Source organism: Lontra canadensis, unplaced genomic scaffold (genome assembly GCF_010015895.1).
Source record: "Lontra canadensis isolate GAN:19392208 unplaced genomic scaffold, GSC_riverotter_1.0 scaffold163, whole genome shotgun sequence".
In the NCBI taxonomy this organism is placed as follows: domain Eukaryota; kingdom Metazoa; phylum Chordata; class Mammalia; order Carnivora; family Mustelidae; genus Lontra; species Lontra canadensis.
Window position 1 is genome coordinate 2066396 of NW_022631157.1, and position 62247 is coordinate 2128642.

The 62247-nt window shown below is 40.6% G+C and overlaps 2 protein-coding genes across 3 annotated transcripts in view; one reads left to right on the forward strand and one right to left on the reverse strand.

Annotated features, from left to right (window-relative positions):
* SUZ12 (SUZ12 polycomb repressive complex 2 subunit) overlaps positions 1 to 9089 on the forward strand; it is a 43019-nt gene extending 33930 nt beyond the window's left edge. For both annotated transcript variants that reach the window (XM_032845438.1, XM_032845439.1), the window contains 6 exons: positions 1823 to 1914; positions 2120 to 2263; positions 2914 to 3071; positions 3462 to 3660; positions 4129 to 4208; positions 6721 to 9089. In XM_032845438.1, the coding sequence (XP_032701329.1) occupies positions 1823 to 1914; positions 2120 to 2263; positions 2914 to 3071; positions 3462 to 3660; positions 4129 to 4208; positions 6721 to 7066 (1019 nt within the window). In that variant the 3' untranslated portion in view covers positions 7067 to 9089. The remainder of the gene's footprint in view (positions 1 to 1822; positions 1915 to 2119; positions 2264 to 2913; positions 3072 to 3461; positions 3661 to 4128; positions 4209 to 6720) is intronic.
* Positions 9090 to 20714: 11625 nt separating this feature from the next.
* On the reverse strand, positions 20715 to 57900 carry CRLF3 (cytokine receptor like factor 3). The gene is made up of 8 exons (XM_032845316.1): positions 57718 to 57900; positions 45532 to 45739; positions 42720 to 42807; positions 42059 to 42236; positions 38311 to 38533; positions 37307 to 37439; positions 22521 to 22633; positions 20715 to 21435 (listed from the first exon to the last, which is right to left on the reverse strand). Exons 1-8 carry the CDS (start codon positions 57832 to 57834, stop codon positions 21179 to 21181), a joined length of 1317 nt encoding a protein of 438 aa, XP_032701207.1. The 5' UTR covers positions 57835 to 57900; the 3' UTR covers positions 20715 to 21178.
* Between the last annotated feature and the right edge of the window lie 4347 nt (positions 57901 to 62247).

Sequence of the window (62247 nt, forward strand, 5' to 3'; positions counted from 1 at the left end):
AAATTTCTCTCAAGCTCATGAGAAAAACAGTTGGTTTTCATACCTTTTTAGATTTTGGAACTACAGCTATATAAACGGTTTTGTAACTGAATGCTTTTTATAAATCATGTGAAGATTTGTATATGTTGTAGAACTGAATCAGTATTTCAGAGTGTTTTTACAGTTTTAGGGCTGGAAGACAATCATCATAACTTGAATTTTACCAGGTTACATTTTGTAGGAAATTTTTAGAGGAAAAACACTTAGAAATGGAGTTAACTCTGCTGAGTTAAGGTTCAGGTGCATTGTAGTGTTTTGTCATTTTGTATCTGCCTGATAGGAACACTGCCCTCAATTAAGAGCATCTACATGTTTTTATTTAACTCTATTTAAAGAAGACAGAAGGCTTAAGACAGCTGTCTTTGACATTGACCACTCATGTCCACTCATTGTGTGTCCGTTACCGTGAGAGTAAAAGGGATATAAGAAATGGCCTGTGTCGGGGCGCTTGGGTGGCTCAGTGGGTTAAAGCCTCTGCCTTCGGCTCAGGTCATGATCCCATGGTCCTGGGATCGAGCCCCGCGTCGGGCTCTCTGCTCAGCAGAGAGCCTGCTTCGCTTGCTCGCTCTCTCTCTCTCTCTCTCTCTCTGACTGCCTCTCTGCCTACTTGTGATCTCTGTCTGTCAAATAAATAAATAAAAAATCTTTAAAAAAAAAAAAATGGCCTGTGTCAGGGCAAAGATTTCTCAAGTACATTGTGCTCTGGGCATGTCTTAAAATATTCTGTGGCCAGTCTTAATAAGTAAGTGTTTCAAAGAAACTGAGAAAAAGTTTTATACAGAATTGTACATACGAAATGGTTAGTTGTATCAGAGAAAATAAAAACATTTTATTTTTAAGTCTGTAAAGAAATATACCAAAATTACTAATGTCCGTTATCTTTTAGATTTGGGGTGATACTAATACAATCATTTTTTAATTTAGTTTTTGTTAAACCAACACTAAATGGATATCTGCTCACTGTTGTGCACTGAGAATACAAAGACCAATCAAAACCACCTCTGACCTCAGAGTGCTTAAACTATAGTGACTACATATAATTATTTGGAGTTTCTTTCTTTCTTTTATATTTTTTTAAAGATTTTATTAATTTATTTGACAGAGAGAGATCACAAGTAGGCAGAGAGGCAGGTGGAGAGAGAGGAGGAAGCAGACTCCCTGCCGAGCAGAGAGCCCGATGCGGGACTCAATCCCAGGCTTAACTCACGGAGCCACCCAGGCGCCCCTGGAGTTATTTTCATAACGGTTTAGAATATAAGAGGGTTTTTTGGTTTTGTTCTGTTTTTTGTTTTTTGGTTTTGTTCTGTTTTTTGTTTTTTGGTTTTTTCTTTAAGAGGCCGGTGCGGGGTGGTGCTTCTAAGAGAGAGAGATGGAGTTCTAAAGAGAAAAAGTGGCTCCTGCCAATAACTTAAGGATGAGAACAAAAACTGTGGTTAAGTGGGGCACCTGGGTGGCTCAGTTGGTTAAGTGTCTGACTCTTGGTTTTGGCTCCAGTCATGATCTCAGGGTTGCGAAATCAAGCCCCACATAGGGCTCTGCACTCACCGTGGAGTCTGCTTCAGATTCTTTCTCCCTCTCCCTCTGCCCCTCCTGCTTGTGTGTGTGTGTGCACTGTCTCTCTCTCTTAGATAAATCTTTAAAAAAAAAAAAAAATTTAAAAAAATAGTGTTAAGTACCATAGGTAGAATTCTGTGAAAACTTTAATGTTCATAGTTTTACAAGATACATCATTTCACTTTTTATAGCATGTATTTGCATTAAATATGAAAGTGTATATTTTCAGCTGTTAAAGAATCATTGAATACAGACCTACAAACAAGAAAAGAAAAAGATACTTCAAGTGAAAACCGACAAAAATTAAGAATATTTTATCAGGTAAACATAGCTGGCCCTTTTTTAAGTAATCATGAGATGCCTTTGTTTTGCATGTTACATCTGACACCTTTTGGCATATTTAAAAGAATGTCTCTAATTTGGTTTTCTTTTTAAATTGTTTTAACTATTTCTAAAGGTGATGTTGAAACAATACCTTGAGATGTTTAAGTTGGAGATTTGTTTTTTTGTTTTTTGTTATTTAAAGTTCCTTTATAACAACAATACAAGACAACAAACGGAAGCAAGAGATGATCTACATTGCCCGTGGTGTACTCTGAACTGCCGCAAACTTTATAGTTTACTCAAGCATCTGAAACTCTGCCACAGCAGATTTATCTTCAATTATGTTGTAAGTAACTTTTTTTGTTCTTTTTACCAATAATATATAAGACCATCTGACTTTTCAAAGACTGCACTTCTTGGGGTGGCTCAGGTGGTTAAGCATCTGCCTTTGGCTTAGGTTGTGATCCCAGGGTTCTCCCTGGGATCAAGCCATGTCAGGCTTCCTGCTTCTCCCTCAGGCCCCCCCTCCCCCCACATTCTTTCTCTCAGTCTCTCTCAAATAAAACCTTTTAAAAATAAAAATAATAAATTGTGCTTCTACACAAAATGCCAAATCTTTGCATTTGGTAGATTGCTCTATGCATGAATTACAGTGATCAGCTTACATATATTTGCATAGTGCACCTATATTGACTTACATAATCCTCACATTGGCTCTTTGAATTAAGTGGTGATTTCTTTATTCTTACTCTAACAAGATATAATTTATACAAAGTTACCAAGCCAGTAATTGTCACAACCAGGATTTTAACACAAATCTTCTTGGGTCCAGGTCTTCTGACTTCCCTTTCACCATTCTCATGTGTGGCTCATTTTAGTTTTCAAAACATTAAGAGCTACAGGTACTTTTTAATTAACGAAATGAGAGTGATAGATACTTAGGGTAGGGATAATTAATATTTCCTTATTCTCAGCATCTTGGCATTCTTGTTACAGTATCATCCGAAAGGTGCTAGGATAGATGTTTCTATCAACGAGTGTTATGATGGCTCCTATGCTGGAAATCCTCAGGATATTCATCGCCAACCTGGATTTGCTTTTAGTCGCAATGGACCAGTAAAGAGAACACCTATCACACATATTCTTGTGTGTAGGTAGGTAAAAACATCGTACAACAAAACTTACTCTCTGACTTCTGCTGGTGATGGAGACAAAGGAGAGCCAGACAGGGCTGCTCTTTAGGGTGGGAACCATTATTTCAGATTACTGGCTAAGTGTCTGGGGTGGCATACTGTTTTATAACTCTCTCTAGCCCCTGTAGCGATTTTCTCACTTCCTCCTTAGAACTTTTTCCTGTGTCTTAAATGTCAATGTCACTACTGCTACAGTGCTTAGAGGGATTAAAGAATTCTCCCAGTGGAAGTTACTGTGTGCATGCCTAGGAAGGAACCTGTACCAGAGGAATGTACTCTATTTGAGAGGTGTGAAATAGAAAGAATCCTATCCCTGTCACTTAGTGTTACATCAACATTTCTTTTCATCAGACCAAAACGAACAAAAGCAAGCATGTCTGAATTTCTTGAATCTGAAGACGGAGAAGTGGAACAGCAGCGAACGTATAGTAGTGGACACAATCGTCTCTATTTCCATAGTGATACTTGTTTACCTCTCCGTCCACAAGAAATGGAAGTAGATAGTGAAGATGAAAAAGATCCTGAATGGCTAAGGGAAAAAACCATTACAGTGAGTATTACTATTATCACCACTGACCATGATTTTAGAATCTTATGATGAAGTAATTCATGTTTAAAAACTATTAGTTGTTTAATATGTATTAAACTCTTAACTTAGTGTGAAGGACTCCTTTCTAAATGAAGGAATTTAGGAATCCACAATTTTTGTAATTGTGTCATTTGAAGAGTTAGCAACTGAAGGACATACAGCTTTTCTTCTTGTGATTTTGTATCGTGTTTTGGTTTTTTTGAAGTAGGTAACTTATTTATAACTTAGGGTTTCCCTTTTAAAATTACTACTTGAATAAAAGTTTTAATTAAAAATGTTGCCACTTTGCTGTATAAATAAGATATTATTAGTTACAAAAATTGTTTTTGATAGTCTCATAATTTTTTTTAGAAATACCAATTTTGTTTTTTCTGTATTTAATAGGTATTTTTTCCTTCTTTTTCTTTTTTCTTTTTTTCTTTTTTTTAGCAAATTGAGGAATTTTCTGATGTTAATGAAGGAGAGAAAGAAGTGATGAAACTGTGGAATCTCCATGTCATGAAACATGGGTAGGGTATTTCTAAATTTAAATATTCCATTTCCTTTATGTTCCTCTTGCTGCTTCCATTCTGTAAATCTATGTTTGAGACTTATTTAAAATTCCACTGGCTTGGCACTGGGGTGGCTCAGTTGGTTATGCATCCACCTCTTGATTTCTGCTAAGGTCATCATCTCAGGGTTGGGCAGTCAGTCCTGTATTGGACTTTGCCCTTAGTGTGAAGCCTGCTTTAGAGTCTCTGTTTCCCCTCTCCTCACACAAAAAAATAGGAAGAAAATTCCATTAGCTTAGATACAGTGTGCCCTAAATCTTATCCTAATTCAAGGTATTATAACTGCAGAAAGAAAAATGGTTTTATGTTTAAGAAAGGTGTTAGCTCTAATGGCAGTTCTCATTTTTAATATGTCCCTTTTTTTTTTTAATGACCCAGTTTTCATTTATTTTATTGCCAAGGATTAAAAAAAATATTAGGTCCCTTGGTACATACCTGGAAATGCTGAAGATTGGTTATCACACTATTAGTACAGTTTTTTAAAACTGCTTAATTCTGGAGAATAAAATATAAATAGCTTTTCTGATTTCTTACTGCCATTGCATAGAGGTCAGGGTAGAACAGTACTTATTTCTTGTGCCATTGTGGCTAAAAGTATCTTCCAAAGTGTTATTTTTCCTGCAGATTTGCCTCCTTCCCAGTGTGTGAACTGTTTGCCTTTCAGTACATTTATGTTTCTTCTGTACCTTCATTATTATTATTAGATCCTCATTTAAGGTTTTCTTCTATAGCATGAACAGCCAAAATGTTTTTATTTATAATGAAGTAAATGGTAAGGGGCACTTCTGTTGCTTTACTCTTAAGGAGTAAAGAGGAACTGGTGCGTAAATTCCAGCCCAGATGTCTGGGGTGCATGGGCCCTAGCCTTTTTTTGTACACTGCCTTAAGCTAAGAATAGTCTTCGCATCTTTAGTGGGTTGGAGAAAAAAAAGAGGAAGACCAACAGATCACATATAGCTTGCAAAACCTAAAATGTTTACTTATCTAGCCTTTTAGAGAAAATGTTTGTCTGGTCCCTGGTGTAGTTATTAAAACTCAGTCATGAGTAATTTCTGTATTTTGAAACTTAGGTTAAGTCTGTTTTTTTCTTTTGTCCTGATAGGTCAGTTTCAAGATGGAATTTTAGTCCTACTATTACTTTATTGGGTTCCATTTTCATTTCTTGATCTAACTCTGGTAGCATAACAACTGTTGGGGTTCATGCTATACTAGCATTGTAAAGTGGCTAGTATAATTGGGTATTTTTACCTGTTGGGTAAACTTTGGATTTTTAAATATCTGCAGGCAGGCCTTACAGACTTTGTTAGACACTGAGTTTCAGTGCATAACTGAGCAGCCTTTCTCCTATTTGGTTTGATTTTATTTTTTTCAAATTTTATTCATTGTGGGTGCCCCTTCCTTGCTTTCTATCAACACAGCCACACTGTTAAGCACATTCATTGTGACATCTTCAATTTTTTTTTAATGTGGCTATTTTTCTCGTTTTATTGAAAAATAATTGGCATATGTCACTGTAAGTTTAAGACATACTGTGTGATGGTTTGATTTATATTTATTGTGAAGTGATTACAATAGATTGAGCTAACATCCCTCTTATATAGATACAATAAAAAAAAAGAAGGAAAAAATCATTTTCTCCTTTTGTTGAGAATTCTTAGTATTTACTCTTAGTATTTACTCTAACAACTTTCCTGTGTATTATACAACAGTGTTGTCATCATGTTGTACATTATATGCCTAGTACTTGAGCCTTTTAGTATTTGAACACCTCCCTTAATCTCTCCTCCTCCCACTTTCTGCCTCTGGTACCCACAAGTTTGATCTCTTTTTCTATGAGTTTTGTTACTGTTTTCAGACTTAATTAGTTTTTTTTAGTAATCTCTATACCCATCATGGGGCTCAAACTCATGACCCAGAGATCAAGAGTTGCACACTCTACCAACCGAACCAGCCAGGCACCTCTTTTTTTTTTAGATTGCACATATAAGTGAGATCATACGGTGTTTGTCCTTCTGTCTGGCTTAGCGTAACGCTTTCACAGTCCATCCATGTTGTTACAAATGTGGCATCTTCGTTTCTTTAAAGGTTTTCCATGAAGTGAAAAATGTAGAGAAACACTGCTTCTGAAATAGGAAAGTATGTCAAGGTCAAGAGAGAAACTAAAGGGGATAGTTAGTGTGTCCTTAGAGAGTTAAGGAATGTGGTGGCAAGAGAAAAATGCTCTGTACTTTTAATACTGTCGGATGCTGTTTCATTAGGACAAACAGAAATGACATCTTTTGAATTTCTGGTTAAATTAAATCTCTTTAAATTTTTTAAAATGGTAAGTCCATTCAGGTCATTGAATCTCAGATTCACTGTAGTTTTACTAATTGTTAAATCATCACTTACCGGTCTATCAGTTACCATGTTGCATTTGACCAAAATGCTTTATGTCACTATTGATGTTTGTGTTACTTTTATTGAATAGGTTTATTGCTGACAATCAAATGAATCATGCCTGTATGCTGTTTGTAGAAAACTATGGACAGAAAATAATTAAGAAGAATTTATGTCGAAACTTCATGCTTCATCTAGTCAGCATGCATGACTTTAATCTTATTAGCATAATGTCAATAGATAAAGCTGTTACCAAGCTCCGTGAAATGCAGCAAAAATTAGAAAAAGGAGAATCTGCTCCCCCTGCAAATGAAGAAATCACTGAAGAACAAAATGGGACAGCAAATGGATTTGGTGAAACTAACTCAAAAGAGAAAGCTTTGGAAGCAGATGGTGTCTCAGGGGTTTCAAAACAGAGCAAAAAACAAAAACTCTGAAAAGAAAAAACCTAACCCCGTGTTATGGACGAACACTGAAATTGCATTCTAGGGAATTCAGCCTCTAGGAAGAGTTTTGTTTTCGTTTGTAATCATAGGTTTCAAACAGGCACTGTTAGATGAAGTGAATGATTTCAACAAGGGTATTTGTGTCAGGGCTCGACTTCACTTTGTCATGCAGCATTACATGGATGTCCATCTCATTGATGTCATTACAACACTCTAGTTTGAGCATGAAAAGCAATAGTTGAAAGAAAGTATTTTTAACGTCAGCAATTGTCTTATGAAATACATTGAATTGATAATCTAGAAATTATTTCATATATTTAATGGTTTTAGCATTTGTGACTGGCCATTTTTCTACTTCGTAATTGTGAAACCTTTTTTGGGGAGGGAAAATTGGAGTGTGATTCCTTTTTAGAAATTGAAGATTTTTGGAAATTATGTTGCATTATTATTGCAATCAAACCTTGATCCTTGATTTTGAAATCATTTATCAATTTGGAATGAGAAATTACAACATAAGATCCTTCTTTATAGAAGTTATTTTACAATTTTAAAATAGCACTTCTTCATCTTATGCCTGTTTGAGAAAATGTCAATTTTTCACATTGTTGACCGTGAAATGTCATGTTGGCTTAAAAGGTTACTGACCATTTTGTTTTTATGTGGATACTTTTACTGCATTGCTCACCCAGTATGTTTTTTTAAACTTGAAGAAATATTGCTGTTTTGGGTTTGTTTTTTGTTTTTTTTTTTACTTTTCGATATGGTAATCACATTGAAAAATTCAGCTGTCCACATCTTTTCATTATAAACCAAGGGAAGAATGAGTTTGGGATTTTTAAGTTGCCACTTTCGAGGAAGGAAATGTTCTATAAAAAACCAGAAAATCTGTAACTTGTTTTTTTCTTTGCAAGGGATGTCTTTGTAATGTATTTCATGATTAGAATATCCAATACAGATAAGCTGACTTGAATTGTTGTGAGCAGTTTTGCCCTGTGATATATGTGTTTTTATGCACATATTTGCAGTTGGATTTTCTCCAACAGAAAGTGGTTTCACTACTGGCACATTAACAAGCACCAATAGATTTTTATTCCAACTCCAAGCACTGTGGTTGAGTAACATCACCTCAATTTTTTATTATCCTTAAAGATAATTGCATTTTCATATTCTTTATTTATAAAGGATCAATGCTGCTGTAAATACAGGTATTTTTAATTTTTTAATTTCATTCCACCACCATCAGATGCAGTTCCCTATTTTGTTTAATGAAGGGATATATAAGCTTTCTAATGGTGTCTTCAGAAATTTATAAAATGTAAATATACTGATTTGATTGGTCTTTTAAGATGTGTTTAACTGTGAGGCTATTTAACTAATAGTGTGGGTGTGATTTGTCATCCAGTATTAAGTTCTTAGTCATTGATTTTTGTGTTAAGAAAAATAGGAAAGAGGGAAACTGCAGCTTTCATTACAGACTCCTTGATTGGTAAGCTCTCTCAATGATGAGTTACAGTAAACTCTGATCATGCCTCTGGATAGTGAATCTCGAGCATTTCTCTCGGGCTTTAATTTGCTAAAGCTGTGCACATATGTAAAAAAAAAAATAGATTATTTTAGGGGAGATGTAGGTGTAGAATTATTGCTTATGTCATTTCTTAAGCAGTTATGCTCTTAATGCTTAAAAGAAGGCTAGCATTGTTTGCACAAAAAGTTGGTGATTCCCTCCCCCAAATAGTAATGAAATTACTTCTGTTGAGTAAACTTTTTATGTCATCTTATAATAAAAGCTGAAAAAATCCCTTTGTTTCTATTTATAAAAAAAAAAAATGCTTTTCTATATGTACCCTTGGTAAGAGATTTTGAAGAAATCATGTAAGATGATAAAGCATTTGAATGGTACAGTAGATGTAAAAAAAATTCAGTTTAAAAGAACGTTTGTTTTTACATTAAATGTTTATTTGAAATCAAATGATTTTGTACATAAAGTTCAATAATATAAAAGCTGTATTCTGTTTTGGTTTTGGTTTTGATTATTATGCATTGTTAATGTGTGTACTAAAATTTTGATTTGGCTAGGATAATAAGGATCCAGAAAAAGTACACCCAACAGTCAGAGTTAATAAGAAATTAAGGGGGAAAAAAACGAACCCAGTGCAAAAATCCTACTTTCAGTTCTAGTAACATCTGTTGAAAATGGCATGTTATTTATTGAAAAACATTTTTATAAGTTCAGAGTAATGTCAGTGTTAGTTAACCTGATAGTTAACAGCTATCCATCTTTGGTTGTGAATTTTTTCTTTTTAATGAAAAATAATTTATCTTGGCCCTCAGAAAGCTCATAAACTGGGATATCTACAACATTCAGTGAGGTTAGTAGTCATTGAAGTTAACTCTGGAAGAGTTAGGGGAAGCTTTACAGAGGAGCTGACAGGTGAGTTCTTGCTTTATTTACTAGTCACCTGTACACATGCTGCTGTGTTCTTTGAGCTGAGTGCCTCTCTGTGCTTCCAGTGCTCGTTCTAGAGGTTTCTTCTGAGCAGTTGCTTTCTCATTACATTGCAAGGTCCATCTTACTGACCTTTGTACTGTCAAATGGTTTTAGGTGCTCAGCTACTTGGTGACGTGAACAGAGGGTTTTACAAGCTGTGCTGAGTTTGGATTCCAGGCAATAGGAAGTATTTGGAGATTTACAGCACAGATACCACAAACCAACCTGTGTTTTTTGTGAGCCATGGCTCTAAGAACTGGGGAGAGTAGAGGCTCTGCAGAGGAAGAATCCACCACTCAGCGGCTACTGTAGTAGTAGGCCAGGTGAACCCTCCAACTACTGGAACACTACCCGTCCTGAAGTAAATGCCTGAAGTCTTCGGTCAGTGCAATTGCAGGACAGAGGAGTGACGAAGCCAGAAAGGTTTCAGAAAAGAAGCAGCAGTCCTCCTGCAGCACAGAAAATGAGTTACGATGGCAATTTCAGGGTAGTGATGGGATAAGGATACTGGTTTAAAGTATCTAATACATGGGAAATGAGGTGGAGAGGCTTCACACAGGAAGAGTGTGTGAAAATGGGGTCATACCAAGACGGGCAAAGTTAAGAATTTGGGGGAGAGTGGTTGGGAGTGTTCCATGTTTGCAGAATACAGAAACCAAAAAGTTACCAGAAAAGGGAAGGAATGAGCAAGAACACAGATGGATTCGACTTGCTGTCAATAGGAAGTGGTTTCACTACTGGCCTATTAACAAGCACTCAAGACCCTTCTGGTGGCAAAATGGTACAATGTGGAGAGAGCAATCTGGTAATTTCTATTAAAATCACAATGTAGGACGCCTGGGTGGCTCAGTCAGTTAAGTGTCTGCCTTTGGCTCAGGTCTTGGGTCCTGGGACTGAGCCCCACATCAGGCTCCCTGCTCAACAGGGAGACTGCTCCTCGCTCTTCCTCTGTGATTTCTCTTGCTCTCTCAAAAATCTTTAAAAAAACAAACAAACAAAAAACAGTGCCTTTAGCCTTTGCTCTTAACAATTCCATCTTTTAGGTAGTCCTACAAGTAAACTAGAACACATGTAAAATGATAAATTGTCACCACTGTTGAAAACAGACTAGACACAAGTTATCAGTAGGGAACTGGGTAGTCATATGATCCATGTAAATGGGATACTATGCAGCAATAAAAAAGGATAAAGAAGTGTTTTGTTTTTGTGTGTGTGAACCAATGTGAAACAAATGCCAAGATAAAAGGTACAGAACAGTTCCTAGTGTGCTTCAAATTTTTAACTGAAAAATATGTGCCCATATTTGCTTTGGTTATAGCATGTGTCTAAAGGATACATAGAAACACTGCTTTTAGGGAAGATAATCTGGAGAAAACAGATGAGAAGCAGGCTTTTCATTGCCATTTTTGAGACACTGCAGTTTACTACCTTTTTTAAAAATTTTATAGTTCCTAAATTTAAAAATTAAATGCAGAAAATTTTAGAAAAGAGAGTTCAAGAAAGATGATTGTTTGTACTGGGAAAAAGGCAGAAGGGTAAGTGTCTAGCACAGAGCTTGGAACATGGTAAATTTCTAGTAAGTAAAACAGGAAGTTCCTTGTGAATAAGTTTCTAAAAATTCAATTTGTATTTTGTTAAAGTAACATAAATAGTAGGTCACCCCTAGAAAAGTGGAAATATATGAGGTTCTGTTAATTAGGCCAAGTACCATATTAAAGCAGAGATCTTAGCATTAACGGTTCCTGGGTTGTTGTAAGAGTGTAAGTACATGCATGCGCTCTGGTGTTCTCAGTGTGTACTCTATGGGTTGGGCCTCTGCCTTCGGCTCGGGTCATGATCTCAGGGTCCTGGGATCGAGTCCTGCATCGGGCTCTCTGCTCCACAGGGAGCCTGCTTCCCCACCCCCTGCCTGCCTCTCTGCCTACTTGTGATCTCTGTCAAATAAATCTTAAAAAAAAATGTCACATGGGATCACTCTGTAAAGCTGGTTCTAGGGAGCAGGGTTGATACCTCCTAGACTATTTTATCTATTTTCCCATTTTTTATTACCATCCTATCCATATGGCAAAGCTTCGTTCAACCAAGGGCCACACACAGGTGCACCGTCACATTTGTGTCTAAGCTACTCTATACTTTTTCAGCACCCAAAGAACTTCTATCTGCCCTTCTAGCATGTGGCCACAAGCAGCCATTCTTTCACTCATCTATTAAATGTACGCCAACTCTTGTCACCAGCACTGGAAACGACAGGTTGAAGAAGACTCAGAACCTGTTTTAAGAATTCTCCCAGGGTCTCATGGGTCAAAACCAGAGTCATTTACTTCTTCCTTCTGTCCATGAATAAACATCTATTTCTTTAGTAGATTCATTGCTTATAAATGCAAAGAAAGGGTGAAGTTACAAAGGCATCAAAAGAAAAGCTCTTTATCTTCTGACTTAAACTATGAGTCACCGAGTAAACTACCCAACTATAGCAGGGATCCAATAAAGCTTAGGCCCTTTCTTCTTCACAATCCAACTAAGATTTTCTTTTGAGTGGACTCTGTCTGTAGTATCCCTATTTCGCTTATCTGGGGGGTTGGTTCTTCTGTGAGGCTTTGTAGTAGGACCAGGGTTACCATGTAAGTGGGCTTATGGAGACTTATTTATTCATTATTACTTACTGAGCACTTACTATGGCCTTTGCCTCCGCTAGGCATGATTATACAAAGGTGAGTAAGACAGACATTGTTCCTGTCCTCGTGAATCTTAAGTTCCAGAGAGGGGCACATTCAACTATCTTTTGATAAACCACTTTTGAAAGTATCTAATATCAAAGCAGTGTCCTGGGGGATAAAGGCCAGTGTGGACACTACCCTCGGTGCGGGAGAGCTGAGAGTGGATAGGCTTGGATTTGAACCCCAACTGTGCGGCTTTTGCAGCTTCAAAATGCAGAAAGTTACTTAAATGGAGTTGGTTTCCACAACCGTAAAATGAGATAAAAACGCCTCCAAAAAGATACCTGGCACAGTAACCTGCTCTTGGTTAACACCATCATGCCCTCTCCTACAACCATGTGGTTTTGCCAACTTCAATCCTCCAAAGACAATCACACACTCCGGTAAGTTTCTCCTTCCACAGCTATTTTCAGAAGATGCAAAGGTCAGCCAAGATTGTATGGACCTAGTCTAATTCTGTGTAACGTAATTAAAGTAAGATTAGTAAGTAGAAGCTGAATAGAAAGGTCAATTTTGCCTTAATCAATATTAAATTTCATGGGATTAAAACCATTTAGGAGAGATTAGTCTTATTTTACTCAATAGAGCTTTTCTCTTTTAAACAAAACGACTCGCCTTTGTTTGAAAGTATTTACTGGGTGGCTCTGTCATTGGAGTGTCTGACTTGATTTGGCTCAGGTTATGATCATTGGAGATCGAGCCCCATGTTGAGCTCCATGCTAAGCATAGAGTCTGCTTGTCCCTGTCCTCCTGTTAACCCCCCTCCCGCCAACGATCGCACACACCCGCTCTAAGATCTAAAACAAATTTTAACTTTTAAAAAAATTTTTTTTAAATTTGTCAGAGAGAGAGGGGGAACACAAGCAGGGGGAGTGGGAGATTCCTGCCAAGCAGAGAACCTGATGCGGGGCTTGATCCCAGGATCCTGGGATCATGACCTGAGCTGAAGGCAGACACTTAACACCTGAGCCACCCAGGCTCCCCCGCACATTTTTTTAAACTTTTTTTTTTTTTTAAGATTTTATTTATTTATTTGACAGAGATCACAAGTAGGCAGAGAGAGGAGTAAGCAGGCTTCCCGCTGAGCAGAGAGCCTGGTGCGGGGCTCCATCCCAGGACCCTGGGATCATGACCTGAGCCAAAGGCAGAGGCTTTCACCCACTGAGCCACCTGGCGCCCCCAATTTTTTTAACTTTTAAAAAAGTATTTTTCAGATGGCCTTGTATCAGGCAATGTGGACTGTTGAGCAGACCTTGGAGTTGTGCTCTTCATGGACAAGTAATATATCTTTTTCACATTTCTTTTTGTTTTGTCTGGTAAGATCTGCAAACAAAACTGTCTAACATCTACTGGCACTTTCATTTTATAAAGTACAAAAAGAGCAGGAAAGATTATTTCAGAATAAAGGATAGTTTCCAGCAGAGCACATTTAGGTTTGCAAAACAATCATGGTGGGGATTTTTAGTTACTTTGGAGCAGTGACTCCCAAATCTGCCTTCATAATAATATCATTTTTTTAAAAGATTTTATTTATTTCACAGGCAGAGATCACAAGTAGGCAGAGAGGCAGGCAGAGAGAGGAAGGGAAGCAGACTCCCTGCTGAGCAGAAAGCCTGATGCACCACTCAGTCCCAGGACCCTGGGACCATGACCTGAGCTGAAGGCAGAGGCTTTCACCCACTGAGCCACCCAGGCGCCCCCATTTTTTTTTTCATTTTTTTTTTTTTAAACACACACACACACACACACACACACACACACACAAAGCGGGCTCTGGAACTGTGAGAATCAATTTGTCCATTTAAGCCACCCAAACTTTGGAAATTTGTGATGGAAGCCCTAGGAAACTACAACTACAGCAGAGAGTGTCCTTACCCTGCCCCGTGCTGGCATAGGCCAAATGGGGAAACCAGACTTCCACACTCATGAGGCTATACCAAGACATCCCAACACCTCTGCGAATGGCGTCAGAGAAGACCCAGCAGGCAACGTCGTCACCCACCAGGCAGCGATGAGGCCACCCACTTCCCAGGGTGAGGGAGGAGCTGTCCTGGGCCTCTGCCCCCACCAGCAGTAACAGGATCACTCTCCCTCGCTCTGATATGAAGGCTCAGAAGAAACCAGTGGAGACTCCGGACTTTTACCACTACCTAGAGGAACGAGGCCACCCCCACTGCAGCATCCATGGAGACCACACAAGGAACCGGAATGCCCACGCCACCAGTAACAAGGGCTCTCCTCTTACTGTCCATGGAGGCCAAGGGGAAGCTACCCTTCCATCTCCTACGTGGCAGTAATGAGGCAGTGCCCATCCCCTCAATCTTTTCCCGTTGGACTAGTGTCAGAAAGCTAGCTGAAAGGTAAGGTTTAATTAGGATCCCATGTCTCAGAACATAACACAAAATGCCCACGTTTCAAAAGAAAATCACTTGTCATCTGAAGAATCAGAAAGATCTCAAACTGAATAAAGAAAGACAACAGATGCTAACACCAGGCTGACGATTTAAAAGCACCGTATTTGAGCACTCCAGAAAAACAGAACCTATCAACGATTATAGAAACTGAGAAGTGCCAAGATCTGCTGTCTGCATGCTAGGAGCCCAGGAGAGCAGGTGATGGGGTCCAAAGGCCCAAGAGCCAGAGGTGTAGATTCCAGTCCAGATATGAAGGCCCCAGAGCCAGGAGCCCTGAGGATGTCCTAGCTCAATGAGCAAAGAGCAAATTCAACCTTCCTCCGCCTTTTTGTTCTATTTAAGCCATCAACAGATTGGATGAGGCCCAACACACTGGGGAGAGCCACCTGCTCTCCTCAGTCCATCAATTCAGATGCTAATCTTTTCCAGAAACACCCTCACAGAACCACCAGGATGTTTTAATTAGCTATCTAAACATCCCTTGGCCCAGTGGAACGGACACGTAAGACTCCCCATTGCCAAAGCCATGATTAAAATGTTTCAACGAGCACTTACAAACACACTTGAAACAGATGAAAAATGAACAGGTTCAGCAAAGAGTATAAAGAGTCTGGCACAGAAAGAGAGGGTACGGAGACGGTCCAAATGGACGTTTTTGAACGGAAAAATACAATAACCAAAATAAATAATGAAAAGCTCAGTGGATGGGCCCAACAGTAGAAGGGATGTGACAGAGACCGGACTCGAGGGACTGGAAGTAGAACAACAGGAATTACCTAATTTGAATGACAGAGAAAAAAACCAACGTCAAACCAACAAAACCTCAGGAATCAGTGGGAATACACAAAAGATGTAAAATTTGTGTCACTGGAGTCCTAGAAGGAAAAAGAGGACAGGGCTGAAAAAAGTAGTTGAAATAATGGCTAAAAACTTTCCAAATGTGGCACATTACATAAACCTAACATTCCAAGAAGCTGAAGAACCTATACAGGATAACCCTAAACAAAGCCATACAAGGACACATCATAATTAAACTTCCAATAACTAAAGACAAAAAATATATATATATAGAAAGCAACTACAGAAAAATGACACTTTATCTACAAGGAAAAACAATGAAAATGACAGCAGATTTTTCATCAGAGGCCATGGGAGGTCACGTAATACTTTCTAAGTATTGAAAGAAAAGAATTGTTGGGGGTACATGGGGGGTTCTGTTAGTCAAGTGTCTGACTCTTTTTTGTTTTTTAAAGATTTTATTTATTTGATAGAGCAAGAGAGAGAGATCACAAATAGGCAGAGAGGCAGGCAGAGACAGAGGGAACCAGGCTCCTCACTGAGCAGAGAGCCCCGATGTGGGGCTCAATCCCAGGACCCTGAGATCATGACCTGAGCCAAAGGCAGAGGCTTAACCCACTGAGCCACCCAGGCGCCCAAGTGTCTGACTCTTGATATCAGCTCAGGTCTGGATCTCAGGGTCATGAGTTTAAGACCCCTCCCCCCACCAGCACACACATAAACACACAAACACACAAAAGAATTTTCAACCTTGAATCCTATGTTCAGTGAAACAACCTCCAGGAATAAAGGGAAAATCAAAACATTCTCATACAGAAGAAATCAAAGAGAATTCTTCACCAGCAGACTTATCATAAAAGAATGGCTAAAGGAAGTTCTTGAAATAGAAAGGAAATAGTAACAGAAGGAAACTTGGAAGAGCATGAAGGAAAAAGGAACACAGTAAGCAAAAATATAGATAAATACAATAGGCATTTCTTCTCTTGAGTTTTCTGAAAGTTTTTTTTAATGGTCAAGGCAACATTGTCTAGTAAGGTTCTAAATGTATATAGAGAAAATATTTAAGAAAAAAATTTGCTGTAAATGGAGAAAGATAAAGAGATGTAAGGATTATTTCACTTGAACTGATGAAATGATGACACCAATTAACTGGTTAAGTTTTATATTCCCTGCTCTCTGAAAGTGGAGTGTTCCTACAACACTTTTCATAAGCTCAAACGGGGTAAAGTGAACAATATCCCCTGCTTTCTGAAAGTTCACATTACGCCGCTTCACTTTACCGAAGACCTACATTAGTACCTGTTTTCGCTAACGCAAAGAAATCCAAACAGGACTTTTCCTGATTATTAAAAAAGCCATGACCATACTAATGTAGATGTAGATATAGCTCCACATAGATCTGTATAAACACACATACACAATACACATATGTAATATATATAATACACATATATTAATGTATATATATACACAAATATACATGTGTGTTTATGTATATATGTATGTTATATATACATATTTTTTAATACCTAGAACAGTTACTGAAGAAGCTACACAAAGAGACACTCAAAAACACTACAGATAAATCAAAATGGAATTCCAAAATATGTTGAAGCAACCCATGAGAAGGCAGTAAAAAGAAAGCCATGGGTGCCTGGGTGACTCAGGGGTTAAGCCTCTGCCTTCAGCTCAGGTCCGGATCTCAGGGTCTCCGGATAAAGCCTTGCATCTGCACTGGGCTTCCTGCTCAGCAGGGAGCCTACCCGGACCCCCGCCCCACTTGTGTTCCCTCTCTTGCTGTCAAAAAAGAAAAATGGCCAACTTAAGCCCTAACATATCAATAATAAAATTAAAAGTAAATGGTCTAAATAGACCAAACAAAACTTGGAGATTGACAGAATAAATTAAAAACGAAACAAAAAAAAACCCATGACTCAGCTGTATGCTATCTACAAGAAACGAACTCCACATATATTAACATAGAAAAGTTGAAAGCACAGGATGGAAAATACGTATCATGCAAACATTAATTAGAGGAAAGTAGAGGTTAGATTATTATCAGATAAAATGGACCTTGGAGGAAAGAAAAATACCAGAGACAGAGAAGGACATTCTGACAAAACAGTCAATTCTCCAAAAAGATACAGCAATCTTAAGTGTGTATTCATAAGACAAAGGCGCTACAAAAGATACAAGTCAAAAACTGAAAGAACTAAAAGGAGAAACAGACGAATGAATGCAGTTACAACTGGTGACTTTGACACTCCCCTCTCGAGAACCGATAGAGCAACTAGACAGAAAGCCAGCAAAGATATAGTAGAACTCTACAAGATCAAAACATTCTACCCATTAATAGTAGAATATGCAAGTCTTTTTTTTTTCCCCTTAAGATTTATTTATTTATTTATTTATTTGACAGAGAGATCACAAGTACACAGAGTAGCAGGCAGAGAGAGAGGGGAGAAGCAGGCTCCCCGCTGAGCAGAGAGCCCGATGCAGGGCTCGATCCCAGGACCCTGAGATCTTGACCTGAGCTGAAGGCAGAGGCTTTAACCCACTGAGCCACCCAGGTATCCCAGTTTGTCAGTTTCAAAACAAACACGCCATTCGACTTCTCCGCAGCCCTCAGCCCCTCACGGAGACCTCACATACCATGCCTCTCGCCACGACACACACAGCGCTCACCTCCACGAGAACGCTAAGTTCCTTCCCTTCTGCTTCAGATGCCAGTGCTGGGCTTCACAAATTTCTGCTCACCTTTTGAGATGGACTTTGCTCCCCGAGATCTTCAGGCAGAGACAGTCAGCCTTTCCTTTCTCAGTGCCATTCCAGCACCTGCTACCTTGGATCCCGTTGGTGATTCTTATCTATCCCTGAGCCTTTCCCCTTAGTGTCCACTCTTCCTGGGAGCACAACGGTTACGAGCGGGGGCCGCAGAGTGCATCAGGTCTGGGCTAGGATCCCGACTAGACTAGTTACCGGTCCTGACCTTAGATAAATTAGTTCACATCTCTTGAACCTAAGTTTTATTGTCTGTAGGGTGAAACAACGGTAATAACAGGATAGTAAGGAGCACATGTGGATTAAATGATATAATAAATGTATTTTGAAAATTTAGCATTTGTGCCTGGCACAGAGTAGGAGCTCAATAAATGTCAATTCTTATAGTTGTTAATTATCATCACCTAAACTCTCTCGTCCTTCCAAGCAACGCAACGGATTTGCAATACAGGGTTCCTTTATCTGTTTAAAGAAAATGAGTTGGCTTTGAACAGAATTGTAAGTTCACAGTTCAAGGGCAGGGGCACCTGGCTGCCTCAGTCAGTGGAGCACGACTCTTGATCTTGGGGATTGTGGGTTCAAGCCCCATGTTGTGTGTAGACATCGCTTAAAAATAAAAATCTTCAAAAAAGAAAGCAATATTTAAATTATTTTCAGAGGTCAAAATATTACAATCCACACCCATCTAGAATTAAGTTAGGTTTTAGTCATTTCTGCGAAAAGGCAGATCCTATACATATAAACTTAAGACATGACTCTCCTGTGGAGGATAAGAAAAAAATGACATTCAGTAAATATTTGACAAATGAAGGGAACGAGATGAAGATGTTCTGGAGAAAATAATCCATCCGCATTCATTCAACCCAACATTTACTGTACACACGTTAGGTGTCAGGCACTATGTTCGGTATCAGATACACAGAATATAAGAAAGTATAAGTAACTTGTCACAAGTTACAACGATACCCATATTAAAATGACCGGAGAAAGGAGCGCCTGGGTGGCTCAGCTGGTTATGCATCTGACTTAAGGTCATGATCTCAGGGTTCTGGGATCAAGGCCCCCGTCAGGTTCTGCACTCAGTGGGAAGTGTTCTTTTCCCTCTGCCCCTCCCCCAGTTTGTGTTTCCTCTCTGTCTGTCTCTCTCTCTCTCTCTCTGTCTTTATTGGACAGAGAGAAACCACATGAGCGAGCACAAAGAGGAGGAGGAGAGGAAGAGTTGGAGAAGCAGGCTTCCTGCCAATCAGGGAGCCCAACGTGGGGCTCGATCCTAGGACTCTGAGATCATGACCTGAGCCCAAAGGCAGATGCTTAACTGACTGAGCCACCCAGGCACCCCAATGAAAAAAAAATATTTAAAAAACAAACAAGCAAACAAACAAACAAAAACCAGGGGCACCTGGATGGCTCAGTGGGTTAACCATCTGCCTTCTGCTCAGGTCATGATCCCAGGGTCCCGGGATTGAGCCCCGCATCAGGCTCTCTGCTCAGCAGGGAGCATGCTTCTCCCTCTCCTTCTGCCTGCCTCTCTGCCTAGTTGTGATCTCTCGCTCTGTCAAATAAATAAATAAAATCTTTAAAAAAACCAACAACAAACAAAAACAGAGACACTAGAAATCCTTTTCTCCCTTTACCTAAAAGATTTAAATTGAATTCATCAAATCTCACAGAAGAAAAAACACACACATTTAACTTTTAGTTTTTTATTTTGTTTCAGACAGCTGGACGAGGCATCTACATTCTAGCACATCTTAACAATCACTAGACAAATGAAAGACGGCTGACTTATATATAAAAAGGCAAGGGGAAAAGGTCATGATTGTCTAACAGGGAATCTGAATCCCCAAATAAATTATCTTACAAAAATATCAAACTTGCTTTTCCACATTTGTACTGTTAAAAATGGAGGAAAAAAAATTCACATTAAAAAAAATCTGTAGGCTGGTATAGCGAGTTAAGATAATCATTTTTACATACTAACTAGGTCCTTCAAATAAATATCTTAAACAAATTTTAAGTCTTTCAAAAAAAATAGGTCAAGTATTTATCTTATATCTGTTTGGTCCACTAAAAGACCGTTTATAAAACTGACATTAAACTGGACTGTAGCTCATACCCTACGGGTAGTAACATACACATCGCTGAGGCTGGCTATGCACATGTGCGCGTTACATATATGTGAACGGCTACTGCTGTAATTACATACCACTTTCATGAGTAGTTCTACCCTGTAAAAATCCTCTAGTCTAGCATGAATCGAACTGTACTGAGAGAAAAGAGAAAATACTCTGCCTATTGTAGACATTTGCTCCGTAATTTTTAACACAAGAATTATCACACTTTTGGGACTTTAAAGATGACTGAGCGTGAGACAAAATTCAATACTGCTTACAAATACCTAAATATGGAGAACATATTCACCGCTCATGCGGACCGCGCACAAGTGATTGTAAGTTACAGAACTCCAGCTTCTGCTGCTCTAGTCCTACTCTTTGATCCTAAAGTGTTACATGGCCTGGGATCCTTAAAAAAGATAGAAATTTAATAAGATAATGTTACATTAAGTTTTTCTGTTTTAATAATCAACTTTTTAAGAAGTACACAGTGGAAGGGTGTTGGGCTTCCTGTATCTCCTCATACTTTAAAAGCCAATTTCATTTTTATCATGATGCTGATATTTCAATTAACACTACGCTACAAGACTGACTGCACTACAATTTTGTCCACAATAGTCAAATCTCTTACCGCTAAAATACTCCAAAATAAATCCAGTCAACAAGTTCCATTTCCAATGGCTTAAATGAGAGATGAATCTAACAATTTTTTTGGAACCAATTACAATTAAACTCAGCTGACGACAGCTACATTTAAAACCCTGCAAAACCAAAACCAATCACCCAAAAATCTAGAATACCAACACTTTCCATCCAGGATAGAAAAACGAACAACCAAAATAAAGAGAACCACAAGACTGCTCAAGTAACCAATCAAAAACCACCTCTCTGTTATTTGAGCTAATAGTTACTCGAAGCTTGAAGTTTCCTCCTTCGTTATTATTGGTGGATCCTAGAGTTACAGCTTCAATGTCAAATGTGACAGTGGACCCAGAAGTAACTGCTGGCAACTGATTAGTCATTTCTTTTCCATTTACAAAAACTGCACCTAAAATGTTAAAGTAAAGAGTCATTTACATGTGAGCGATAATGAAGAATGGAAATGGATTCTAGATTACCGATAACACAGGTAATTTCCCAACTCAGATCAAGAAAACATTTTAGAATGCCAACTGGTCAAAGAGAATGCATTTCAACATGGTAATTAACCCTCATCCCCGTGGCAGGAGAAAAAGTTAAAGCTTTAATCATATTTTAGAATTCTGATCCAGGGTTCTACTCTTCTAGAATGGAGACCGAGTTTCCCACATGGATGGCATCAAAAGAAACTTGACTCCATTATAAAATTATATCCTATCGAATAGCAATATTGTTGCACATGAAATAAACAAGAATCTTGTTCTACCTACTGCTTGACCCACACCACAACATATTAACACATCTGGAGAGGGGATTTCAAAAGTGTGATTACTGTAGGGGTGCCCGGGTGGCTTCATTGGTTAAGTGTCTGCTTTCAGCTCAGGTCATAACAGGGTTCTGGGATCGAGCCCCAAGTTGGGCTCCTGCTCAGCGGGGAGTCTGCTTCTCTCTCTCCCTCTTCCCTTTTCCTTCTCCTCCTTTCTTTCACAAATGAATAAATAAAATCTTTTTAAAAACAAAATTAAAAAAAAAAAAAAAAAACGTGTGATGACTATAGAGTAAGGGGCCAAAGAACCCTAGGGAGATATAACAAATTAAGTAAACTCTCTCTTCAGTTCACCAATTGTTGTTGAATTCAGATGACCTATGCACACGGAATCCAGACATAGATTGCCTAGTGCAAATCCCAACTCAGTCACCTCTGAGCTATGGGAGTTTAAGCGAGTCACTCAACCTCTCTGTGGCTTGGTTTTCATCACCTATAAAATGGGTAGAATACTACTTCCCACCTTGACAAATTGTTAAAAGGAGTAAATGATTTATTCTTTGTAAAGGGAAGAGAGTAATGCCTGGCACATAGTAGCCATACAGGTATGTCATAAAGACTTAAACTTTCTCATCTCCTGCTACAGACGTGTGGTGGCTGGGACAGATTCACATCTTACTCCAGCAATTCACATACTTTGAAGAGAATAGCAGTCGTGCGTCTCTTACCATTTGTACTGATGCACACGGCTTGGTCCCGCTGCAGAGAGTCGTATCCATTCTGTTTTTCTGCACACACTCCTATACTGTCTCTTCTGTCTGGCTGCCCCACGGTTTCAACTCTGGAAATGAGGTAGAGAGAGATCATTAATCGTCTTCTTCTTCTCCTTTTTTTTTTTTTTTTTTTTAATAAATATATCTAACCATCACTAAGGCTAAAAAGAGCAATCTCATCCAACTTGCTCTTAATAATACCCAACGATAATTTAGCAGTCCTTAAATTCCAGGCACTAATCTAAAAATTTTTTATCTATATCAAACATCTCATTGAATTCCCCTAATAACCCATGAGGTAGGTGCTCTTATTACCATACCCATTTTATCCATGAGAAAAAACAAGATTAAAAAGAGGCTAAGTAACCTGACCCTGTTCACCTGGCTGAGTGCTGGAGCCAAGACAGGAATTCAGGCATTCTGACTGTAGACGCTATGGTAGCTATTCACAGCTACGACAGCTCATTCCCATTTTTATGTTCTGGCTCTAGACACACAGAAAACTTGTAATACTTGCCATAGTAAGACATGTGACTGTTACTGTCTGCCATCACACCTAAACCTTCAAAGTGAGAGTCTATGCAGTGGTTTGATTACTGTTTATCAACCATTAAAAGCCTCTAAAAATAGACATAACTTTTAAAAAGTAAATAAAATAGTTACTAACACATTTTGCTTGCCTAACATCATATGTGGAAGGTTCAAGCATTTCTTTTTCTGTTTTAGTCTCAAAATACATCCTTATGCACTCCAGAAATAGGAAACTTACATATAAAGTCAACCTGTATCTCTACTACCAGCTGCATCTTTCCCTCCGTTCCAGAAAGCCAGATTTTGCAAGTATAGAAAAAGAAAAATTAGCAAGGAACAGAATGTAGCTGTACCAAGGGAAGATGTGATTATTTATACTTGTTATGTCCTGAAAATGTCTTTTGTTACAAAGTGGTAAACATGTAGGATCAAAATAAATATGTGGGCAGGTTTCTGAAGTCATTTCACTTAGTTCTAAACTAGCAATCTTAAGAAGTAAGGAGAAGAGGAGACTGATGTCAGCAAGATGGCAGACTCCTAAGTCCCAGTCCTCCTTCTACCACAGAAACACTGCTTTAACAATGATACACAGACCAAAAAACCTTTAGGAGATTTCCAGAATCTAGTTAAGAGGCTGCAGTCCCTCAACGGACCACAAGCTGAAAACAGCTGCAGTGAAATGGCTAAGAAGAAAAATTTCACTTTCCCAAGTCAGTCCTTCTCCGAAGCTACACAGCTCAGTGCCTGGCAAGAACACCCGGGATTCTAGACTTTTCCTTTGGGACAGAGAGAGAGAGGAGTGGAGCGTGCATCCAACATTCCAGCTCTTTGGAAAGTTGCCTGAAGGACGGATTTCTGTTGCGCCTCATTTAGAGCACGGACAGAACAAGCACAGTACGGTTGCCTGAATGCTGCTAAGACCAAAGAAATGAAGAGGAGTGGCATCTAATAGCCAGTACATTTTGGGTATGACTCAGAGCAGGTGCATAACTTGAGGCTTCTCTCCCTGGGAGGAAGAGAGAACTGAATGTGCTTCTGCACTAGCTTTTCACAGGGATGCTCAAAGGGATGCTATCTGTCTCATTGGATGTGGGCACTGATGGGGAGCTGGCAAACTCTGGATGCCTGGTGGCCACTGAGTACAAGAGAGAACAGGGCTGCTTGCTGCTGTACATCAGAGAACAACGAGTGCCAAAAACAGGCACCAGAGGGAGCAAGAGATACGAGTTCCTGAAAGACCCAGGAAGCTCTCTGGTTGAGAAATTGTACACGCTAGCACAGGGAAGTCACATCCTCCCAAAAGAGGTGTCAGAGGCTCCCAGCATCTCTAACTGAATTCATCTGCGAGGGTCTTTTCCAGCATAAAACCAGGTTAAAAACGGGGAGAGGTGGATGTTTTCTCCTATGTATAGATCCCAACACAAAACTGTAACACATTTGGAGAAACAGGAACACATGGGACAAATAAAAAACTAAAGGTGCCCCCAGAATGTTCATTTAAAGAAATAACAGTGGAGGGGCACCTGGTGGTTCAGTGGGTTAAGCCTCTGCCTTCGGCTCAGGTCATGGTCTCAGGGTCCTGGGATCGAGCCCCGCATCGGGCTCTCTGCTCAGCAGGGAGCCTGCTTCCCCACCTCTTTCTGCCTGCCTCTCTGCCTACTTGTGAGCTCTGTCAAATAAATAAATAAATAATAAAATCTTTAAAGAAATAACAACTGAAAATATGGAGCAGGAAATGGACATTATTTATTTATTTATTATTTTTTAAATATTTTATTTATTTGACAGAGAGCTAGAGAGAGAGCACAAGAAAGCAGAGCGGCAGGGAGAGGGGGAGAGAGAGAAGCAGGCTCTCCGCTGAGCAGGGAGCCTGATGCGGGGCTCGATCCCAGGACCCTGGAATCATGACCCGAGCCGAAGGCAGCCGCTTAACCAACTGAGCCACCCGGGAGCCCCAGAAATGGACATTTAGATTCAAGAAGCCTAACAGACACCAAATAGGATAAACCCAAGAAATCACAGTGAAACACATTATAATCAAATTGTCCAAACTCAAAGACAGAATTTTTAAAGTAGTAGGAGAAAAGTGACTCATCATGTACAAGGAAGCTCACATAAGACTAACAGTGGGGGGACCTGGTGGTTCAGTCAGTTAAGTGTAAGACTCTTGACTGATTTTGGCTCAGGTCATGATCTCAGGGTCATGAGATCAAGCTCCAGTCGGGCTCCACACTCAGTGGGGAGTCCGCTTGTCCCTCTCCCTTACCCTCTGCCCCTTCCCCTGCTCTCTCTCAAATAAATAAATAGCAGTAAAAAAAAAAAAAAAAGGCCTTTGATGCATTGAGAAAAAAAAAATCTTGGAAAGAAGAAAAAAACTAAGTGAATAAATTACAAAGTAATTCCTAAAAGCATATGTCACTGAAACGGTATGTGATAAAGAAGACAAGCACAACATAAAAAGTTTATAAAAGTTGCTCTGAACATGGAACAAACCAGGGAAGTAAATAGCTAATATATCTGAGACACAGAATTATTTTCTTAGTTCACTAAGAAGTAGAACAAAGGTTTAAAAATCACTGAATTTTTAAGTTGCAAGACAAGTAGTGAGGACATCATAGCCTCAGACACTGCTGTAGCTGTTCTCTCACAGAAAATTAGTTTTGTAAGAAACTATATGAAAAAGAAAAATGCTATACAAAATAATTTATGGTAGCGACCTCCTCTACTCCATGTACAACTGAAGTACAATTAATAAAAAATTAATTTACACGGGGCACCTGGGTGGCTCAGTGGTTAAGCCCCAGCCTTTGGCTCAGGTCGTGGTCTCGGGGTCCTGGGATTGGGCCCTGTATAGGCCTCTCTGCTCAGCAGGGAGCCTGCTTTCCCCTCTCTGCCTGCCTCTCTGCCTACTTGAGATATTTCTCTTTGTTGGATAACAGATAAAATCTTTTATTTATTTATTTATTTTTAAAGATTTTATTTATTTGACAGAGATCACAAGTAGGCAGAGAGGCAGGCAGAGAAAAAGAGGGGGAAGCAGGCTGAGCAGAGAGCCCGATGTGGGGCTTGACCCCAGGACCCCAGGATTATGACCTGAGCCGAAGGCAGAGGCTTTAACCTACTCAGCCACCCAGGCGCCCCACAAATAAAATCTTTTAAGAAAATATTTTTTTAAAAAATTAATTTATGAACAAGTTACTAGAAATACATCCTCTGATACAGTAAAGGAGTAGAACATCCTGGGTAATAATTTTTCTTAAAGGTAAAATATTCTGAGAAAACATGCCCAAAACAGGAGCGATTTCAATGGCAACTAGAGGGCTAATCCGCTATCCCTATTACTCTGCACTTTGGCTCACTTTGTTTGGATTTTTTTTTTAAAGATTTTATTTATTTGACAGACGTAGATCACAAGTAGGCAGAGAGGCAGGCAGAGAGAGAGGAGGAAGCAGGCTGAGCAGAGAGCCTGATGTGCGGCTCGATCCCAGGACGCTGGGATCATGATCTGAGCCGAAGGCAGAGGCTTCAACTCACTGAACCACCCAGGTGCCCCACTTTGTTTGGATTTAAGTGACACATTCTCGTTCTTACACAGTTGTAAAAGGTTTTCCTTCAATGCTTGGAGCAAAATCCAAAAATTCAGTTGCTTTGCTGATAAATATATGAAAAATATCCAACTTTATGATAAATGTAAGAAATAAAATGAAATTTTTATTTTAGCCTAGCAGCTACAGACTGATTAGAAACAACAATACTCAATACTGACAAGTATGACATCGATTACATTGTTGCAGTGACATCTGTCCCCTCGCACACTGCTGAGAAGATTGCAGAGTGCTTCCAGGGACACAGACAGTCTGTGTGTCACTAACAGGAAAACTAGCCCAAGGAACAGAGAATGAGCCTTCTATCAACAAGATCCCTGCCTGGCTTGTCGCACCAGGAATAAGAGAAAGAAGAGGTGCCTTATCAAGTCATTGGAAAGAAGGATTTCTGAAATATATCTGAAACAGAAATACACTGATCACTATACAAATCCTAAATACCTTTTGTCCTGTCTCAAAACAAACCTGGTAACATGAATGGTCCTCTATCTACTACAGAAATTAGAAATCTTCCAAAAAAGAAAATTCTAGGATGGCAAATTGGTGAGTTCTATCAAACATTTAAGGAAGAAATAATACTAATTTTACACCAACAGTTCTGGAAACAAAAGAGGAAGAAACACTTCCCACCCCAATTAACTTTTTTCTTTCTTTAAGATTTTATTTATTTATTTATTTGACAGAGATAGAGAGCACAAGTAGGCAGAGTGGCAGGCATAGGGAGAGGGAGAAGCTGGCTCTCCGCTGAGCAGGGAGCTGATGGGGGGCTCGATCCCAGGACTCTGGGACCATGACCCAAGCCCAAGGCAGCCGCTAAACTGAATGAATTACTCAGGCGCTCTCCACCTCACTTTCTAAGGCTGGTTAAAACCAAAACCAAAACATCATAAGAAAAAAAGAGAAATAGCTTTCTCATGAAGAGATATAAAAATCCCCCAAAAGTATTAAAAACAAAATCTGGCAGTATATATAAAGACAATATAAGACAAAGTGGAGGTTCTATGGGGAATGCGAAGCTGGTTTAATGTTCAAAAATTTATCAATTTAATTTACCATATTAACAACAGAAAAGCAGCATAATTACATTAACAAATGTATAAAAATTATTAGACAAAATTAAACATTCACTTATGGATAAAACTCCCAGCAAAGCATAATTAAAAGGGAACTTTTTATTTTGTTTATTTGAGAGAGAGAGAGTGCATAAGTGGGGGAGAAGCAGAAGGAGAGGGAGAAGCAGACGCCTCATTGAGCAGGGAGCCTGATGTGGGGCTCAATCCAGAGACTCCGGGATCATGACTTGAGCCAAGGGCAGACACCAACCAACTGAGCCATCCAGGCACCACAAGAAGGGAACTTTCTCAACCTCACAGAAGGGATCTACAAAAACCTACAGCTCGGACACCTGGTTGGCGGTCAGTAGAGAATGCGACGCTTGATCTCAGGGTTATAATTACGTTCAAGCTTAATACTGGGTGCAGAGATTACTTAAAAATAAAATCCTTAAGAAAACAAAACAAACAAACCCTACAGCTAGCATCATCCCTAATGTGAAAGACTGAATGCTTTCCTGCTAAGATGTGGAATAAGCATGTAAGCTTTCAACACTGCTATTCAGAACCACACTTCTTATAATAATAATGTAATGAGACAGGAAAAAGAGAATGACAAAACAATGATGAAAGACATTTTTTTAAAAACTAAATTAAGAAAATACCGTATCCACGGATTGAAACAATCAAAATATTAAAATGCCAATTATTCCCAAACTGATCTATAGATTCAAGTTAATCTTGATTATAATCCCAGTAAAAACATTTTCTTAAAAATAGACAACCTGAATCTAAAGTTAAATAGAAAGAAAGAGGAACTAGAATACTAAAACAAAAAGAGAAGGAAGTTGCAAGAATCCTACTACTTGATATCAAGACTTACTATAAAAGGTACAGTAATCAAGATTATAGTTCTGGGAAGGGGCGTCTGGGTGGCTCAGTGGGTTAAGCCTCTGCCTTTGGCTCAGGTCAGGATCCCGGAGTCCTGGGATAGAGTCCCGCATCAGGCTCTCTGCTCAGCAGGGAGCCTGCTTCCTCCTCTCTCTCAGCCTGGCTCTCTGCCTACTTGTGATCTCTGCCTGCCAAATAAATAAATAAAATCTTAACAACAACAACAACAACAAAAAAAAGATTACAGTTCTGGGAAAGGAGAAACACACAGCTCAATGAAACAGAGTCCAGAAACAGATCCCCACACATATGGCCAATTGATCTTTGACAAAGGTAAAAGGCAATTCAATGGAGAGAGGACAGTCTTTTCAACAAATAGTGCAGGAACTACTGGACTAGATTCTAAACAAAACTGAATTCAACCCATATTTCACATATTACACTAAAAGTAATTCAAAATGTCTCACAGATCTGAATATAAAACTTAAAAACATAAAGCGTCTACAAGAAAACAGGAAAAAAATTTTTTTTAAAAAAGATTTTATTTATTTATTTGACACAGAGAGAGCACAAGCAGGCAGAGAGGCAGGCAGAGGCAGAGGGAGAAGGCTCCCTGCTGAGCAAGGAGTCCAATATGGGACTGGATCCCAGGACCCTGGGATCATGACCCAAGCCAAAGGCAGATGCTTAACCCACTGAGCCACCCAGGGACCCCACATAGGAAAAACATCTTGTGACCTTGCATTACAGCAAAGACTTCTTAGGTACAATACCAAAAGCACTGGATGAGTGCATAAATTGTATTTCATCAAAATTAACAACTTACAATCCATAAAAGAGATTGCTAAGAAAACGAAAAGACAAGCCCCAGACTGGTTAAAAAAAACAAGAACAGAAGACTTATACTCATCAAATTTCAAAATTAAAAAAAAATTGTTCTAAATAGGCAATAGATTTTAAAAGACACTTCACCAACGAAGATATACAAATGGACAGTAAGTGAGCATTGGAAGAGATACTATCTTTGGCTATCGAAAAGAAAATTAAAACGACAATAAGATACAACAACATGTATATAGAATAGCTGAAAGCAAAAATAAGAGGGGGTAGTCTGGCTGACTCTGTTGGTGGAGCGTGTGACTCTTAATCTTGGGGTCGTGAGTTCAAGCCCCACACTGGGTTTAAAGATTACTTAAAAGAATAAAATAAAATATTTTTGAATAAAAGAACATAAACATGGGGTGCCTGGGTAGCTCAGTGGGTTAAAGCCTCTGCCTTCAGCTCAGGTCATGATCCCAGGGTCCTGGGATGGAGCCCAGCATCGGGCTCTCTGCTCAGCAGGGAGCCTACTTCCCCTCCTCTCTCTGCCTGCCTCTCTGTCTACTTGTAATCTCTGTTAAATAAATACATAAAATCTTAAAAAAAAAAAAAAAAAAGAACATAAACCACTGACAATACCAAATGCGGGTAGGGATGAAGAACAACAGAAAATCTCATAGGTGCTGGTGGGAATGGAAAATGGCATGGCCACTCTAGAATGCAGTTTGATAGTTCCTTAGATAAACCCAGTCTAACCCAGCAATCACAATCCAAGATGATCCATTTAATCTAAATTTTTTTTTAAAAGATTTATTTGACAGACAGAGATCACAAGCAGGCAGAGAGGCAGGCAGAGAGAGAGGCTCCCTGCTGAGCAGAAAGCCTGATGTGGGGCTCAATCCCAGGACCCTGGGATCATGACCTGAGCTGAAGGCAGAGGCTTTAATCCACTGAGCCACCCAGGCGCCCCTAATCTAAATTTTTTGATCTAAAAACTCTCCAATCTGGCTCTTTCCACTGAATTCCAGATTATCCAACTGTTTCCTCAGCATCTTCACTTGTAGGTCTAATAAGGAACTTAAATTTAATATGTGAAAGAACAAAATGATTATTCACCCAGAAATATGCTCTTCCTACAGTCTTACAAACCTCAGTAAATGATAATTTTTCCCAACAGTTACTTAGACCAAAAACTTGTCACACTTGACTCGGTCACATTTGACTCACCTACCACAACCAATCTACTAGTAAATCTGGCCAGTCCTCCCTTTAAAATATATCCAGATTCAGGGGCACCTGTGTGGCTCAGGTCATGATCTCGGGGTCCTGGGATTGAACCCCACATCGGGGGCTTCTCGCAGGGAGTCGGCTTCTCCCTCTGCCCCTCCCCTCTACTCGTTCTCTCTCCTTCTCTCTCTCAAATTGATAAAATAAAATCTTTAAAATATATATAGATTTGACCAGATTCTGACCACTCATCATTACCTCCACTGCCCCATCGTGGTTCAAGCCACCATTAGCTCTCACCAGCATTATCGCTATAGCTTCCTGACTAGTCTCCCGGACTGTATCCATACCACTTCCCAGACTATTTTTCACACAGCAGCCAACCGACTTGTAAATCATAGGTCAGATGAGGTTAGCTCTATGTCCTCCAATGGCCTTCCACCTCACGAAGTCACAGCAGAGTCCTACAGGGCCAGACTGTCAAGATTCGAATCTTGGCATTAGTATTAATAACCTGCACAACCTCAGGCAAGTTGCTTAATCTTTTTTTTTTTTTTTTTAAAGTAGACTCCATGCTCAGTGTGGAGCCCAACGCGAGGCTCAAACTCATGACCCTGATACCAAGACCTGAACTGAGATCAAGAGTTAGGCATTTGGGGAACCTGGTTGGTGGGGGCGGGGGTTAGTCAGGTAAGTGTTTGCCATCCCTCTCCTTCCCACTCGTGTTCTCTCTTGCTAACACTCTCTCAAATAAATAAATAAAATCTTAAAAAAAAAAAAAAAAAAAAAAGAGTAGGGTGCTTAACTGATTCACCCAAGCCCCCCAAGTTGCTTAATCTTTTGACATCTCAGTTTCCATATATATAAAATATATCTAATTCATGAGAATGTAATGAGGATTTATAGACATCAACTCATTAAGCACTTAAGAACTAACACACAGGGGGGCCTGGGTGGCTCAGTCGGTTGGGCATTTCCTTTCGGCTCGGGTCACGATCCTGGGTCCTGGGATGGAGCCCCACATTGCGCTCCTTGCTGAGCAGGAAGCCTACTTCGCCTTCTGCCTACCACTCCCTCTGCTTGTGGTCTTTCTCTGTCAAATGAATAAATAAAATCTTAAAAAAAAAAAAAAAATCTACTAACATATAGTAAGGTTCAACAAATCCTAGCTGGCTATTAACATTTTGTATAGTCTAGCTCAACTTGTGAATTCATGAAAAGTCAAATGGAAAGCATGCTCCTGTCCCCAAAATAATGGAACATAAACCTGATTTGGTGAGGCCTGTCTTGTTAGGGGGAGGGATGGAGATCTCTGCAGTATCAAATATCCTCCCTGTAAATGGGCACAGGTGACCTCCAAAAGGGTATTTCTTTGAGTAATTAAAAATGAAATATAGGGACACCTGGGTGGCTCAGTCTGTTAAGCATCCGCCTTCAGTTCAGGTCAGGATCCCAGGGTCCTGGGATCTAGTCCCACACTCCTTGCTCAATAGAGAGCCTGCTTCTCCCTCTCCCACTCCCCTCCTTGTGTTCTCTCTCATGTGTGCTGACAAATAAATAAATAAAATCTTTTTAACATATGCATTTTTTTAAATGAAGAAAAAGAGATATATACAGCCTGCTCAAAGGCTTTTCCTACCTCTCTGACCATACTGCTTGTCTCCATTAACCTGATCCAGACTTACTACTTGCTCTCTGTATTTTTTCCTGCTCCATATCTTTTTCTTGCTTTGTTTCCCCACCTGAATTGTCCTTTCCACCTCTAGCTGCACTAAGCCTTCACCAATCCCTCAAATAAAGTAACTTTTCCTTCCTCTGCATTGCAGAGCAGTCTAGATCTTTTTTTTTTTAATATTTTAAAGATTTTATTTATTCACTTATTTGTGAAAGACAGACAGTATGTGTGTCGGGGGAGGAGAGGAAGAGGGATGAACAGACTATACCCTGAGCTCAGAGCCTGACACAGAGCTCAATCTTATGACCTGAGCTGAAATCCACAGTCAACCCACTGAGCCACCCAGGCGCCCCTGGATCTTTCTTACACTAATTTATAAACACACTACTCTATGTTGAGTCGAAGATTCTGGGGTTTTTTTTTTCCCCCCTTTTTTCTTAAATGCCACATTCCCAGCCAAGTACTATAGATACCATCTGAATGGAGAAAAGGTTGAACGAAATCCCTAGCCTCATTCAAAGACTGGAGTTGATTAGAAGATCTGTCCTTACATTTTAGAAAAGTAGTTTAAGGCAGAGAGAAAATGGGTAGGAAAAAGGCCTAAGAAACATTCCTTAGATTATTTGGAAGAACTGTTATATGTGAAGACTTCAAAGCAGATCCACCTTCATGATATCATGAAACACTCCATCTAGAGACAAACTAAAAGCCAAAGTATATAATCTTAAAGGCCATCTACTTAGGAAACCACCTGTCTTACCTCACCCAAGTCTTTATAATCAAGAGTCGTGGGGGAAGACTCTTCTGTCTGGCATTCCCATATCGGTCATAAGAATCAAACTCTAAACTGAAAGGACTGTGTATCATATTCCTAGAGGAAACCACTTTAGCAAAACATAAAACCTAACAAAGCTGTATTCTCCCCAGGACAATGCATTCTCTCTCAGTATAAGGAGAAACCAACAAGATTTCAAAGACTCTAAATTAACTTTTTTTTAAAGTTTATTTAAGTAATCTCTACACCCAATGTGGGGGCTCGAACTCATGATCCCGAGATCAAGAATCACATGCACCTTTGAGCCAGACAGTCACCCCAAAACAAATTAACTTCCTAGTCCTAGTAGGGACTATGCCTTATTCCTAATCTTCTCAGGAAAGATTAAATTAGTAATTTTTTTTTTTTAATATGAGGAGCTAACAGTTAGAATTGAAGATATACCTGGTGATGAAAGAAACCAGCCTTATACAGAAAAAGACTCTTTAAGCTCAAATTTATTCAGAAAAGGGCACGCTAACACTTAACCAAAGGTAAGCATTAAACCAAATGGCCCCTTTCTAACAGTTTTCAACCACAGCATTTCTAAAGTAAAGCCTCCAAATTCTTGGACACTTCTCCCATCAAGAAGCAGGGTCTATGGGGTGCCTGGGTGGCTCAGTGGGTTAAGCCTCTGTCTTCGGCTCAGGTCATGATCTTGGGGTCCTGGGATCGAGCCCTATGTGGGGCTCTCTGCTCAGTGGGAAGCCTACTTCCCCCTCTCTCTCTGCCTGCTTCTCTGCCTACTTGTGACCTCTCTGTCAAATAAATAAATAAAATCTTAAAAAAAAAAAAAAAAAAAAAAAAGAAGCGGGATCTATGTCCCTTCTCTGGGATCTAGACTCTGAATAAACGGTAGAACGTGGTAGAAGTGATATTATGTCAACTTCTAGGCCCAGGCCTTAGAAACTGGCAGCTTCGGCAGCTTCCATTTCCTATCTCTTGGGATGCTCAATCTTGGAACCCAGCCACCATGCTGTGAGGAAGCCCAAGCAGCCCACAGAGAGGCCTGCACGGGGAGAGACACCCAGAACCGGAATCCATCTGCCAGCCATGTGACTGCGCCATCTTGAAAGCAAACCCACCATCTTGAATCAAACTACTGCAGCTACTAACACAGAAGCAGAGATGAGCTGTCCTCACCAACCTCTGCAAACTGCAGTTTCCTGAGCAAAATAAATGACTACTGTTTTAAGCTTCGAGTTTTGGGGTGGTTTGTTACACAGCGATCAGTAACTGTATGTTCTTTTAAAGAAAAGGTTTATAACAAAAAATAGCTAGACTGTTACTGGCTCTTGATTCACCACCTCACGTGACCTGTGGGGAGGTTAAGAGCACAGACTTTCTAGGCTAGACTGGCAGGATTTGAATACTTAAAAGTCCCATGGTCCCTGTGCTTCTGTCTCTTTATCTGTAAAAAGAAGACAGTAACCTCCTAGGCTAGGAGGATTAACCAAGGCTGTTTGAAAGGACGCTGTTTTAAAGGAAGCAGGTGGTAGAGAGGAGAAAGTAAAAATACGGTTAAAAAACAAAACAAAACAGTAAGATCAGGAAATCTTGGAAGCAAGGAAAGGGAAAGTAGGACTGTTCAGACAGAAAATCAAGAAGAGGCCTGGCAGGAGGGGGTTGCTTAGCAGACCTGGCCGCCAAATGAGACCGGGCTCTAGAGACTGGTAGAGCCCGCCAGTAACAGGTTTCTTGGCTTCTACAACTCTGCGCATTCCAGCAACTTCAGCAGGAACGGACTGAGCTGAGTGACAGGGCACTGCCTGCAGGAGTAGAATCTTCTTTCTATCTGTGAGGCCTTCACACACCCTCAAAAAGCTGAATAAAGTTTTACCTTCTGTACTCAAGTGGACCCATGTGCTCCTCCCCCATAGAGGCCACCCTGCACCCCCATCTTCTGGCTTCACTGCTGATGCCTGCAATTCCTTTCAACAGGGAAAGAAGACATTTCCATTCCACATTCCAAAGAAAAATGACAAAAATGCAAAAGTCTGGCTACGGTAATAGCAGAATGAAGTTGGAGTTAATCACCCTGCCAAGTGGGACCTGGTTAGACATCTTTGGAAAAGGAGGAAGAACTAATGATTTCTTGAGGCCTACTAAATGCACTAAATCCACTTAACTACCTACAGGTAGTAAGTGGATTTTCATCCATTTGGGTAATTTCCAATGTCTTAAATACTTACTGAATGACAGAAAAAAACAAACCGGAAATATGCCATCTATTAGACCTTCCTGTGTTCACAGAGGAAGGATTTAAAATCAGGGGAGCATCAGGTCACCGTGATCGGGGGAAAGGGTCATAGAGGAGGGAAAAGGAAAAGAGGGAAGCATACAGACATAGACAAACTATAGACTGCAACACTAACTAGAATCATGTTTACTCACTCTGCTGTGAAAAAGACAAAAAGAAAAGATACAGGCTAGCTTGGCCACTTACCAGCGATGTGACTCTAGGTGAGTGACTTAACTTCTGTGTGCCTTAGTATTCCCATCCCTAAAGTGGGTAATTACACCTATTTCATTGGGTTATTCTAAGAATCAAATGAGCGGATATAAGGGCTTAAAGCAGAACGTCACGTGCAGTAAATACTATTTAATTATTAACTGCAATTGGTATTACTATGATCACTACGGTTGCTGAGACACCTGACCTGAAGAGATCAACTCAGGAAGCCCTACCGTTAGACGGCAGTGCAGTGTTCTCTGGACAATCACTACCGGCAGTGTTTCTAGAAACAAAGGACACGAGCCATAAAAGGGCTTGTTAGCATACAGAACTCATGAATTCACCTTTGGGAAATAACTAAGTGGACTTCAGGTACTAGATTTTTTATTTCTTCCTCTCTTTGTCAGTATTTTTCTGGTTAGTAAGTCATTCTTTATAATTTAAGGGATGAGAGAGATAGAAAATGAGACAGAGTGGGGGGATGGGGGAGGCATAGGGTGGCTGGGTGATGGACACTGGGGAGGGTATGTGCTACGGTGAGTGCTGTGAACTGTGTGAGACTGATGATTCACAGACCTGTGCCCCTGAAATAAAACATTATTATGTTAATAAAATTTTAAAAAATGAGACAAAGTATAAACTAGTGCATTCTGAAGCTGATGACAGTTCAAATGACTTGGCTGGTGCAGAACACGCCCACATTAGCTTATGTGAAGCTTTCAGTTACTCTCCATGCTTCATATGACACGGGACTGGGAACAGGAACTTGGAGCCAGCATTCACCATAAAACCTCATGATCTCAAGGCCTACAAATTAGAGGAGAGTTTGCTACCCTAATTTTCCAAATCAAAACTGTGGGTGCCTGAGTGGCTCAGTAGGGTAAGTGTCTGCCTTCGGCTCAGGTCATGCTCTCAGGGTCCTGGGATTGAGGTCCACTGGGCTCTCTACTCAGCAGGGAGTCTGCTTTTCCCTCTCAACAACCCCCCCCCCCCCCCCGAGGGCTCTCCCTCTCTCTCAAGTAAAAATCTTCAAAACAAATAAACAAACAAACTGGGCTTTGCTTTCTATGATGAGCCATTCAGAAATAGGACTATAGAGAATATATCTCAGAACATGAAAACAAGGGAATTATTTAATACAGGAAGAAATGGATAAAGAAATAGAAAATAGATTGGTGGTAGGAGAGCTTGCTTTTGGGTTTACAGAGAATTATACACATATCTATGTACGTACACATGTATTTTATGGATAACTATATACATTATGTAATTCTCAGTACATTTACACTGAAGGGTTGTCTCTCACAGAGACCTGCTCATATCACTTCACAAAGGAAAAAAATTCTTGGCCTCTGATTTTTTAGGATTGACTTTTGAGAGGTAGTCTACTTACCTCTCTCTCTCCAGAAGAGACATAAACATAATATGTGCTACGTATGAGGTGTAAGCAAGGCATCTTTTACACTTTATCTCAGTTCACCTTCGTAATAGCTCTATGAACACGTCTGAGAAAACCACAGCAAAGAGAAAAGAGGAACTCTCCCCAGAGTAACACTGCCTATAAATGATGAAATAAACTCCAGGCTACTTTGAATCCAAAGCTCGTATGTGTTCTATGCACATCACTTTACTGCCTGAGGCATGACAAACAGATACTGTAACATCTACTTGCCTGAATGTCAACGTCTGCCCACAGAAATAAGTTGGAGCGCTGGAGTAGAGCACACCTGAGGACTCAGAATCATTCCGGAGGGCTATATTTCTTCGACTACTCAGGCTGTACCCCTCGAAGCCAGCTGTCCACTCTTTTTAGAAAGCAAAGAGATAAAAAATTATTAAAAGCTTTTGAGGAGTATCTTCAACACAGACACATTACATAAAACTCAGAAGCAGAAGAGGCTACACTTAGGGGATATGGGCAAGTTCCATAAAGGAAGAGATTCAGTGACGGGGTATCCTGGTTAATCTTAAAAAAAAAAAAAACAAAAAACAAAACAAAAAAAAAACCCACGAAAAATGTGTTTGTCTATTCCTGCACAGTTCTGGCAAGAACAGACAGAAGATCAAGTGAGTGCCGTCTCCTGGCTAATGAAATCAGGGTGAAGCATAACTGTTTGAGTGTATTCCAAGCCTGATTAACAATTAGTTAACAAAGGAGTCTGAATATTTTAAAACAGTTATACAGGACAGACCGATTTCAAATCATAAGAACTCCATAAGTCACTGAAGGTCTAGAAAATCAGTATCTTTTTTTTTTTTTTTTTAAAACAGTATCCTGTCGCAACACTTCAAATCTTTGGATTTTGGGGATGCTGATAATCCTCCTAGCACTATTTCTGGACTCTGGAGATAAGAATGGATGAAAAGGTCTCAAAATTCCCATCAAGTAATTTGAATAGGAGACGCTCCACGTTGTTCTCACCAATGCAGGTTTTACGGTCAGAAAACCTAGCTGGCCGTGTGCAAACACTGTGCTGCCTTGAGCACAGACAGGCGCCAGCATTCTGAGACACAGCAAGGCTGTGTGCAAACACTGTGCTGCCTTGAGCACAGAGAGGAGCCAGCATTCTGAGACACAGCTGGGCCGTGTGCAAACACTGTGCTGCCTTGAGCACAGACAGGCGCCAGCATTCTGAGACACAGCTGGGCTTCAGGAGAGAGAAGGCAGCAGCATACCATGAGGCACCAACGTGGAGTGACCCATCTGGGGGACGCTCCAAGGACTCCACTCCTGCCGGCCATCTCCTCGGGCGCAGACTCTGAACTGATAATCAACGTTGGGGTCTATGTGCAACACTATGAACTCGGTTTCAGAGCCTACATATACATCCTCAAAATGATTGGAAGTGCACTTGCGGAACTGCAGCCTGTAATCCTGTGCCGTGAAGTCGTCATCCACCTAAGGAGAAAGGCTTTGTGTTAGGTAAAGGTCAGGGAGCAGTTTCTCCCAGCATCATGGCTTAAGAATTCTGGGGCCATGCACAGAAGCCCAGTTGCTGAACATGGGCTATTCTCAGGGAGATCATAGCAAATAAGCCATCATTACTGCCCGTCTTTTCTTTTTTTTTTTTTTTTTTAAGATTTTATTTATTTATTTATTTGTCAGAGAGAGAGAGAGCGAGCACAGGCAGACAGAATGGCAGGCAGAGGCAGAGGGAGAAGCAGGCTCCCTGACGAGCAAGGAGCCTGATGTGGGACTCGATCCCAGGATGCTGGGATCATGACCTGAGCCGAAGGCAGCTGCTTAACCAACTGAGCCACCCAGGCCTCCCCTGCCCGTCTTTTCTTTATTGAACCATGTGCTCTATACTTCCCAGTTGGATTTGCAGAACTTGGCTTCCTTTGAAGAAACGGCATGTTTTCTCTTTTTTTTAAAGACTTATTTATTCATTCTAAAAGGCCTTAAACATCTTGATTGCCAAAACACTATGTTCAATGGTTACAATTTTGTTTTTACCAATTTTCCCAAGCAGCAGTAACAACAACAGAGTTGTTATAAAATGAAGAAAAAAACACAAAAAGAGCACACACACACACAGAAGGAGGTGGTGGCTGCTTCTTAAATATTGATATTGGGGGCCATGCTTTCCACAGCCACCACCTGATAGCTATAAAAACTCCTATCTGTAGGGCACCTGGGTGGCTCAGTGGGTTAAAGCCTCTGCCTTCGGCTCAGATCACGCTTCCAGGGTCCTGGGATCAAGTCCTGCATTGGGCTCTCCGCTCGGCAGGGAGCCTGCTTCCTCCAATCTCTCTCTGCCTGCCTCTCTGCCTACTTGTGATCTCTGTCAAATAAATAAATAAAATCTTAAAAAAAAAAAGTTAAAAAAAAAAAAAACAAAACCCTAACTGTAATGACAGTGTAATCTCTTTGAATTGTATGCATTATTATATCAAGGAGTTAGCTATCTTGCATGAATGCGCTCTTCTGTGTTTAGGTATCCCATGCCACTCTTGCTGTGAAATTGAAGTTCATATAGAAAAAAAACTTGTATTATATGAAACTTTACAGCACTTGTGAAAACAATTCAATTTGGTTTACGCACAGTGTAATATTTCTGCAAGTAGCATCCAAAATTCCCCACAGACAAGCCTCTCGTCCTCACGAGGTTTCGGCCTCAGCCTAACCCTCTGGGACTGTCCTATTGAACTGCTGCCAGGATTTTACATCCTGTTACCTCCACCTTCTAGAACATATTCTCTACTAATATTACTGAAACCAGTTTCTACTTCATACAGATTTTTTTTTTACAACAGCAATTAAAATTTATCTTCCACAAGTCCTCTTAAGAAAGTGATAACAGTTATCCATTTTGTGTATTACTATTTTAACATTATTGCTTCCTGTACCTGTACCTCCTTTAATTGATTTTGTTCCTCACCATGGTGTCTTGCCTCCCAACCCCCCCATAAAGGAATACACTGTTAAAAATAATAATTAAATAAATGTTAATGTATTTATTCATTCTAAAAGAGAGAGGAGAGAGCATAAGCAGGGAGGGGTGCATGGAGAAGGACAGAGAGAGAATCCCCAAGCAGAGTCCCCACCGAGTGCGGAGCCTGATGTAGGGCTCAATCCCAAGACCCTGAGATCATAACCTAAGCCAAAATCAAGAGCTGGCCACTCAACCGACTGGGCCACCCAGGTGCTCTCAAATGGCATGTTTTCTATACAATAAGGTGAAAGATAAAATACTGGAAGTTCAAAGATCAGAATCCCACAACTACCAAAACCAAGATAATTCACACCCAGAATATATAAAGGACTCCTTTAAAACTTAATAGAAGAGAAACCACCCCGTAAGAGAATGAACAAAAGGCACAAATAAGCATTCTGAGGAATTAGAAATATATGCTACCAAAAAATACATAAAACTATTTAACCTAATTGGTAATATGGATAATACAATCTGAAACCAAAACGAGATACCATACCGCCAAAAACATTAAAGATGGACAATGCCAAGCACTGGTCAGGATGCTGAGTACCAGGAACTCACACACTGCTGGTAGAAGGAAACCCTGGTATAATCACATTGAAAAGAATTTGGCATTTCTGGTACAGTACAGATCCAATACTCTAGGACCTCAAAATTTTACCGGATATATACTTGAGGAAAAATTCTTAGCCATGTACACAAGGGAACATGAATACCTCTGTTTATAGCAAAAAAAACTAGAAACCCTAGATCCACTGACAGGGAAAAGAATAAAAATGCAGTAAGAGTGTTTGTTTTGAACCAACAAAAACATCTATTTCTTTCTTCTATAACAAGGTTTCAGTAAAAAAATCCATTGAAGGGGGGCTTGGGTGGCTCAGTCAGTTAACCATTTGACTCTTGGTTTCAAGTCAGGTCTGATCTCAGGGTTGTGAGATTCACACTCCACGCTTGGCTCATCCTTTTCTCGGTGTATCTCTCTCTCAAATAAATCTTTAAAAAGAAATCCGCTGAGGGACGCCTGGGTGGGTCAGTTGGTCAAATGTCTGCCTTCGGCTCAGGTTATGATCTTGGGGTCCTGGGACCGGGTCCTGTGTCAGGCTCCCTGCTCAGCGGGGCTGTGCTTGTCCTTCTCCCTTTGCCCCTCCCCCTGCTCATATTCGCTGTCTCGGGCACACACTTTTTCTCAAATAAATAAAATCTTCTTTAAAAATCCATTTAAGAAAAAACAATCATTTCCAGACTCTCAGTACCCACTCTGAGTGATGTGTCTGTCAACAGCCAAGACACTCACAACTCATTCGGACATGATTTTTATCTACAATATGGTAACTCATATACATAATATGATTTAATACAGAAAATTCTCAGCAATGTTGAGAATATGAAGAAACCACATTTTAGGATTTTTTAAAAATTTTTATTTATTTATTTGAGAGAGTAAGCAAGGGAGAGAGAGAGAGAACACAAGCAGGTGGAGGAGCAGAGGGCGAAGCAGGCTCCCCACCAAGCAGGAAGCCCCATGCAGGGCTCCATCCCAGGACCTTGGGATCACGACCTGTGCCAAAGGCAGATGCTCTACTGACTGAGCCACTCAGGTGCCCCCAGGATTTTATTTCAGAAGGATCAGTTCAGTGGAACAGAAAATATCAGATACCCAATATTAGCTATCATCTTTTGGCTTTTGTAATAAACAGAAATGGGAAGGAAATGGGAAGAGATCTTCAATTTACTAACTTTGGGAAATCTGTGACGGAAAATACCGTTGTGATACAGAGATTGTTAAATGTACCTTCAAAAACAATCTACCTCAAATGGGAAGAGCTACCTGCTTTCGAATTCCTATGAATTCAATTGTAAAGCAAAGGGACTTTTGTTTGTGAAGAGAAGAAAACGTTCAAAGGTAGTTAATAGAAAAATCTAAAAGGCCCTCAGATTTCAAATCCATAATGTTGAAGCCGCCTCCACAATTCTTAATCACGCACCTTACACCATCGAACAATGATGCCTCCTGGTTTCTCTATTAGCTCTTCGATCTGGACTGGTGGGCGAGATGCTACTGTTCCATGCTTGAAAATGTGGTCTTTCACTATGTTCAGAATTGAGTCATCCAACTGAGCGGACAAACAAGGCACATCAACCAGTAAAGGCACTTCTGGTAAGCTGAGGAAACAAAGCTTATGTGTTTACGAGGCTTTTAATGAAGGGTTAAAAATATGAAGCACAGTTTAGATAGGTCACATACTACATAATGATGCTGAAGCCCTCAGGAAATAATGCTAATGACAGCAGGGGCTGTGGAAGACATTACATAAAGATTCTCTTCCCAAATAAATATAAGCAAGAAAAGAGAAAATTGGTAGGCTCACCACTGTCAAGTTTATACCAAAAACTCCGTTTCAGTACATTTAGAATTTCTTATAATTTGATAATTCTCTTACACATTAGAATTGAAGAAAATCTATAGTAATACTATGCCAAATATTACAATGGCAGCTATTTCATACCACTAATACTGGTATTGGGCAGTGAACCTTGAAATATGTATTTTCTATCTCATTTACTCAGAATCTTTAATGGTGGGAGGGGGGAATGCAGGCAGTTTAAATGCTTAAAACTAAGCCTGAACGGCACTAACTCCTTTACCTGTCCAACTGAATGTGTGAGGCCTTTTTGGTAAAGTTCCACAGTTTTTCATTCTGTTCTCCTACACCACCAAGAATGGCAATCTCCCCTACAATCAGGAATGAGAGAATAAATACACCAAAAAACGGTCACATTATAAAGTAATCACTACAGCTCATGTCTAGGTGGTCTCTGGTTTCTTGCAAATAATTCTTAAGTGATTCCACAGTCAAGTTCCCAAAAAGTGAAAGTAAAAACTATTTTAGAAGTGACTCTAAGGTGAAGCTCACAAAGAAAAGGGATAAATAATGGTAATATTTTACCAGGAATGAAAGATTCTGCTCTGTATGAAGAAATCTGATCTGTTGACCATTTTTACACAAAGGAGAGGGTCTAGGTCCTTTTTTCCATCTCTCCTACAGAATCTTGATTTACAGAACTCCAACACAAGCCAGGACAGATGTTACGCTGATAGAAAAATAGAGCATGGGTTCTTTTTTTTTTTTTATTTGAAAGAGAGAAAGAGAGAAAGAGAGAGAGAGAGAGAGAGAGAGAGGGAGGATGTGGGGAGGGAGAAGCAGACTCCCCACTGAGCAGGGAGCCTAATGCGGGGCTCGGTCCCAGGATCCTGGGATCATAACCTGAGCCGAAGGGAGATGCTCAACTGACTGAGCCACCCAGATGCCCCACGGGCACGAGGGCTCATAAAATCAAATGATACAGCTGTTTTCCTGAAAGAATATCACATATTAGAAATTATTCCACAGAAAAATAAAGAAGAAAAGTTATCTAAAGGCATTAAAAAAAAAATGACCAACTGCTATGGCCTTCCACACCCCCCATTCCCTCTGAATGTGCCCTGGAATGCCTCAAGTTTTTTGGGACCACAGGACAGGACATTCTCCCTCAGCAAGAGGAAAACAGGACATATTGAACACTGCCTCAAAGTCCTCAAAATTCCATAAATAAGTTTTTATCCCTTGGGAGGGAGGAAAGAGATTGAAATTCAAAATATTTCTGAAGTCTAAAACCATTTAAGCATCAGATGCTGTAACAAACAAGTTTGTGCCTCAAAGGATTTCTTTTCTAAAATAAGAACATTTCTCAGTCCTCGGGGTGAGGAGTAGATACTCCTGACCTGTGAACTGCTTCTGGGTTTGTTTCCCAATGCAAAGCCTCTCAGGAAAGACACTCTGTGGCCCCACGAAAAAGAATTTTCTCAAAGGCAGTGTTATGGTCAGTGGCAAATAAGCAGTTCTCAATGAAGAGGAGACAAAATGTCATCAGCACGTAAAGATAACAGCAGTGCCACATTCTAAATGGGACTGAAAGGGGATGAATTTCCAGTGAGAGTGACAGACACCATGAGCCATGCACCCTTTCCATCCCATGGCATTCACAGCACTCAAGGCAGGATGGGTACTTTTCAGGCTCTGGCTCTGGCTCCTTTGCCCTCGATTGTCCTTTCAATGCTGGCATCGCCTACCACGCTCTCTCCTCATAGGACACACTAGCTTTGGAAGATCTACTAGCTCCCACGGAGTCAGACTTCATGTACACACCATCAATTACCATCTTGCCACACTGCTCTCTCTCCTAAACCACACGCCACATGCCCAGCTACCGTCTGGGCATCCTGAGCATCTCAGATGCAACACGCCACAAACTGAATGCCTCACTACTCACTGAAGCCCACCTTTCTCCTTTGTTTCCTACATCAGTAAACAGCACAATTCAACCTGCTCATCCAAAATCCGGCTGGTTTTGGTCATCCTAAATCCTTCCCTTTATTCTCCAACCTAGCTCCAGGCAATCACCAATAATCGACATTCACTGACAGGTAAACTCGTAAATAATTTTCTCTCTAAAAAGTCTTAAAATCAGCTCCACTTTGTCTCCACCATGATGAAGCCCACTGCCTTCTTCATTTCCTGCTGGAGTAGTGCTACAGCTTCTCAATTGGCCTCTTTGACCTCCAGTCTTAGGACCTCTAATACAATCTCCAAACTATAGGCAGCATCATTTTTTAAAAAAACGCAAATCCGATTGTGTAACTCTGCTGCCTAAAATACTTCAATAGACCCCTGATAGGCCATTCACTTCACTCGTGATGCTACTTCTGCTTCCAATTGTGCTATTACCTCCGTTTCTTCCTTTGTCGCTTAATGAATTCCTTCAAGCCTCTGTGAACTCCTCCCACAGAAAGCTATCCACTCTCCCACAGTTAAGTGCTTTCCCTTCTGTGCTCCTTTAGGTCTTAGATCTCTCTCAGCACGTATGCCTCTCACTGTGCTGTGAGCCCCAAAAGGCAGAACCGTTACCTTTTTATTTAATGTACTTGATAAAGATCTGTGTGAAGGGAGGAAAGTGGACATGAAGACAGGAAGATAGCAAGGCAAGATCTGGGTGTGCTTTAACCACAGTAATTGGCTGCAGATAGGCATATAACCACTACGATTTCAGGAGTAAACACCAATTATAATTTTTAACCTTCTAAAACTAACAAAGGAATTAAATTCTGTGAACACTCTGAAAAATATATGAACAGACTCAAAAGGACCTTAAAGTCAGTGTTAGCAGTGAATAAGACACTACCAAAAAACCTTTTGAGAAAAACCATTATCCCTTGTCTTATAACGGATTATAATTAACATTTTAACTACATTCACCCTGGGAGACCTCACTGCGTATCTGTCATCCTATATTACAAACGATTCTGAGGTAGGAACATGCTAAGCACCGCACAGATGGCAACAAGCCTGCTGGCACCCTGAGAAATTAGCAAAGAGCCAAACTGAATGCGCCCCACTTGATAGGCTCCCTGGACTCCCACCTTCTTGGACTAAGTCCTCTGCAGTATTAACTCCGTGCTCTATGAGCTTCTGGCAGTCATCTAGAGGTTTAATGGTTTCCTGTTCAATCGTGTCCACCTCTTGCAAAAGGGTCACCAATCGCTCATCCAGGAGCTTCCCAAGGGTTCCCTTTAAATCATTAAAATGCTGTTTGAGGACATCTCTTGTCTGTGATGCACTCTCTTTGATCTGAAAAGAAAGAACACAAAAATTCAGAATTAGAATCTCTAGAAAAGGCTAATCCCCAGGTATCACCCCTAATCCCAAGGCACTACACAACGATCACCTTCCATTTGTTGACAAATCAAATGTGATTCATTTGCACAAACTTGCAGAAATGCACAGTACTGGCCTTCATATAAGACAGAATGGGCTCAAACCGTGGTTCTGTCATTCACAAACTACATCCGTCTCGTCATGTTAATTAAGCACACCACACCTCAATTTCCTTATTTGTTAAATGAATATAATGCTTACTTCATGGAGTTGCTGTTAACAGTATTAAATAATCTATGTATTATGCTTTGTAAAATTACTGGCACATTGTTGTTCCCAATTTAAAAAAATATTAGAAAGTATCATTATCACACAAAGTAGTTCTTGGCAATCGTATGTTTCAGTACAAAACAATTTTTAAGTAGGAGGGAGTTAAAATTCATTTTACTGAAAAGTAGTAAATAAATGGTAAATCAGAAAGCCATACTATAGGGGCGTCTGCGGGGCTCAGTCAGTTGAGCATCTGATTCTTGGTTCAGCTCAGGTCATGATCTCAGGGTCGTGGGACAGAGCCCTGTGTCAGACTCACACTCAGCATGGAGTCTGTTTGAGAGTCTGTCTCTCCTTCTCCCTCCACTCCTCTAAAATAAATAAAACTAAATAATAAATAAAAGAAAGCCATAATTAAAAAAAAAAAATCACCTAAGGGATAAAATGCTCCCATTATACTAAGAGAAAGCTAAGAATTTATTTAAAATTCAAAGGGGCTCATAGAAGGCAGAAAATCTTCATGAAAACACACCTCTGGGAAAATAATTTAATCTTTTCTGAGTCATTTTCCTCTTTGCAAATCTCAATGAAAGGTTTACAGACCCTCTCTTTCCAGTAAACGAATACTCCATACCCTAAAGAAATTAATTCAATTTCAGAACTTACAAATTCCCTCAAATCTCAACCATGGCTGGCCGGCAACAGTAATTCTGAAACTCGGTTTGCAGAAGAATCATGTAGGCTGCCAGATACAATTTAGAGTGCAGGGCTCCATCCCAGACCTACTGATCCAGAACCTTTGAAGAGGGCTGGAGTGTATGGACGGAGTTCTTGTCCATAAGCACCCCTGTGATTCGGCAGCTCACACTTTGAGAAACATTGCCCTCTGGTCCACAGAGCTCAGATTAATAGCTGCTGCTCTGGGAGATAGGACAGGGAAATCTTTACAGCTCACACATATTTTGAAAACAAACCAGTTGTCTACACAGATACAACACTTTTTTTTTCCCCCTAAGATACAGACAACACATAAGTCACTCACTTAACAGGAAAATTCTAAAAACCAAATAGTTCTGAATCAAAGCAAACACACATTTTACTTTGGTGATATTACCATATTAGTTTCATAATGACATTATTACATTTATTACTCTAACCCTTTGGCTAACTTTATCTTTCCAAGAGCGTTTGAAGTCCAAGAAAATCCACAAAGTACAGGATTTCAACAGTTAATAGAGAAATTTAGAAAGTTTTCCATTTATTCTCTAACACTAAATTTAAAAAGCAGAATACAGAATACAGGGTGGCTCAGGCAGTTAAGCATCTGCCTTCAGCTCAGGTCATGATCCCAGAGTCCTGGGATCGAGCCCCGTATCAGGCACCCTGCTCAGTGGAGAGCCTGCTTCTTTCTTTACCCTCGCATGCCAGTCTGCCTACTTGTACTCTCTCTCTCTGTCAAGTTAAAAAAACAAAAACAAAACCACCACCACCAACAACAACAAAAACTTAAAAAATAAAAATTAAAAAGCAGAATACAAAATTGTTTTCCAGAAACGTTCACAACCATGTAAAAACAAAAGGTGTCAGTGCTCAGGGAGTACAAAAACAAAATACAGGGCGAAAAAAAAAGATGAGTTTGATTGGCCGAAGTGGATAATGGAAATAATTTTTTCTCCTTTTGACAGTAATGTAACTTACAATAGTGTATGTGCAGTAAATGGTAGAATTCTTTAAATCATAAAGAAAAAGAGAGACCCTACTATAAGTTTAATTGTTAAGTAGTCTCTGTACACTTACAAGGGAGCTTCCATGAAATAAACCAAAGCCAAAATTTAAAAAGAAAGGGAGGGGGCCGTACTCAAAATGTTCCAGTTCATTACTCATCTGTGGGATCCTGGGTCCTTAAGACTCACACCCTAACATACATAGCACCTGGGAAACAAATGTTGTTGAGTAAAAATGAAGTTAACTGTGTACATGTATACGGCCTTTTAAATTTTTTTTAAAGATTTTATTTATTTATTTGATAGAGAGTGAGAGAGAGCAGGAAAGGGGAGAAGGTCAGAGGGAGAAGCAGACTCCCCGCAGAGTCGGGAGCCCGATGCAGCACTCGATCCCAGGACTCCGGGATCATGATCTGAGCCGAAGGCAGTCGCTCAACCAACTGAGCCACCCAGGCGCCCATATAAGACCTTTTTTAAAGAACCAGGGAGAGCACGTCTCATGATTTTGATACATCGCCTGGAATACTGTTAGAAATACAGACCGTTAGGTCCCACCCAGAACTACTGAATCAGAACGGACATTTTAAACAAGATCCCCAGGTGAATCACAACAGACCTTATAGATACCAAAATAAACGAAGACATGTTGAAGCACTGTAATACAGGTCACACCCCCACAACCAAGAGGAAATTCTGCAGTTGAGAAGCATACAATGAGGTCCTGTCTCACTCTTTAACGGATACGGCACACACAGGAAGTGCATTGGTTAGGTAAAGTCAATTTCCTCTTTAGAAAGAATTCAAAAGCTTGAACAGTTTCAGTGCACAACTATGTTTTGTTTTTGTTTCAGAACCGCAGAGGAAAGAAAAAGAGGAAGTACAGGAACATAAAGCAGTGAGAAGACTGGGCAGGGGAGACTCCATTTCCAAACGCACCTCCTATACTTATATTATAAACATAGTCCCTTTCGTTTATAGAACACCAACCACCCGTTTCATTTGCTTGGCTTGAAGGAACTAAACCATGCGGACTTCTCTGCTCAGTGATTATTCTTATCTGATGTGGTACCATGGTCCATGTGTGTCCTGCCTGCTCATTAACTTCACAAGGACTCTGAGAGGTGGGTCTCTACTGTCTACACTGAAGAGGGTGAAGCTTGAAGAAGTCAAATAACTTTCCCAAGGCTTCACAGTGCCCGAAAAAGTCTGACTCCAAGGACCATGGTCTTCCCACTTTTCCCATTTTCAGAAGTTCCCAGGCAAACCTATAAATGATGTACGGACTGCAAACACTTCCTGCTGTAACTTGTATTTCTTATCCTTGCATATCAAGAATCATAGGGTAGATAACCACACAGCCCCAAATGCTACCTAGCCTTTCTAGGGCAAAACAACTGCGATGTTAGAGGAACAAAGCAGATTTAAGTAGAACAAATGATACGCAACTCAAGGTCTTAAAAAGGAAACCGTCATATACACTGTATTCAAACCAATTTTTCACTAAAGCCTCTACTGTAATAGACCATTAAAACTCACTTCTTGGGGCACCTAGGTGGCACAGTTGGTTGGGCATCCAACTCTTATTTAAGCTGAGGTCATGATCTCAGGTTGTGGGATCAAGTCCTGCATCAGGATCTGAAATTTGTGCAGTCTGCTAGGGACTCTCTCTCCCCCTCCCTCTACCCCTCTTCCTGAGCGCGCACACACACTCTCTAATAAATAAATCTTAAAAAAAAAAACAAAAACTTACCTTTACTGCAGTTTAATCCCTAAGCAACTGTATTTTTAAAGTTTTAACAGGAGGATGAGTTCACACAATGCCAAAAAGTCATCAAGTTTACACATTGATACTAAGGTTTGCAAAAGCCTGGTAAATATATACTTCACAGCCCTCCAAGACAACAGTGACGGACACATTTTCCTCCAGTTTAGCTACTAAAAAGCTCATAAAACCTATGTAGAATTTGACTTAAAACATCTGTGGTCTTCAGTAGCAATATAAAATTGCTACATCAATGTAATACAATAATAATAACAGCATATTTTAGAAAAAAGTACCAGAATCTCCCCTATCTCCTCTAAAACATGCATTTTTTTTTAAAAGATTTTATTTATTTATTTGATGGAGAGAGCTCACAAGTAGGCAAAGAAGCAGGCGGTGGGGGGCGGGGTGAGGAGGCTCCCCACTGAGCAGAGAGCCCAATCCCAGGACCCTGGGATCATGACCTGAGCCGAAGGCAGAGAGAGGCTTTAACCCACTGAGCCACCCAGGCACCCCTAAAACATGCATTTTTATAACTTTATAGAAGAAAATAATTTTTAACCTCCAAGTTTAAGAATTTATTTTGCCAACTAGTAATAAGAAACTAAAATGATTTTATTTTATTTTTAAGATTTCATTTTTTAAGTAATCCCTACACCCAAAGTGGGGCTCAAATTCACAATCCTGACATCAAGAGTCACATGTTCCACCCACTGAGCCAGCCACCCCAAAACTATTTAAAATTAGACACTGGCTTTAAACACTTAGCTAATAAGAACATAATGATCAAAAATAAAAGACAAAGTAAATATATAAAATAGTCAACTGAAATTGAAAAAGCTAACCAAAATGTTTCTTCTTGGTTCATGTGAAATGTACTGCATCAGCTCTTCGTCTTCACACTGACACCAAGACCTTAGTCACTAAAAATAACGATGACGATGATGATGGTGCAGCAACAGTAATACGGCAACAGCTATCATCTACTGGACACCTGCTGTGTGACAGCCCCTTACACACATGGTCTCACTTAAATGCTACCACAACCCTATGAAGAAAGCATCTATAAATAACTAACATAGTGGAGTCAGAGACATAAACATGCCCACATCAGAAAGCTAGAACACTGATAGAGAATTTGAATTGTATGACCCATTTAGGGACTTGTAAGTGCTGCCACATGTCCTTTTTGCCTTTCTTACAGTTAGGCTTTCTTTTCTTAACGCCTATTTGAAAACATTCAGAAAGAAAATCTTTATTATAGGATTTGGCAGTCTGTTACGTGAGTGGCCCCCAGTGAACCACGAACCACATGTCCTGATACTGTATCGCAGTGCAGTCCTCCCCCCAGGAGCACTGCGGGGCCGTGACGAGCACTTGCAGGCCTATGTGCATAGCCACAGAGGGGGACAGAGGCTGTGCCAGCTCCAGGTCTAGCAGCCTAGCAACTGCCACTCGTGCACTTTTGAGGGTCCTGACCCACCATGTAAGATGTCTGGCTACCCTTCTGGAGAGTGGAAGGGGGAGATGAGAGGGAAGGGTGGGAGGAAGGGAAGAAGGCTGGCATCCAGGCCCAGCCATGCCAGCATTCCAAGGGAGTCCTGCAGCCACTGAGGCTCCAAACAGGTAGGTGAATGTCCTTTCTTGAACATTCCAGCCTTAGCTGCCATTTGACTGCAATTACTTGGGTGTTGCCAGCAAAATCAGAACCACCCAACCAAGCCCCAGTCACTCCCCAGAATAGTAAGCAAGTAAGATGGCTTTTTAAGGCATTACGCTTTGATATAGTTTATTATGTAGCAACAAATAACCAAACCATACGAGAAAACAAAAGTTTAATTCTTGATTATCTGCATTAAGAATAGGGTGCAGATGATCAAGACCACGAACAATCTAAAAAGAATGTCGGCAAAATTACACCCACGACATTCATAAAGGCACTTATTCAATATTTATTGAGGTCTAGTATGTGCCAGGAGCCGGGATTATAAAGATGAATAAAGCATGGCCCTGACCTCAAAAAAACTGTCATTCTGGTAAAGGAGCTAGTTGCCTGCACACATAACTACGATAAAAAGTATTAAGTTCCTTTTTTTTTTTTTTTTTAAGATTTTATTCATTCATTTGACAGAGAGAGATCACAAGTAGGCAGAGAGAGGCAGGCAGAGAGAAAAAGGGAGGCAGGCTCCCTTCCAAGCAGAGAGCCTGACGCAGGGCTCAATCCCAGGACCCTGGGGTCATGACCTGAGCCTGAAGGCAGAGGCTTAATCCACTGAGCCACCCAGGTGCTCCCCCACCCTTTTTTTTTTTTTTTTAAGATTTTATTTATTCATTTGACAGAGACTGACAGCAAAGGGGAACAAAAGCAGGGGGAGTGGGAGAGGGAGAAGCAGGATTCCTGCTGAGCAGGGAGCCTGATATGGGGATCGATCCCAGGACCCCAGGATCATGACCTGAGCTTAAGGCAGACGCTTAACCTACTGAGCCACTCAGGCACCCCCTCCATCAAAAAATTTTAAAGATTTTATTTATTTTTGAGAGACAGAGGAGGAAGAGCAAGGCGGAGGGAGAGGGAGAGAATCTCTACCAGACTCTGTACTAAGCCCAAAGCCTGACACGGGGCTCAATCTCACAGTCCTGAGATCGTGACTTGAACTAAAACCAAGAGTTGGAGGCTTAACTGACTGAGCCACCCTGGCGCCCCTTTCTCTATAAAAATCATACCTATACTACAGTTACATTGAAAAAAATATCTACACAGAGAAAACCTGGGCACCTCTGTGACAAACAGTTTATCATTAACATCACTGATTTTAACATTATTGAGAATACAGGTTTTAATTCTCATCTATATCCTATATTTCAAGTGAGTTTTGGACTCAATAAGCAGCTTTCAGAGTGCCATGTTTAAAGACATTTGTGAAAAGACTTATTTGAGAAAAGAGGACTGAAAAGCCAATATAAACATGTGGTCTTCTGAACACAAATATGTGTGTGCAGCTTTTCTCCCCACTCTTGGCTGTTGACTATTTAGTTTTGCTTCTAGAGCATTGCTTCTAGTATTTTGGCACACCTAAGTCAATACATCTCAGCCTACCACCAACAAATGTTTCATAAGTTGCTAAATGCTCCATATAATACTAACCAAAAGAAAAAAAGATGGATATGAAGTTGCATATATAGTAGTCCCTTAATTTTGCAAAATAATAGGTCTAGAAGGACACAGCAAAATGTTAACAGTGGTTGTCAGTAAGTAGTAGAATTATAGGTTATTTTTAAATTATTTCATCTGTTCTTGGTTTCCCCACTTCTAGATTTAACCTTTCCTTAGGACAATTTGGTAAGTACTACTACAGTAACATCATTTTCAGACAGATTTTTGGGCTGTTTTGAAAATGGGTAACAAAAGGGGAAGTGGGAGATAAAAGAAGCAATAATAGCGTTCTTTTCTTTGCTGAGCTACTAAGGCTTCCTGCCCTGGTTTTCTGAAATAACATTTCTCCCCCCACTGACTTCTAGGTCTGTCCCAGTCTTTAACTAATAGGCTATGAGTTTTCAAACCCCGTGGGAATAACCACCTAGAGAAGACACGGTATTGTATATTAAGAGTATCAAGACTGCTCGTTAAATCTTCAAAAAATTATATGAAATCAACTATTAAAAAATTGAAAACAAAACACTATAAAGACAAATGGTCATATTACAGATATTAGGACATGATAGGACAAGCACTAGCTTATTGTCAATTACTCACTTGTGTATCACTGCATAATTATCTAACAAACCTATGATATTTCAAATGACATTTTGTTTTGTTTAAAGGAGGCTCTGTGGGCGCCTGGGTGGCTCAGTCGTTAAGCATCTGCCTTAGGTCATGATCCCAGAGTCCTGAGATCCAGGCCCGCACTGGGCTCCCTACTCAGCAGGAAGCCTGCTTCTTCCTCTCCCACTCCCCCTGCTCGTGTTCCCTCTCTTGCTGTCTCCCTTTGTCAAATAAAAAAATAAAATCTTCAGGAAAAAAAAGCAAAAAAAAAGGAGGCTCTATGCCTAATGCAGGGCTTAAACTCATGACCCCAACATCAAGATCATGTGCTCTACCAACTGAGCCAGCCAGGTTTTAATCTTGAGGATAAATAACAGCAATTTATAACAACACACAGTTTGATTAAACTATAGAAATCAGTGCAGAGCTGATAAATTGGTAATGGTATACTCTAAGGCAGTGTGCCTCGATTTTTAATGTGCATTCGTATCACACCTGACAATCTTGTTCAAGCAGACTGTGATTTAGTTAGGTCTGGTCTGATTCTTGCATTCTTCGCAAGCTCTCAGGTAATGGACCACACCTGTGGTAGCAAGGATCAAAAGGACACACTGGCTGGAGCTAAAAGGACACCACTGGCTGAAGCTAGGTAGGCTCCTCACCATATCTTAATTAGGTAACAGGATCTGGCCCTTTACTCTGAAGAGACTTGCTTGCTTTCATCAAGGCCCTGAGAGATACTGAATCACACTAAAAGGCACATGAAGGCTGACACGTTCATTTTCTAGCAAGAATTGTAACTGTATACAGACGAGAATAGTAGTATCTCTCACTATAGGCACCTCCATGCCTCAAACTAATCCCCCTTTGATAATGTACAAAGAAGGAGTTTCTGGACCTGCAAAGCTTAAGGATTAGGCCCCAGACAATGGCAATATCGTCCAGGTAGTATCACTCTGTGAGGCCCATCTGACTGGCCAGCTGACATCACCATGTGACATCTTGATCAGCTATCACTTACAATGAGTGGGAAAGCCAACCCTGCACAAATAAACAAGGAACAAAAACACAACGGAAGTGAAATCTAAAAATGAAGACACAAGAATTTAGGTTTTTCCTATTTGTTTTGTCTTTAAGAGTAATAGTCCCAACACCCATGAACAAAGGGAAAAGTAAATCTGCGAGAACACTAGTCTATTTCCCTCACCATGGTATTTCTAAGAGCTGGAAGTATCTCTGACCCACCCAGTAAATATTTACTGGGTGAATGAACAAATGAATTTAGGGAGAGTGGGTGTTAATTTCTTCGGTATTTACATCTTAGTACCAAGGATTCCAGGGAACTATAGAGAACTATTCCTAATGATTTCAACATCATTAGGCCAGGTTGGCTGTAAACATTATCTGGTTTCCTGAAGACAACAAGAACATCTCTCTGGCCTTCAACTTATTTAAACAGTAAGAGTTACAGACTACCAGTACATTCCTACACAGCACTTCCTTTTCTGTAAAGACAGAGGGTAGGGCCTAAACTTCACCACAAGAAGAGAAACTGCCACATGCTGGCAGTTCTTTTTGACAGAATAACAACGTATGTTTGTTCTTCTCTCTTCTCGATTTTCATAGACATGGCTTCTTAACATGAGACAAATTTCATCAGAGATTTTTAAAGTGTAAGAAACAAAGGCAAAGACAAAAAGGATCCCAAGGGCTTGAGAGAGTTAAAGAGTTACCATATAACACTCCGATTCCTAAGTATATACTGAAAGAACGGACAGCATATCCACATAAAAAACTTGTAAATGAATGTTCACATCAACATTATTCATAATAGCCAAAAAGTGAAAGTAATCCAAGTGTCTACCAGTTGATTCATGTATAAATAAAATGCGGTATATCCATGCAACAAATATTATTCAGCCATAAAATGGACTGAAGTACTGACACATGCTACCACACGGATGAACCTTGAAAACATGCTAAGTCAGAGAAGCCAGTCACAAGGGGCCACAGGTTGTATGATTCTATTCATACAAAATGTTCAGAACAGGCAAATCCAAATAGAGAAAGTAGTTTAATGGTTGTCAGTATGGGATTTCTTTCTGGGGTGATGAAAATGTTCTGGAATTAGGTAGCAGTGGCAGTCGCACAACTTTGTCAATATACTAAAAAATGCTGAATTGCATATCTTAAGGCATGAATTTTATGGTATGTAAATTATATATCAATTTCAAAAAAAAATCATACACCAAAAGGAAATAAAATTAGCAAGTAAAACATATACACAAAGGGGAGCATGTCTCCTCTCTGCTCATCCTTCTCCCATGCAAAATCTTTCACTAAAAAGCCAAATTTTAGGTAGTTATTCTGAAAATGACTGAAACCCTAAAAATAGCCTAACCACCAAACAAAAGCAGCTGCTTATTTTGATAACATTCTTGTAACACAGACCTTCCTTAGAATCCAAGCTGACAGAGGACTTATTCTACAAACCCAAATATACACAGTCCACTAGAATTAGCTTTGAGGAGAGACACCTTGTACCTGGCACAAAACACAATTCAGTTCACAAAAGAGAACTACACTATTAGTCTAGTCAGAGAGCAATGTCATCAGGGACCTGTGATGGATGTTCTCTTAGTGTTTTCGGCCTCCAGCCTGAGACAGTGGGCCTCAAATGCAAAACAAAAACCCATTCTGAACTACACTAACTTATAGGAAAGTAGGTCCTGTATTTACATTATTGGATATAAAATTTAAAAGAATACAGGCTTGGAAACTGAATTCTAAGCCATTCAGAATGTGATCATTCTAAATGTGTTCAGTGAATCCAAAATTACAGAAGAAATTAATAAGTACTACTCTCAGGTGCTAAGCTCATTCATTTAGTGACAACTTTACTGTTTCTTAGTTGCAGACACAGTTAAGTAAACATCCTGCTCATTTAGAAGATACCTTAACTGGCTGAAACATTAGTCATATAATAAGAGATACTTTAATCTCTTTTGAAACAATGTCCTAGATTTAGAAGCTCTATTTCAAAACAGCAGAAGGAATAAGGCAGAGGTTTTCAAATGGAAGTCAAGATGAATACACTGGAAGGCTATGAAAAGCATTCACCAAACTGCATAACCATATCTACGTTTTGCTCCCAGTTTTGATACTAGACTACAAATAATGCCCAGCCTACAGGAGCTCTACAAGGTTTTCAAAATATAGAAAACCTAGAGCATGCCAAGTATTCTTAATGATGAGGATCTCCAAAGGTACTGTTTTCACAGCACTATTCTACCAGCTGTACATTTTCAGAGTAAGTGCAGTATGGGAGTTACTAGGATGACAACATAGGTTACTATCAAGTGTGGGTGCCTGGCTGGCTCAGTTGGAAGAGCATGCAACTCTTGATCTCCAGGTCATGAATTCCAGCCCTACTGGGTGTAGAGATTACATAAAATCTTAAAAACAACAACAACAACAAAAAACCCACAGGATTAATATTAAGTGTGATACAGAAAAATCCCACTCACTCAAATGATTCTACTCAGATGGAACCCAACTCACTGGAAAAACATCTATGAAGATCCTGTGTTAATAGTTCTTTGAGGATTATCTGTGCTATTACACATTGGCAGTGGGTTGTATCTTTTTTCTGTATATGTTCCAGGGTGTTCCTATGTCTTTGATAACCATGTCCCCACAGAAGAGATAATGCTGTCACTTGAAAGCATAGTTAGCTTTTCCTTTCAGCACTCCTTTCTTTAAATCTTTTTCCATTTCCTTACACTTTTGTACTCCAACCCTCAAGTACTTCAGTTTTCCTTCTTTTGCCCTTCCAACACGGCTCCACCTAAAAAATTCTAAGCCATCTAGAATAGGGTTATGCTAAATTTCTTTTTAATACACTCAAGGTTACATATTAAGTACTACTCTCAGGCATTCATCCCATTCATTTAGTGTTAACTCTACTGCTTCTCAATTAGCTCCCTCTTTAGTCCTCCCCTTCCATATATCCCATTCAGGCTCTCTAAAATCAGTCTTCATCCCCAAGACAGGTTTGCCCAAAGAATGTCCACCTCCCCCAACTCTCCCCAGTCCTCAGTGCCCTCTGTGCCGACGCCTCGGTTTTTGCTCTGCTCCCTCGTCCCCCACAACCTCCGCCCCAATCCCCACGACCGCCTCATACAGTTTAGGGAACGCCCATCACTCTCTCCCTCGATCCCCCAAACTTGTCCCTTCCCCTTAAAACCCCTCACCCCCCCCAACTCGCACCCACCTCCCTAGTTCCCAGACCCTGCTGGGTCTCCTGGCACCCTCAGAGCCTCCGCCCTGGTCCCGCCCTTTGGAGTCCTCCTAGTCCTCCACCCACGCACCCGACCCGCACCCCGCGCCCTCCCCGGGGCCCTCAGCACCCCTCCGGGCGAGGCCCTCCGACCTGCCTCCGCGCCTCCCGCAACCCCTGCAGCCTCTGGCCCAGCTCCCGCCGATAGCTCTGCGCCGCCTCCACGTTCTCCCGGGCCTCCTGCAGCAGCAGCTCGGGCTCCAGCTCCATCGCCCCCTCGTCCGGCCGCACGGCCGGCGGCTGCGGGCGCAGTTCCCCCACAGTCCCCGGCGCCGACAAGCGGCCCGGCTTTACCACGCGCAGGCGGAAGCACCGCCCCGCCCCGCCCCACGGCCGCCTTGATTGACAGCCGCGCCGGCCCCTCGCACCACCTGCCTCCGGGTCCCAGCGCCTCCCTCCCCCGTGACCACGCGGCGGTAGCCGGGTTCCCGCTCCGCGCCCCATCGAAGTGCTTCCTCCAGAGACGCGTGGGGTCAGCGAAAGATTAGTAACTACACCTCGCGGAGTGCTTGTCCCATCTTTTCGCATTTGGGCCTCCCGACCAGCCCCCCCTTGCGTCTCCATTTCACGGAGGAGGAAACGGGCAGAGAGGGAATCAACTTTGTCAAGCCGTCGGTATTTCCACCCAGACGGCTCTTAAAGGGTCATTATCCCACCTCCCCGGCAAAGGAACGTCCCCGCAGCTGCAGGCGTTTTAGAAGGTTACTGTGACCCAGGCACGGTGCTCAGAGGGTCAGATGAGAGCACACCACCCAGAAGCTCGCAGTCTAAGGAGCCAGGAGCATGACCAGCGGTAGGTACAGCAATCCGGGCAGAAGTCCAAGATGGGTGTTAGCAAGCTCGTTCTGTAAGGGGCAAGTAGTAAAACGTGGGAGCGTGGTGAGCCATCCTATCTCGGCTGCAACTCGGGGGTAAATGGGCGTGACCGTGGGCAAATAAAACCTTACAGATTCGGATTTGAACTTCACATAAGTTCCGCGTGTCACAAAATATTCTTTGCATCCTTTTAAAGCTATTTAAAAATAAAAATGTGGGTGCTTGGGTGGCTTAGTCGGTTAAGCAGGGGACTCTTGATTTCGCTCAGGTCATGAGCTCAGGGTGGTGAGATCCACTCCTTGTCTGGCTTGGGCTGAGCTTAGATCCTGCTTAAAGATTCTCTCCCTCTTCCTCTGCTTCCCCCACCTTCCGCCACGTGCCCTCTCTCTCCCTCCCTCTTTAAAAGAACTGAAGAAATCAAATAAAAAATCATTATTCCCTAAGGGGTCATACAAAAATAGGTGATGAGTCTGGGGTGCCTGGGTGGCTCAGAGTCAAAGCGAGCGCTAAGCAAGCGCCAGGCTCTTTAATTCAGCTCGGGTAATGATCTCAGGATTATGAGATGGAGTCCTGCAAGGGGCCTTGAGATCAAGCCCCTTGTAGGCTCCAAGCTCAGCACAGAGTTTGCTTGTCCCTCTCCCTCTGCTCCTCCCCCCACCCACCCACACACATTCTCTCTCAAATAAATAAATAAAAAACATTCATTAAAAATAAAGTAGGGGTTGGCAATAGTAAATTCTCCATAAATATTTCTTCAGTGAAATGAAAATCCGTAGGATAGATGGATGGAGTGGTAAATAAGGAAAAACCATAGGCATTAGTTCATCTATGATATGATAGAGGCTTGAATTAGGATGTTGACCTTTACAGAGGTTTTGAGAGTAAAGCAGGGGACGAGAGTCAAATGGTCCAAGGAAATAGGAGGGTTTCTGCATGGATTGAGTCAGTAAAAAACATTTATTAAATGTTTTTGAACACAGTATGGTCTGTGTGCTTTCTAAAGCTCTTTGAATAGAATTTGATCCCACCCTGGAAGACTTTAGGAAATTTAAAAAAAAGAGAAAGAAAAATTGGGGGCGCCTGGCTGGCTCAGTCAGAGGAGCCTGTGATACTTGACCCCAAGGTCAGGAGTTGGAACCCCATGTTGGGTGTAGAGATTACTTAAACAAACAAACAAACTGGGGCGCCTGGGTGGCTCAATCTGTTAAGCCTCCAGCTCTTGATTTTGTCTTAGGTCAGGATCTCAGGGTCCTGGAATTAAGCTGCACATCAAGCTTCTCGCTTGGTGGGTAATCTTGAGAATCCTCTCCCTTTGCCCCTTTCCTCTCCACCCCCGCCCCAACTCAGGCTTGCACTTTTTCTAAAAATAAAAAAAATCTTTTTAAAAATAAACTTTAAAAAAAATAAAAAGGAAAATTAAAAAGAAAACATCCACAAGGCCAAGACACTAATTTTGGTCTCATTCAAATTTCTTTCCTTGACCTGATTGATGGGAGGCAGGAAATATGTATTTAATATAGCCACATTATACAGAAAAATAATACAAAGAACACTGAAGAAAATCTCGTGAAACCACCCCTCCCGGGCTTAAAATTTGTGGATGTTTTGTTTTCAACTTTGGAACAAAGTAAATACTCTGGTTAGTAACTAGAGGAGGCAATGATGGAAGCCAACTGGTTAGCAGGCAGGGTTGTACACATTTTTATCTCCATCACATCACACTGGTCTAGAATTGACTTTTCAAGTTTACCCAGAGGTGAGCAGATTCAGGGTCACAGACTCCTTGTGCTAATAAGTCTTCCAAGAAACACATAAAACAACTTGCTAAGTTATTTATTTACAATAAGGGTATAATTGCTCTGAAGATTACAACAGTTGGAAAATCAAGTTGTAACCAGAGAGCTATTTGGTAAACAGGGATTTAGTCCAGAATACTTCGGTATCTGGTCAGTCTTCCTCTCCCCTCTCTCCAGCCTTTTCTCAGAAAGCTTCTAGCTGTATTGGGCACATACTGACAATGTTTTTTCTTAGTCTCTTCACTACCCTGTGGGCACACTTAAAGCTATTAACACATTCTTTAGAATCAACAGGCTACAACTAAGTAAGTCATAGTACCTAGTTTTTGAATAGGGACGCAGACAAAGAAATACTACTGTCCAATAAAAAATAATTAAGAGATAATTCTAATGTACATTTTTTTTTTAAGATTTTATTTATTTGTCAGAGAGAGAGCAGGGGGAATGGCAGGCAGAGGGAGAAGCAGGCTCCCCACTGAGCAAGGAGCCCAATGCAGGACTCCATCCCAAGACCCTGGGATCATGACCTGAGCCAAAGGCAGATGCTTAACCAACTGAGCCACAGAGGCATTCCAATTATTTTTATTTTTATTTATTTTTAAGATTTTATTTATTTATTTGACAGAGATCACAAGTAGGCATAGAGGCAGCCAGGGAGAGAGGAGGAAGCAGGCTCCCTGCGGAGCAGAGAGCCCCTTGTGGGGACCCGATCCCAGGATCCTAGGATCATGACCCAAGCCGAAGGCAGAGGCTTTAACCCTCTGAACCACCAGGAGCCCCAGGCATTCCAATTAAGAGATAATTCGAATCTTGACTATAACTCGTAACATTTTAATTAATGCTGTATGTGTTGAATTTTGAGGACTCAAATTTATAGAAATCTCAGACATAAGAAAAATCACAAATACAATACAATTTTTTCCCCCTCAATAAACCATTTGAGAGTAAGTCTGCAGATTCCTTTAGTACATTCTTCTATGAACTCACAATGCGCCATTAAAAACAGGAGTTTAGGGGTGCCTGGGTGGCTCAGTCCTTTAAGCATCTGCCTTCAGTTCAGGTCATGATCCCAGGGTCCTGGAATGGAATCCCATGTCAGGCCCCCTCCTCCATAGGGAGTCTGCTTCTTCTTCTGCCCCTCCCCTCTCGTGTGTGTGTGCGTGTTCTCTCTCTCTCTCTCTCTCTCTCTCTCTCAAATAAATACATAAATAAATAAATCTTTAAAAAAAAAAATTTACCGGGGCACCTGGGTGGCTCAGTGGGTTGAAGCCTCTGCCTTCAACTCAGGTCATGATCTCAGGGTCCTGGGATCGAGCCCCGCATCGGGCTCTCTGCTCAGCAGGAAGCCTGCTTTCCCCCCCTGTCTCTGCCTGCCTCTCTGCCTGCTTGTGATTTCTCTGTGTCAAATAAATAAATAAAAATCTTAAAAAAATAAAAAAAAATAAAAAAAAAATTTACCAGCTCATCTGATCATCTCTATATTAGGGAGAGGACCCCACTAATGCATCTCCCCCATGCTGAAAACCTTCAATTAGCTTTAACAATTTTTAAAAACAGCTTTATTGAGGGAACTGATTTGCAATAAACTGCCAAGTATACAGTCTGATGAGCTTTTTCCTGAGTAGATACCTGTGGAACCATCACCAAGATAAATATTTCCCTCACTTCCCAAAGTTCCCATATAATCCATCCCTCCTACAACCCCTGAACTCAAGTAAGGACTGATATGCTAGATTAGTTTCCATTTTATAAAAAAATGGAATCATACAGTATGTATTCTTTTTTTCATCTGGCTTCTTTTACTCAGTATAAGGATTCTGAGACTCATCCATGTTTCATGTATTAATAGTTCATTTCTTTTTTATTGCTGAGTGGTATTCCATAGTATGGTTGTGTCACAGTCTGTCTTCATTTACCTTTTGATAGGCTGTTCCCAGTTTTTTACTATTACAAATAAAGCTGCTATGACCATTTGTGTACAGATATACACTTCTTTATGATATAACTATAT

Excerpts from the sequence above, each read along its gene's own strand:
- CRLF3 (XM_032845316.1), bottom strand. The coding sequence starts at position 57,834 with ATGGAGCTGGAGCCCGAGCTGCTGCTGCAGGAGGCCCGGGAGAACGTG. Across the intron at positions 22,634-37,306 it reads GGGCAGACGTTGACATTCAG|AGTTGAAACCGTGGGGCAGC; the intron begins GCAAGTAGATGT and ends CCTCATTTCCAG. Across the intron at positions 21,436-22,520 it reads CGTGTGCATCAGTACAAATG|GTGCAGTTTTTGTAAATGGA; the intron begins GTAAGAGACGCA and ends TTAACATTTTAG.